The sequence below is a fragment of the Lampetra fluviatilis genome, chromosome 27 (genome assembly GCF_964198595.1).
Source record: "Lampetra fluviatilis chromosome 27, kcLamFluv1.1, whole genome shotgun sequence".
In the NCBI taxonomy this organism is placed as follows: domain Eukaryota; kingdom Metazoa; phylum Chordata; class Hyperoartia; order Petromyzontiformes; family Petromyzontidae; genus Lampetra; species Lampetra fluviatilis.
This window is the reverse complement of record NC_136301.1, coordinates 12,091,372-12,163,460: the sequence shown is the minus strand read 5'-3', so window position 1 is coordinate 12,163,460 and position 72,089 is coordinate 12,091,372. Positions and strand designations below refer to the sequence as shown.

The 72,089-nt window shown below is 49.2% G+C and overlaps 1 long non-coding RNA gene across 1 annotated transcript; it reads right to left on the bottom strand.

Moving 5' to 3' along the window:
- Window positions 1–40,568: 40,568 nt before the first annotated feature.
- LOC144942404 (uncharacterized) lies at window positions 40,569–59,210 on the bottom strand. The gene is made up of 5 exons (XR_013639368.1): window positions 58,813–59,210; window positions 58,185–58,302; window positions 47,168–47,274; window positions 45,313–45,416; window positions 40,569–45,074 (listed from the first exon to the last, which is right to left on the bottom strand). It is a non-coding gene; the product is annotated as an uncharacterized LOC144942404 (long non-coding RNA).
- Window positions 59,211–72,089: the final 12,879 nt, after the last annotated feature.

The following is a 72,089-nucleotide window of genomic DNA, read 5'->3' as shown; positions in this document are numbered from 1 at the left end:
ATCTCAGCTTGTTACCTGTGTAATAAAGGACTCTCTCTCAGATGTCGATCTCCGTTGTCCTTTATTGGGTTCGTAGAATCTCCGTACCACGGCGTCTCGCTCAGGCCCGCGTCCCGCTCGACGACCTCTCCACAGCCCTCGGCTGCTCCGTTGTGCAGTCTCCCTGCTGCTCCAATATGCAGTCTCCCTGCTGCCCCGTCAGGCCATCCTTGCAGCCACACTGCTGCCCCGCTATCTAGCGTCACTGCTGCCCCTTTCACAGCTAGCCTCTCACTGCCCCGTTAGCTCTCTTCGTCTGACACCGATGGCTGTCGGTGTCGACGTCTCCCACCGCGTGGCGACCGCGCCACACTCTCCGTCTTGCCCAGCGTAGCCTCCTCGTATTTCACTCCGTCTCCACTCCCCCTTCCCCTTCCGGTTCTCTCCCTAAATCCTCTCCCCCACGTGACCCTAACTCCACCCACTCCCCACGTGACCCAGACTCCGCCCCCCCCTCAATCCTTGCTCACATTACACCTGTATAAAAGACACCTGTTCACAGAAGCAATCAATCAATCAGATTCCAAACTCTCCACCATGGCCAAGACCAAAGAGCTTTCCAAGGATGTCAGGGACAAAATTTTAGACCTACACAAGGCTGTAATGGGCTACAAGACCATCGCCAAGCAGCAAAAAAGAGAAACACAAAAGAACTGTCAATCTCCGTCGGCCTGGGGCTCCATGCAAGATCTCACCTCGTGGAGTTGCAATGATCATGAGAACAGTGAGGAATCAGCCCAGAACTACACGGGAGGATCTTGTCAATGATCTCAAGGCAGCTGGGACCATAGTCACCAAGAAAACATTTGGTAACACACTACGCCATGAAGGACTGAAATCCTGCAGCACCCGCAAGGTCCCCCTGCTCAAGAAAGCACATATACATGCCCGTCTGAAGTTTGCCAATGAACATCTGAATGATTCAGAGGACAACTGGGTGAAAGTGTTGTGGTCAGATGAGACCAAAATTGAGCTCTTTGGCATCAACTCAACTCGCCGTGTTTGGAGGAGGAATGCTGCCTATGACCCCAAGAACACCATCCCCACCGTCAAACATGGAGGTGGAAACATTATGCTTTGGGGGTGCTTTTCTGCTAAGGGGACAGGACAACTTCACCGCATCAAAGGGACGATGGACGGGGCCATGTACCGTCAAATCTTGGGTGAGAACCTCCTTCCCTCAGCCAGGGCATTGAAAATGGGTCGTGGATGGGTATTCCAGCATGACAATGCCCAAAAACACACGGCCAAGGCAAAAAAGGAGTGGTTCAAGAAGAAGCACATTAAGGTCCTGGAGTGGCCTAGCCAGTCTCCAGACCTTAATCCCATAGAAAATCTGTGGAGGGAGCTGAAGGTTCAAGTTGCCAAACGTCAGCCTCGAAACCTTAATGACTTGGAGAAGATCTGCAAAGAGGAGTGGGAAAAAATCCCTCCTGAGATGTGTGCAAACCTGGTGGCCAACTACAAGAAGCGTCTGATCTCTGTGATTGCCAACAAGGGTTTTGCTACCAAGTACTAAGTCATGTTTTGCAGAGGGGTAAAATACTTATTTCCCTCATTAAAATGCAAATCAATTTATAACATTTTTGACATGCGCTTTTCTGGATTTTGTTGTTGTTATTCTGTCTCTCACTGTTCAAATAAACCTACCATTAAAATTATAGACTGATCATTTCTTTGTCAGTGGGCAAACGTACAAAATCAGCAGGGGATCAAATACTTTTTTCCCTCACTGTACATATAAATGCATGATTAAACCCCCCACCACCCGGTACAGGCAATTAATCAGGTTCTCACGTAAACAAGACATACAAATTAGTTACTAGTTTAGCACACCGGTGTGTTGGAGAGTAAACCCACAATATTTACAATTCGAGTACGACGTATCGCTGATAATTACAACTAGTACCATCAGGTGATAGCCAGATTTGTGGAGAAATACTCCTGTTTCAAAAAGCATCTATTAAATACAGAGACAACCCTGATTTGAAACATTATATATGCGTACAAAGTGTTCTCGAAGATCATAAGGGAATAAGCGACAAATCGGAGGTGACAGTTAGCCCGCGGACCTTGGTTTGGACAGCCTTTCAATACAAATATTTAATAATCTCCAAAGCGTCTTAATACGATAGGCATTGGTAGACGCTGTACATAACCACTATTCTACTGATATTAAATTATGCGTGAAGAAACACCACGTACCTTAGACACTTTCCACCGTGATTTATAATTCGTTTATTTTCGGTTAGATCGTCGTGTAGGTATAATGTCAATTAGTTTCAATCATAACCCTCTGCCACTCGGCAGAGTCAATCAAATCGAGTTTTCACGTTGGGGAAAATTAGCCAAATGATTTGGATTGTCAGCAAAACCCGGAGGAATGTTAACGTTGGTGTTTTTTTAAATCGACGTTTCGCTGGGGATTACATTTAGCGACATCGCGTGTGAATAAAAAGCTCGGCTCCTAATCACGCTGGATGTAATCTCCAGCGAAACGTCGATTAAAAAAATAAATGTCAACTTGGTATTCGCTTTTCAACATTTCTCCTCCTCCTCCAGTTTTGACAGAAAAACTAAATCATTTGGCGTATTTGCCCCGACGTGACATCTTTCATTGACTATGTCGCGTGGTGGAGGGTTATAACACTGGTCAACAAAACAAAAGTTTTTTTCTGACCTGGACTTTTGCAGCTAATTTCAGGGTGCTGATTCCAAATCTGATCTCAGATTTGCTCTATCACATCTCATTTTTATGCTATCGGCATACCCCATTTTCATTGATTTTACCCGAAATTAACTCTGTCACTTATTATTGCAAGTTGTTGCGAGTCAGTGACTGCTGTAGTGTTAAAATATGGTACTGTATTTTTAGGATAGTGTGTTTATAATATCATTTTATGTAGATATCCACATTTATTTAATATTTTTCTTCGGCAGTTTTTATTGAAAATGCAATATTTGATATCTCAAAAACCTGATGTGGTAGACAAAACTGATGCCAGATTTGGAATCAGCACCCCAAACTTACCTTAATACCGTTGGAATACCTTATGCTAGAAAAAGTGTGTTGACCAGTGTAATTGATACATCTAACATTTTTTTACATTTTACATTCCACGACGATCCAACCCAAATGAAACCTAATAATAATAATCATAAATATTGGTTGTGAAAGAACAACCTGTCAACAAATACCCAGTGACCTAGCACATATACCAGTAAAAGGCTACATTTAATAGAATAAAAATGGTAGTAAATGCTAAAATCGAAAAACACACTCTCCGGCTAGATATGTAAAGACATACATTCTTATAAGGGAGAACATATTTAACATGTAAGACACGATCATACACAACCTATATGCGACATACACACACAGAGACGTGTATAGCAGATGCTAACACACATTAACATAGACTAGATGTATAGTATACATACACACAGACATAAAGGTCCCTCGTGTAACCGTTAACAGACTGTTGGGGCGAGTGCTGTGACCGTAAACAACACACACGGGGATGGTGTGGCCAGCACCGCGCCTGGCCACTTTGGTTTTTCCAGTCCTGATATTTACCACACACCGCACCGGGTTTTCACTTAAGGCTGAATCGACCTAGGGGAGGCCCAGGACCGGTTCAGATATCCGTCATCAACAAAACTATGAAAAAAAATATTTTACCAGGTAAGGTGCACTGTGCTATGTAGCTGATTTTTTTTAGAAGCGACCTGGCCACATATGATAGCTCAACGAAGTGCTTTATGATGTGGAAATGTATAGCAGACAAATACTCTAAACGCATGATTCAAAATGTGGAGGGAAACACCGGAGAAAAATCCACGCGACCATGGGGAGAGAGAGAGATAACACACAAATTCCCAAATATACAGGCGTCAGGGTCGGGAACGAACACACAACCTCCTGTATACCAGGTGAGGAAGTTAACATCCCACCACCGTGGCGCCCCCTGATGTTGGCAGTGAACGGGAATCGATCACGGGTGGTGGAATAGTTTGTAGCGCACGAACCATTCCACCACCGTTCTCCATACATCAACGCACACATGTACACAAAGAGCCTATAACTCGCCACTGATAAACGCGATACAAAACGACACTTATGTAAACACGGGGGAGCGGTGGTGCCGTGATTAGCGCCCTGCGTTACGAGCCGGGCGATCGGATATAACGTCAGTTAAATCATCTCCGATCAGCGCGGTTGGCAAGTGGTGTCTTACTGGTCCTGGGCAACCTCCCTTCACCAACCTGTATTGACCAGCGTGGTGAAGCACGGTTAAGCAACCCCCACGACCGTAAATTATGACACAAATACATAACTAGTCGATATTTGTGTACACGCATATTCAATAAGCGCATGGAGACAGTATACACGCATACACATTTAATAACCACAGAGCCTCCGTGTTAAATAGACAGACACGTATTTATAACATTTACATCCATTTATCAATCGACTGCTGGGTTAAGGTTTCCTCTATGCCGTGTTGTTTAATTATACTTCACCACGCTGGTTAATACAGGTCAATGAGATAGACAGAAGTAACGGAGTTACCACACACTACTAAGATACAACCGACACATAGGGGGAGCGGTGGCGCAGTGGTGAGCGTACTGCGCCACGAACCTGGCGACCTGAAGTCCATTCCAGAGCAAGACCAACATCAATGGCGAGGGATGTGAACCGGTCCCGTATATCCTTGAACAGACTGGTGGGGAAAATGCTGTTGGCAAGCACCTATGAAGATTGGCACGGCACACAAGGTGGTGTGGGCGGCACACAAGGTGGTGTGGGCGGCACACAAGGTGGTGTGGGCGGCACACAAGGTGGTGTGGGCGGCACACAAGGTGGTGTGGGCGGCACACAAGGTGGTGTGGGCGGCACACAAGGTGGTGTGGGCGGCACACAAGGTGGTGTGGGCAGCACCACGCCCGGCCGCCTTTATCTCCCTAGTGGCGATGTATACACACCGCACCAGCTACTCATTTGAGGCTGAATCGACCTAGAGGAAGCCCATGACTAATTTAGCTCGTCATTGGTATCGGCCGTGAACGGGTATCGAACTCGGACCGCCGGGTTCGCAGCGCAGTGCGCTAACCACTACACCACCGCTCCCCCCCACACAGAGTGACACACAGGAGCAAACATGCAGTGCATATAGTACTAGCCTAGCGGAACGAGCCCCGATCTAGGACGTTCCGCGGAGATGGAGCGATGAAAGCGGCTCTTGAGATATGACAAAGGGCTTAGGGGGGAGGGCAGGAGACCTTCATCCAGCAGTGGATAGACCACGGCTAATCACAATGCTATACGGGGTTGCGCTTACCTGGCCCACACGGGAAGCACCCCGCGAAACCGTAGAGAACGTGTGGATGTGAACATCGACCTCGCTCCACAACACGCGGTGTCGTATTTACTGCCTTGTCTGCAATATCCTGTGGGTCTGACTGTTGATTCTGAGCGAGCAATTCGCCCCCTTTTTGACATCAGATGCGGATTTCATTTCAGCACATTTATTAAAAATACACACACACAAAGAAAGAGACACCCCGTATAACCTACATAGACACGGCGTGTTGTTTGCGAGCTCCTATTATTGTCGTTGACAAATGAGTTATTAGCCGGTGAGGCAAGGGCATCGACCTCTGTTGGGGGTGCTGCGGTCAGATCCGCGCCTCACTGCCTTCGTCCCTCCGTTCGTGACGATTTAAAACTCGTTAACGTTAACACAATTTAAGGCCGAGTCAACCTAGACGAGTTATCGTCGTCGGCCGTGCGGAAGGTTTGCTCACGGTGTCCCCTCTCTTCTGCCTCCTGCCCCTCGCCCGACCCCATTTGTCTTCCCAATACAATGCCTCGTTACTTTTCAGCCCCCCAGCGTTCTGTCGACCCTCAGCTACGACCATGGCCCCAACACCTCGTCATCAATCCCTCTTGTACTACCGTCATCAACACTACACCACCACTTATACAATAACCCAATTATTCATTTCAAATCATGGTCATCCGATGTATGTTATAATTGCTCTAAAGCGCCTTGGTAAAGGCGCTATATATACCGTATCTTGAGAAGATAAGATCGGTTTAGGTAAATGACTTGCCACGGAGTCTAACCCAGGATGACCGAGATCGCAGTGCAGTTGGCGAAACACGGTGCCACACCGCTCCTGGCTTGAAACTCGGATCCCCGGGTTTGTTGCGCGGTGCTGCACACCCCCACACGGACGTGAAATGAAGACAAAGACCGCTCCCTATAATAGATTGTTGGGGCAAGTGCTGCACCAGAGGGGGTGGGTGGCCAGCATCATGCCCGGCCGCCTTTGTCTCCCCAGTGCTGATGTTATTAACGCTGCCCCATTTGCTCATTTAAGACAGAGTCGACCTAGGGGAGGCCCAATATTGATCAAAATATTTGCCCCTGTTGTTGGTCGTGAGCGGGAAACGAACTGGGGTCGGCGGATTCGTAGCACAGCGCGCTAACGTGCGACGCTACAGCTCCCCACATATACGCACAACATTTCACTACAACAACCGCCGTTCTCCCCTAAGTCGCGGTGACATCCTCACGGGGCTTGTGCCAGGGTAGGTGCACCTTGCTGCCACGTGAAGTGTCGAAGGCTTGCTGGCAGGTCATTGGACAGACCCAGGTGCCATGGGTTGACTGAGATGACTGGCACCTGTGTTCACCACTATGCCAACTTGCAGTGTTTTATCCGCCCGGCGCTCCGCTCGGTGTTGTGAGTTTCGCTCCTATGCCCTCCGTTGAGGGCGATAGCCTCCAACTGCCCAGTAGCGTCCTTTACGAGCCTCCTCCATAGAGGCCATAGAGGCCGATCTTGACGCCGCTTGTACCATCGGTAAGTCCACTCAGCTCCACATCCTCTGGTACCACATCAGCCCCATCTCTTGTCTAGCCCGTCCCGCGCCCGTTTCATCTCCCTTTATTCGGGTAATCAGAAGCTGTTTTGGCATGTGGGCTACACGATCCAACCAACGCAACCATGCCTGCCGGGGGAGCTATTTGATGGGACCATGTCCAAATCGTTAACAGATCGGTGTGCTCCTCATTAGAAGGGTCCACGTTTCACAAGCCTCGAGAAGGGAGGGCGTAACTGTCTGTGGCCGAGAAGACCCAGAGCTTCGTGTGGCGTGATAGACCAGGTAGCTTCCACAGGGCATTACGCAGCCGTGTGTTTACATACATACGTGTGGAGTGACAGACCAGGTAGCTATCCCACAGCGTTATGCAGCTGATTAAAGATAGTGCAGCTCACCTGGTCATAAGAAACACACCATATCGACAAATTACATTTTTATAGCTTAAGGTATACCAAGACAAAGAACCCCCGTATAACCTTAACAAACTGTCGGAGCAAGTGCTGTTAGCGAGCACCTATGAAGGCCGGCACGTCACACGAGGGGGTGGGTGGCCAGCACCACTCCCGGCCGTTAAGGTTAACGTCGCGTACACGGAACTCCCGTATTGACTTTTACAAATTATTGTGGCAATTGATCCTCGCGAGCCCATATTAAGGCCGGCACGGCATACGTGTAGGTGGTGTAACCAACACCGTACGCTATTGTCTCCCATGTTTACACATTGCACTCGTGGTAATTCATACCGATTTCACCTCGGAGAGGTTCTGGACTGGTTCAGATGTCACTCACCGCCGATGTTTGCCGTGAACGTGAATCGACAAAGACCGATCACCGAGTTGGTAGCGAGGCGCGCGTACACACTCACAACCATTGTAACAACAATGGGCACTATTCGCCACTAAGTAAGCGGTGGCGGCACTACAGAGCTTGTGCCAGGCTAGGTGCTTACAATGCCACACACACCCTATACTTCCCTCTCAAACTACTCTGGTTCTCAACCAGCTTCGTACAGGCTCATGTAACACATACAAAGACCTCCCGTATCGCCTTAACAAACTGTACGAGCAGATCGTATGAGAAAATCAGAATCAGCATTTATACAGGAGGAATCCTATGAGCAATAAAGCTCTTTTTCACAGATGTCCATAAGGGGCACGGGGTAAGAACGTTACAACAACAAACAATGCAAAAACAAGATAGCAGTGCAAAGTACAAGAAAGGTAAATACATACAAATCAAACTAAACCATCGCCATCCTAACAGGAAAAGCCCCCTCCTACCTACCACCCCCTCTTACCAGACAAAGGAGGGGTGGGTGGCCAGCACCACGCCCGGTCGCCTTTGTCTTCCCAGTGGCGATGTTACACACCGCACCAGGTACTCATTTGAGGCCGTGTCGATCTCGGGCCGATTCAAATAATCACCACTGGTATTAGCCTTGAGCAGGAATCGAACACGCGTTGCCGGGTTTGTAGCACAGCGCGCTGCTCAGTGCCAGATTTTTATAGTAGCAAAAGTGGCATATGCTACGGGCCCCGCACTTTCAAGGGCCCCGCGTTAAATGCTTTCAAGCTATTAATTCCGGTTCAGTGATTCTATATAGTACTATACTGCCTTGAACTTTTATGAACGACGGGGTGATTAAGGTTAGCGATTTGTCGTGTTATCTGGCTGTATAGCAATAAAAAAAATACTATAACTTTACTAGGCAAGTCATTTTTTTTATATTTACGTGTTTTATTTTATTTAGGGCCCCTTTATAACATATGCTACAGGCCCCGCACTAGCTTAATCGGCACTACCGCTGCTCCCCATTCACCCATAACTGTAACCCCTGATATGCACACGGCAGGGCTCGCGGTACCAACACAAGGCAAGTTACAACTCTGTATGGACAGCATAACGATAGGAAGAGAGTCTCACCCAACTTCCTCTAAGCCTCCTTCACCTCCAACCCGGGACTCCCGGTTCTAAGAACCCCTGACACAATCTCGAGCAAAGCGTCTCCTGCTCGCCGTATTTAAACTTCTCGTCCTCATTTTTCCACTTGAACAATGACGTGGTTGATTCGCCCCCGCCCCTCTTCCTCCCCCTCTCAGAAGGGGGGGGGGAGAGGGGGGGCTGTCCATAAATAATTGAAGCAATTAAACATAACTTAATTGCTCAGTCGTAATCACTGTCGATTTGGGATGGGAGAGAGGTCACAGGTGTGTGGCCCCCCGTGTATTCGGTCTTCATCCCCCAAAGCCATTAGCCGATAGCACCTCCTCTAATTGATCACCGAGGGTGTGACCCCCCTGAGTAATTCCGTGCGGTCAACAACAGTATAACAAGTTAGATCTTTACGGGCTCATCTAATTCCAAATATATAACAGCCCTAAAGACGAGGTCGGTCTGTGTGTTCGGAGTCCTCCGGCTACAGGAGAAGTGGATTTTGGGTTGATCTTTCGGGGGGCCAAAATATGCTAGTTTGTGCGTGATATTTTGGTCTCAGATATTTAATCGGCGTTAACATGCAAATGAATGTCAAAACAATCGTCAATAACACTGAATGTGTGAGGCCTTAAAATGAACATATATAATATGTGACGTTTTGAGCAACGGACCTTTTACATCACGTAATGTGAAGGGTCATTTCCCGAATCGTCGCTCATTGGAAATGTTTCCTTTTGCGGCAAATGTGTTAGAGTTTTTTTGTTTTTTATTTATGCGCCACTGCCAACGCAGCAGCAGCATCACCACCAGATGACGTGCTTTGTATTAAAACTGGTCGAATCGTGACATCGCAGGACCATGAGAGATTACTTAAGTCCTTCAACCAGTGGTGTATCGATCATGGCTGATGACAATGATCCAAACCCGTAGTTTTAACTGCCACGCAGGGAGATCGAACCGCTGACCCCTGGATTGTATAGTCCTGTGTGCTGACCACGACACCGCTGTGACAGTGATAGACCAAACCTGGTCATTTCCGTAAGAGTAAACATTTGTGCAGTTGGAGGCAGCATCACCCGAGGGATGCAAACGTCTTTACAGCGGCCAATAAAAGTTCATTGGTGGAGTGTTATGAAAAAAGAAAACGTGAACAAATATTTCCCTTTGACGTTAAAGATAACTTTACCGTGGGTTTAAGTGAAACACTGGAAAAATCCACAACCACGTGTGGTGAGCACTATCCGTGGAAAAAAAACCGTCTTTTACCTTGCGCAGGCCTGGGACCCTACCCATTGATTTGAAAATGAAATGTTATCATTACACGATTCACCCACCCTTCAGTGGGCTGCTTCACAAATATTAAGAGTAATAATTTAAAATTTGAACTGGCTGCCGGACAGGATTCATTCTCTCGGAGAGAGAGAACGACAGAACATTGGGAAGGCAGCAATCAGGTGATGAGTTGGCACCAACAACCGCCCAAGCCCCGCGGTCCTCTATATATGTATTCAGGTGTTATCGGCCAATTAATGGGTGCTTACATGTGGGAGGAAACCAGAGCACCCGGAAAAAAACCCCACGCTTGCCAGGGGGAAACGCTCTATCCCCGTACAGATGGAACAGGTGGTGTTGACACTCTTGCTCGACCGCCTTCTCATGGCAAAGCCAGCGGTACGGCTCCTCCTCGACGCCCACGGGAAGGGAGTTTTACAGCAGCGTCTGCCGTGTGATCCGCCAGCCCTCTCTGCTGCCTCCACAGCGCTGGGTTACAGGTCACGTGGATAGCCACCACTGCTTAGCGAAGTGCACAAACCACACCTCATGCATGACACCTCGTTGGGACGGTTGGGTTATACATTAACCTACTTGTTGCACTACCTATACACATAATTGTTTCCCATCAGTTAGAGGGTGATATTTAATCACGGAAATTTAACGGCCTTCAATTAATACAGGACAAGACACGCGGGAATAAAAAAACAAATCTTGATTTGAAGCTTTCTTGACTGCAGGAACCCATACTCTTTGGTTATTTCGGTAAAGTCACGTAGTTAGTTTTATTTCTAACTATGTGACTTTACCGAAAGAACCAAAGAGTATATTTAAAATGTAATCAGACACCCCCATTACAGAAGGTATACGTGCATTGCTTTTTTTCCAGGGAGACATTTGTAAAGTTGATCCCACCAGCCGCTTAAAACGAATTATCTCGACACACGCTGCGAGTATGTTGCCGAGTGAAGCAATACGAATTTCATTATTACCAAGAACACCAAAACTTGACTTAAAGCTTTTGTGACTGCAGTAATTCATATATTTTGGGTCTTTCGGTAAAGTCACGTAGATAGAAATAAAATTAACTACGTGACTTTACCGAAAAAACCTAAGAGTATTAATCCTTGCAGTCACGAAAGCTTCAAATCTAGAATCCCTCGGGAGGGACACGTGGTGGTGGTTGGAGTGGGAAGGAGGGAAAACCTCGGATCTGACACCACACCTCTGCTGTAGCAAACGGACAGAAAATATGGCGTCTGTGCAGGACCGTCCCTTCCTGAAACCACATTGGGGCTCTGCAAGCCTCTCCTCAGCGTGTCTGGAAAGGCGGTGTTGAATAATCCTGGCCAGGACCTTTCCCGGCACACTGAGGAATGAGATGCCCCTGTAGTTGTTACAGTCTGTGCGGTCTCCCTTCTTAAAGATGGGGACCACCAGGGCATCCTTCCAGTCCTGCGGAACCCGTCCAGTGGTCCAGACGGTTGTCATGATGTCATGTAGGGCAGTCTGTGCACAAATGCCACCCTCCCTCAGCAGTGCATATTGTGGTGGTACCTGCTATGATTACAGCAGTGCATACTGACTGCGGTGGTACGTGGTATGATTACAGCAGTGCATACTGCCTGTGGTCATGGCTGCTATGACTACAACAGTGCATACCGACTTTCACTACAGCAGTGCATACTGCCATCCAGATATATAAACGCAGACACAACTTCAACCGAGAAGATGGGTACAAACTGAGCAATCATTGGACGGACGTTATTTACCTAGTAAAGTCTTAACTGACTGATGTTTCCATCCTACCTGCCTATATCAGATGTTATTTCCGACTCTCTGTGTGTCTTTCTCTCTCTGTGCATCTCACTTCGATCTCTACTCCAGTACTCCAGTGACCCGGGTGCTGCTGCGGGGTCCACTTTCCGCCCCGCCCCCTCTCACCTCCCACCTCCTCTCTCCTCCTCTGCTGCCGAGGCCTATATAACCTCGTGCCACGGCAGATCTCTCGCCTACTTCAGCAGTTTTTTCTTGCTGTGGTTGTCCCACCTAATGACGATTGCTTGTGTTGCGATCGAAACGTCGTGATCTATTATTTTTCTACCTACGTGACTTCACCGAAAGAACCAAAGAGTATTTTTATTCACTTTACTTATTATCATTTTTTTATTGACGTGACTTTACCGAAAGAACCAAAGAATATGAGGCTGAACCGTTTCGCTCTAACACACCGATTCACGCAGCATTAATCACAAACCAATTTAACTGTTCTGTAATTAACATGTCAACTTTCCAATAATGTAGCTATCCTCATGCTAATTAAACACAACTGTTACGATGAGTGCATCGTACATTAGAATCTGATTATTAAACAGATGGGAGTTGGAATGCGGGAGTGTGAGGTGAAGTCCAATCTCCTCAGAAGAGCACAGGGCCACGATCAAGCACTCAAGACAAAGCTCCCCCGTATAGCCTCAACAGACTGTTGGGGAAAGTTCTGTTAGCGAGCACCTTTCAGGGCCAGCACAGCAAGCGACGGGGTGGGTGGCCAACACCACGCCCTTCATGTCCTCAGTAGTGATGTTTATACACCCACACCATGCGCTCTTTTGAGGCTGAGTCGACGTAGGGAAGTCCCAAGACCGGTTCAAATATATTATGCACCACTGTTATTGGTTCTGAGTGGGAATCGAATTCAGGTGGCCGGGTTCGTAGCGCAGTGCCCTAACCACTGCTCTACCGCTGCCCAATTCATCACGCGCGCACACACACACGTCACGTAAACACACGTTATAGAGATCCCCGGAACGATTTACGCACTTGCGATTATCCTCTTTATGAATGTGTACTGCCTGCTGTGACGTGTGGATCAGAAAAATGGACATTAATGAAGACAATGGGAAGCTTGCAAAGAGGCACTGAGAGAGGTGCACCGACCCCTGCTCGTTCTGTCTCACTGGACGTGAAGCTCGCGGCAAAACCACACTCAACTTCTGCTTTCGGTTTTGTTTTACAGACGGCACGTGCTTCCGTGTACATAGCCTCCTCAGCTGTGATCTCCTTTGGCTTATATAGCTCCAAGAGCCTCAACACTCTTTTGTGTGGCAGTATACTGTACCACCAACCACAGCGGCGTTCAGCGCGACCTCGTGCTGCGTCCTTCGCCTGCGCGCGTTTTTTTTCTGCGTCCGCGTCAACTCAGGACGGTTTTTCACGTGATGGCGTGGAGGAGGCCGTGATGGAGGGGAGGAGGCCGTGAAGGCATGGAGAAGGCCGTGATGGCGTGGAGGAGGCCGTGATGGCATGGAGGAGGCCGTGATGGTGGGGAGGAAGCCGTGATGGCGTGGAGGAGGCCGTGATGGCGGGGAGGAGGCCGTGATGGAAGGGAGGAGGCCGTGAAGGCGTGGAGAAGGCGTGATGGCGTGGAGGAGGCCGTGATGGCGGGGAGGAGGCCGTGGTGGCATGGAGGCCGTGATGGCGTGGAGGAGGCCGTGATGGAGGGGAAGAGGCCGTGATGGCGGGGAGGAGGCCGTGATGGCGGCGACGATGCCGTGATACACTCATTCATCTTACACTGACTCACTCACACATCATACACTGACTCACACATCATACACTGACTCACACATCATACGCTGACTCACTCACACATCATACGCTGACTCACGCATCATACGCTGACTCACTCACACATCATACACTCAATCACACAACCACTGACCCATTCACTCATCATACACTGATTCACTCATCATACACTCACTCATCATACGCTGACTCACATCATACACTCACTCACACTACCACTGACTCACTCACACATCATACACTGGGAGTGTCATGCTGCCAGCTATGGCTGCAAGTTTGGTCGTACATGTTATGTATATCGTTTATTGTTAAATTTGAATCACAGTTCTTTTTCTGCCTCACGGCAGGAGTTTTGCCTCACGGCAGATGGGGGGGGGGCGTATGTACACAGAAATTTCCTGTTTTTGATGCTAATTTTGGTCACGTGACCAGGAAGTTGCGATTTAAGATTCCCGCTCAACCACGCGGGCGTCGGCCATTACACACATAATTCAAGATGGCGGCACACATCGCGTCCCAGTGAAGCCAGCCGCAACTGTCCATTGTGGGACTTTAAGAAGCATTGTTTGCAAGTTCGTTTATGATCTTATAATATTGGCAATGCGGTTATAATGTTAGAATGGCCGTTATAATGTAAATGCCTTTATAATGCTGCTAAATTGTTATGATAAATACGAGGCCTAGTTAACAACGAAGCCTGCAACTTTCCTTATTGTGAATGTTACTTGTAATTTAATAAGTCGAGTCAAACTTGTACCCAAGTAACTATATTGCGATCCTGAGAGCAAGGATGACGAAATATCTCATCCACAATTTAGTGTTATGTGTAATACTGTACATTTGGGGTGCAGTGTGATGAATACACGATGTTCCTTTATGTAACACATCAGCTTATGCTATTGTATAGTTATTCAGTGATAATGTAGGGGCCTGGTCCATCCAGGGTCTATTGTTGAGAAACATGTTTTTTAAGACAATGTTCTGATGCTGTGGTGTGCATTCATTGTGTTAGTGTTTCCGGGTTATAACAGATGCTGTATCTGTGCTGTTTTCTCACCAGTTTTACCTCGTTAAATTCAATAAATGACGTTTGGAGTCGGACGTTCATCCTGGCTCTGAGGGTGTATTGGGCGCGAGGTTAACTACTCAGCTAGCGGTGCAACGCAGCGCACAGCGAGGCCGAGACAGTAAAAAGACATTTTTTTGAAGCTCCCAACCAGTGCTTCAGCCAGCTCTGCAGCAAGTCAAAATACACTATTCTTGAAGCTCCCAGTCAGCCTGCAGCAAGCAATGAGCTCTCAAGCAGTCAGCCTGCAGCAAGCAAGGAGCTCTCAAGCAGTCAGCCTGCAGCAAGCAAGGAGCTCTCGGGCAACCAGCTCTGCAACGAGTCTAAATTAAAATCGTGTTGCAAGCATCGCAGCATGGAAAGCCACAGTTCAGCAGGGAGAGATGCTGAAGAAGGTGATTTAAGCAATCCAGGACCTCCCATCCTGCCTCAAGAGAACCAAGGGAGTTCAAGGCCCCAAAGAGAGGTCAGGCTGACACAACGGGCCTTGGAAAGCTATGATGCTGAGAAGCAGGACCTTGATGCCAGGATACAAAGGGAATGGGACCGGGTTGAAACAGATATATCTGAAGCTTCAAAGGCCTCAGACACAGTGGCTTCAATTCAGCGGGTCATCCAGCGAGTGAAGGTGAGCAGCTCAAGCTACAAGCTGCTGGCAAATAAATATATCTCCCTCCTGATGAACGTGAAAACAGATGAGGGCATTGAGGGAGTGCACACGCAAGAGCACTTCCTTGAACTGCTCGATGATAATGTGCAGGCATTGATACAAGATGCAATGGACCGTGTGGAGGGCTTAAGAGAGACACGATCTCAGCACTCTGTCTCATCCAGGTCCAAAACAAGATCTAAAGCATCAGCACACTCAAAGACATCATCTACTAGTATGGCAGCAGCTCAGGCACGCGCAGCAGCAGAAGCAGCAAACGCCCGTATTGCCTACATGGCTGAAGAGGAAGCCATGCTAATTGAAAAGGCTCACATACAAGAAGAAGCAAGTACATTAGCGGATACTGCCACACGGAAGAAAATTGAGCTGGATGCTAAGTTAAGCACCCTACAACTCAAAAATGAAGCAGCTGCTGCAAGGGCCCAGGCAGAGGTGCTCGAAGCAGCAGCCAACCTGGATAAGGAAGATAATTGGAGTGAGTTTGGCACTCAGATACCTGTCAAGGACCGTGATCAACTCACCAGAAAAAATATTTTGGACTGGTCTGAACAATGCATCAATGCTCCTTCACCAAACGATACTGAACAAAGGGTGGACGTTCAGGCATCGCCATCTCCACACCGAATGAACATGAATGCTGTCTACGGGAATAGTGGAAATGCATATCCTGCCCTGAGAGTTAGTCGCCGACTCAGCGTCGCGCATGTGGGGTCAGACGTGGATGCACCAAGTCAGACCCACATTCCAGATAGTCACGTAAGGGGATCCAACCAACGTGATCGAAACCCTTTGGGCCCACAGTCCAACGCCATCGCGAATGACGGCATGCAAGGCAATACAGCCAATAATGCCACCTCACAAGCGGCAGTATGGACTCACCCTGGATCGGCAGGACTAGGAGACTTTGCTAGGTACCTGGCTCACCCCGAACTAATCAACACAGGACTTGTTAAGTTTGATGACCACTCTGAGAACTATCGAGCCTGGAGATCTACCTTCAGGAATGCAATCCGAAATGCAGACATCTCTGCAAGTGAAGAACTCGATCTGTTGGTGAAATTGTTAGGAAATTAATCTGCAGAGTACGCAAAGAGGATCCGGTTAGCAAACATTGACGACCCCGCCTCAAGCCTGCATGCGGTGTGGGAGAGGCTCGAGGACTGCTACGGTAGCCCAGAAAATATTGAGAAGGCTCTCTTTAAGAAGTTGCAGAACTTTCCAAAAATCTCTGGTAGGGACAATAAAAGATTACGAGAGCTTGGAGATCTTTTGATGGAGCTTGAATCAGCCCAGGCTGATCCCTACTTACCAAGTCTCATTTTCTTGAATACCTACCATGGCGTGAACCCCATCGTAGAGAAATTGCCATTTGACGTGCAGGAACAAGTAAACCCGTCAAAACAAAGTTTTTCACTATAAATCCTTTATATGCGTGGCAGCGAACTTAATATAAAGGATTTAAAAATATATTTGTCTGTGGAGAACGCGGGGATCGATCCCGCAACCTTTGGCATGGGAAGCGAGGGCGCTACCAACTGCGCTACTCCGCCACGGCCTGTGGAGGGGTTACGCTCTGGGCTCTTACACTCTGACGTTCAGCCAAAGCCATGAATGCGTTCTATTTGAATATATGTAAAATAAAATTTTTTGCCTAAAAAGTGTACAATTTTGGGAATTTTTTTTCACGAACAATAATTGTCTGGCACAACGAGTCTGTGTGGAAAATGTCAGCTCGATTGGATCACGGGAAGTGGGTTCAAAAACGACCGAAAGATTTGCACGGTCCTAAGCAAGCAAGCAAGCACGCGAACTTAATATAAAGGATTTAACAAGTAAACCCGTAAAAACAAAGTTTTTCACTATAAATCCTTTATATGCGTGGCGGCTAGAGTCCTCTCGTCCTCTGCCTTGAGATGGCTGCCACCTATGCGTCAGATGATTGTCTGCCACCATTAAGCAATTGGTAATTAAATATTTAATTTGTTTTCCCTAAACAGTGTAAAATTTTGGATTTTTTATCACGAAAATTAATTGTCACACACAACGAGTCTGTGCGGAAAATGTCAGCTCGATTGGATCACGGGAAGTGGGTTTAAAAACGAGCGAAAGATTTGCACGGTCCTAAGCAAGCAAGCGAACTTAATATAAAGGATTTAAAAATATATTCGCCTGTGGAGGACGCGGGGATCGATCCCGCGACCTTTGGCATGGGAAGCGAGGGCGCTACCAACTGCGCTACTCCACCACGGCCTGTGGAGGGGTTACGCTCTGGGCTCTTACACTCTGACGTTCAGCCAAAGCCATGAATGCGTTCTATTTGAATATATGTAAAATATTTTTTTTTTGCCTAAAAAGTGTAAAATTTTGGGAATTTTTTTTCACGAACATGAATTGTCTGTCACAACGAGTCTGTGTGGAAAATGTCAGCTCGATTGGATCACGGGAAGTGGGTTAAAAAACGAGCGAAAGATTTGCACGGTCCTAAGCAAGCAAGCAAGCACGCAAGCAAGCAAGCACGCAAGCACGCAAGCACGCAAGCAAGCAAGCAAGCACGCAAGCAAGCAAGCACGCAAGCAAGCAAGCACGCAAGCAAGCACGCAAGCAAGCAAGCAAGTCAACTTAATATAAAGGATTTAAAAATGGAGAACAGCGGCTTCAAGATACAAGTCAGAGCATCAGGTTGCATCCCCCCCATTATCTTTTTTCTCAAAGTTTATCCGCAACCTGGCTAAGACCAGAAATGACCCGAGTTTCATGGTTGGCACCACGGGGATTTCCAGTCCAGATCTCCCAAAAATGGAAAGCGCAATGGCGAATCGAGGAACAGCGAGAGTGCCAATTTCTGTACACAATACTGAGGTCTCTCCTACGACATTCGCAAACTCCGTCCAGGCAACCACCACAAAGAAAAAGATAGAGGATCCAGAAAAGCAATGCCCATTGCATGATAAACCCCACTCCCTCCAGAAATGCCGTGAGTTCAGGAGGAAGCCATTGGAAGAGCGGAAGAACATGCTGACAGAATTTGGAGAGTGCTTCAAATGCTGTGCTTCTACAAAGCACCTCGCAAGGAATTGCAAGGCAAATATCAAGTGCGAGGAATGTGGCAGCGACAAACACGCAACTGCTCTGCACACATTTTACTCGAAACCCAGTGGCACTAAGGCTTCCAATCCCGAAGCAGAGCACGGCGGGGAGCAAGGTGAGACCGCCGCACTCACTTCCTCAATCACAACCAAATGCACAGAAGTCTGCGGAGAAGGCTTCAAAGTAACATCTTGCTCAAAGATATGCCTCGTCCGAGTGTATCCCAAAGGACATCCTGAAAGGGCAGTAAGAATGTACGCCATAATGGACGACCAGAGCAACAAGTGTTTGGCAAGGTCAGAGTTCTTTGATCAGCTAAGCGTAGGTGGGAATTCCTTTCCATACACGCTCAGAACATGCTCAGGACTGATGGAGACAGCGGGAAGAAGAGCGAGCGGCCTCATGGTGGAAACCATGGATAGCACCATGAAGCTAGACCTTCCTACGGTGAGAGTGCAATGAGATACCGGACGACAGGAGTGAGATTCCCACGCCTGAAGTCGCACGTCAACACCCACACCTGGAACCCATAGCAGAGTTCATCCCGCCATTGGATCACGCGGCACAGATTTTACTTCTGCTTGGCAGGGACATGCTGAGAGTCCACAAGGTTCGTTATCAACGCAACGGACCTCACGACACTCCCTACGCCCAGAGACTCGACCTAGGATGGGTCATCGTAGGTGAAGTTTGTCTCGATGGAACACACAAACCAGACCACATTAGCACATTCAGAATGAGTGTGCTCATGAATGGAAGCATGTCACTCTTCAAACCGTGCCCCAACCACTTCACACTGAAAGAGAAATTCGACGATAGAAGTCAAGGCTGTACCATGCAGGCCAACTAAGAAACCTCTATGCTGAAAGATGATGTTGGACATACGGTGTTCGTGACAACGAAGGACGACGACAAACCTGCTCCATCGCTAGAGGATAAAGAATTCTTGAAAATAATGGACAGAGTTCTTCCAAGATGAGTCAAACAGTTGGGTTGCCCCTCTGCCATTTCGTAATTCCAGATGCCGGCTACCCAACAATAGAGAGCAAGCCCTCTCACGGCTCAACTCATTGCGTCACACCTTGGACAAGAAACCAGAGATGAAGAATCATTTTGTGTCCTTCATGAAAAACATATTTGATAGTGGTCACGCTGAAGCAGCCCCTCCTCTAGAAGAAGGACAGGAATGCTGGTACTTACCAATCTTTGGCATGTATCACCCAAAGAAGCCGGATCAGATCAGAGTGGTGTTCGATTCCAGTGCTCAATTTAAGGGAATTTCCTTGAACAACGTAATGCTCACCGGACCGGACTTGACCAACAGTCTCCTAGGGTTACTCACCCGTTTCAGAAAGGAGTCAATCGCCGTAACAGCTGACATTCAACAAATGTTCCACTGTTTAATTGTCCGAGAAGACGACAGAAATTTCCTCAGGTTTCTGTGGTACCGCAATAACAACGTCAATGATCGAATTGTTGAATACAAAATGAAGGTGCATGTCTTCGGCAACAGCCCATCCCCAGCGGTAGCCACCTTATGGACTGAGGAGGACCGCGCAGGCAGGAGAAGGGGAATTTGGGAAAGACGCCAAGCGATTTGTAGAGCGAGATTTCTACGTTGACGATGCACTTAAATCAATGCCCACGGCCTCAGAAGCCATCGATCTGCTCCAAAGGATGCAAGGAATGTTAGCAACTGCTAACCTGAGACTTCACAAGATAGCGTCCAGCAGTGCAGAAGTAATAAAAGCGTTTCCTTCAGATGATCGCTCATAAGACTTGAAAGACTTGGACCTTAACATCGAAACACCACCAACCCAACGTAGTCTTGGACTGAGTTGGGACCTGAAAGCGGATACGTTCACGTTCCGAGTATCAATTGGAGAGAAACCTTACACGCGACGTGGCATCTTGTCGATGGTAAACAGCCTGTACGATCCACTAGGATACTCAGAGACCTTTGTGCTGATACACAAGACTGGGATAGCCCGTTGCCAGAGGAACGGCGACAAGAATGGGAAACTTGGAGAAATTCCTTACAGGCACTTGAGCAGCTGCAGATTCCACGTTCCTACACGCCCACATCCCTTTTCGTAACCCAACGGAAGGAGTTACATGTGTTTGCAGATGTTTCTATGATGGCCGTAGCAGCCGTAGCTTACCTAAAAACCACAAGCGCAGAAGGGATCCAGCATGTTGGGTTCATATTGGGCAAAACCAAACTGGCCCCACAACCGAAACATACCATCCCAAGGCTCGAGCTGTGTGGAACCGTTCTTGCCACAGAGGTGGCGGAACTGATCTTAGACGAATTGGACGTCAAACTGGACGTGGTCAAGTTCTACACGAACAGTAAGGTCGTACTAGGCTACATAAACAACCAAACCAGAAGGTTCTACACCTACATCAGCAACCGGGTGGAACGTATCAGAAGATCGACGCAGCCGGAGCAATAGAATTACGTTCCAACTGACCAGAATCCAGCAGATCTCGCAACTAGGTCCGTCTCTGCATCTCTGCTGAAGCAAACCATCTGGCTGACGGGTCCAGCGTTCCTCTTACGATGTGACGGTGGCCCATGTACTACCAAAGAGACCTTTGGACTCGTAGAGCCCGAGTCAGACAAGGAGATTCGTCCTCAAGTGACAACTTTTGTAACAAATGTGCGACCAAGAAGTCCACTGAGTCCACACTAATTTGAACATTTCTCGAAATGAACGACGCTCGTGCGAGCGATAGCACATCTAACACATATCGCAGACTGCTTCCATCGCCCGATGAGAGGCACCACTGGTAGCTGCAATGGATGGCATCACTGCACAGTGCCATGCACTGAAGATTAGCTTTCTAGAGCAAGGAAATCAATCTTCCGCTGTGTGCAACAGGCAGCTTATGCAAGCGAGATCAAGGCCATCAACAAGGGAGAAGACCTTCCTAGGGTCAGCACCCTCAGGAAGCTAAACCCCAGAATGGACAAAGACGACTTGCTCAGGATCGGTGGTCGGCTAGGGAATGCAAAATTAGATGAGAATGAATGAAACCCCATCATAATCCCAAGCTAGAGCCACATTGCAATTTTACTTGTGCGCCACTACCACGAGAAGGTCAAACACCAAGGTCGGCACTTCACAGAAGGAGCAATCCGATCTGCAGGGCTGTGGATCGTTGGAGCAAAGAGGTGCATCGCCAGCACAATCCACAAGTGTATCAGGTGTCGCAAGCTACGTGGAAAACAGGAAGAACAGAAAATGGCAGACCTCCCAGACGATCGACTCAGTGTGGAACCTCCCTTCACCTCTGTAGGGATCGATGTGTTCGGACCATGGACAGTCATCTCCCGTCGATTCCAAGCGCCGATGGAAAAGTTCGAAAAGTCGAGGTTATAATTGCGAAGCAAGGTGTTGCAAGAACTTTCGTCAGGCCCATAGTCGAGACAGTACTACTTCTCTCTCGCAAAGATATGGACAAATAAGTTGACCCGTTGAAGTTGTTATACATTTGTTTATGAGATAGGAAATAAATGGTGGTATCTCTTACATACCAGACGGGGAGTGTACTTCCTCACGGCAGGGGTTTTGCCTCACGGCAGATGGGGGGGGGTGGGGCGTATGTACACATGAATTTTTTTATGCTAATTTTGGTCACGTGACCAGGAAGTTGCGATTTAAGATTCCCGCTCATCCACGCGGTCGTCGGCCATTACACACATAATTCAAGATGGCGGCACACATTGCGTCCTAGTGAAGCCAGCCGCAACTGTCCATTGTGGGACTTTAAGAAGCATTGTCTGTAAGTTCGTTTATGTTCTTAAAATATTGGCAATGCGGTTATAATGTTAGAATGGCCGTTATAATGATGTAAATGCCTTTATAATGCTGTTAAATTGTTATGATAAATACGAGGCCTAGTTAACAACGAAGCCTGCAACTTTCCTTATTGTGAATGTTACTTGTAATTTAATAAGTCGAGTCAAACTTGTACCCAAGTAACTATATTGCGATCCTGAGAGCAAGGATGATGAAATATCTCATCCACAATTTAGTGTTATGTGTAATACTGTACATTTGGGGTGCATGTGATGAATACACAATGTGCCTTCATGTAACACAGCAGCTTATGCTCTTGTATAGTTATTCAGTGGTAATGTATGGGCATGGTCCATCCAGGGTCTATTGTTGAGAAACATGTTATCTAAGACAATGTTTTCATGCTGTGGTGTTCATTGTGTTGGTGTTTCCGGGTTATAACAGATGCTGTATCTGTGCTGTTTTCTCACCAGTTTTACCTCGTTAAATTCAATAAATGACGTTTGGAGTCGGACGTTCATCCTGGCTCTGAGGGTTTATTGGGCGCGAGGTTAACTACTCAGCTAGGGGTACAACGCAGCGCACAGCGAGGCCGAGACAGTTCCTATGATTACTGTTGTTACATTGTTTTTATAGCTTTATTTTGGTGATTTCGAAAACATATGGTTAAGCCATGTTTCTTGCGGAAGTGTGGAGTTGCCCTGATAACTTTAATCTAAATTGTCTTATGGTTGTTATTGTTTGACTTGCATCACACTGGGATTTTTGCACACAGCGTTGTAATACGGTGGTTTTTTTTCTGGAAGATTTGCTGGTTTATCCAGGATGTTTTTGTTGCACGTCGTCGCTTTAAGATGTTCTTTGTTCATATTTTGTTTGTTGCGGTTGCACCCGACTCAATAACCGCATGGCTCACAGGGCTATACCTAATAAATTAAACTTGAAACACTCAGGGGCCGTCTATAAATGACGTCACACACCTAGGGGGGGAGGGGGTCAGACATTTGTGACGATGTGTGACGTGGGGGGGAGGGTTTGAGAAATGTGACGTCACATCAAAATGCGCAACTTTAAATAAATATAAAGAACATAATTGTTATAACCACACTAATTTTGATACATTTTCATTATTAACTATTTGTATATTTTAATTTACTAAGGTCACCTTTTATTTATTCCATGAAGGAGCATTTTTCTTCTCCATATGAGAATGGAGAAGCATAACTTTTGTAATTTTTGTAAATTATTGTTATAAACATTTTTATTTTAATGATTCTATCAGGGATTTTCATTCTGTGGAATGAATATGTTATAGTTATAATTGAACTCTCCATTTTGCTTCGTTCTACTACAAAGTTTCAAGTATTTTTTATACTTATAATTACTTTTCATATTTAATAATTATAAGAGAATTTCAATATAATATTCTGAACATCTGCAGTTTTAGTTGTACGTTGAATATTTTCAAGTGAATTTTATGCTAAATTTCAGCTTTCCAACGCCTCCTTTTTAATGCATGTTTTCTCCTACAATATCAGAGTGCAGCGCCATATTAAATACACACTACAATGGCAATAGTTTAAAGTGATTTGAAGCATGTTTTATTTTCAAAATGGAAATGTGGTTGGGGGGGGGCAGAGCTTTGTGACGTCATATTTGAGGGGGGTCTGACTTTTTGTTACGCCGTGTGACGAGGGGGGGTCAAAAATCGGCCAAAATCGCGTGACGTCATTTATGGACGGCCCCTTACTCACCGGCTGCCAGTCATCTCGGTGTCGCTCTTATATCGCTACTACCATGTTTTTTGTTCGCGTTAATTATTGATTCGTTCACCCACGCCGAGCACTCGGTCTCCCAGACTCTTTCATCTCGTCCATGTGTTTAATTCAGGTCATAACAACACACTCATTCACTCACTAACCCACAGCACTGCAGGTCACAACAAGACAAAAAAACACTTATACACATACTCGAGTCAATAATGCACTTACCTACTCACACACAGGTCACAACACACTCACTTTATATTCTTGGTTCTTTCGGTAAAGTCACGTAGATAAAAAATTATAAATGAATAAATAAACGTCGTGGTTTTTTTGCTTTTATTTTTAATTTTAATTTATTTCATTTATTTCTGCAGTCACTAAAGTTTTAAGTAAAAATTTAACACACTCACACACTCTCATCCACTTATTCATCCACTTAATCACTCACTCATTCACCAACTAACTCGTCCACTAAGTCAACCACCCACCCACTCAGAATCTTTATTTAGACTGGAGGAGGAATTCGATGAGCTTTGAAGCTCTTTTTACACTGATGTCCAGTATGGGCGGGTCACCACCCTGCAGGTCACCTAACTTCTCCTGATCCTTTTTTCCCCTCGCGGTGCTTCAATGTGCGGTTCTCTCTCATCGTTTCTTTTCCGACGTTGCTAATGAGCATTATTAATTCTTACCTGTTACTTCAATCGTGCTGTTTGCTACTTGCTGCCTAGCGTTTAGGGCCCTTACTCATCAACCATGATTAAATAAGAACGCATAAGAACGTCTACATTTCGTATTAGTAGCATTAGGGTCAGTTTTGTCAGTCGACTGCTGGGTGAGGGCCTCCCCATGCCGTGCAGGTCGCGGTGGGGTTATTTATCCAAGCTTAGTTAGATATTTAATGTGTGTTTTCGTGATAGAAGGGGCTAAACGGGAGCAGCACGGATGGAATGAGATGGCACGAGAAGATGTGGAGGTGAGTGGACTTGGTATCAGCGGTGTCTGTGGAGGAGGATGCTTGTGAAGGACGCTACTGGGCAGTTGGAGGCAGTCGTGCTCCAGCAACAACGGAGGGCAGAGGAACGGAGCGCCGGGCAGCTTAAACACAGCAAGTTGGCACAGTAGGAGGCACAGATGGTGTATTGGCCAGTCAGCCCGTGACACCTAGGTCTGTCCCGTGACTTCATACCAGTGGGCTTTAGACACTTCACGTGGCCTTAAAGTGCACATAGCCTGGCACAAACGCCGTGGTGACGTCACCGCCACTTGGTGCCGAATGGCGGTTGTTGTTGATTTATCCAAATGCGGGTTGCTGAAATCAGGGAGCACAGGGGTAGAGTACAAAATAGGGTGCTGTTGGATTGTCCTCTGCTGCCCTTTCACGTGTCACGCCTGTATATAAAAAAAAAACCTTTGCTGCTGCTGGCTAGCGAGTGAGTTCAATGCGTATGCTGATCCTTAGGCTTTTTCCCCACTCTTACAAATCCATCTCCCACATCTGCTTCGCTCTCCCCACCCCGATCCAGGTTGATCTGTGGGGGGCTTACACGTTCTGTCTCGCAGCCCATGCATCTGCGGACTGATCCACGCTCAATTTCTGATTTTGTTGTTTGTTTTACAGACTCGCGTCCTGTCTCTTTCGTACAGAGACTCTCACGACTCCGACACACAACTACCACCAAACAAAGATTCCCCGTATAGCAGTGGCGGCTCGTCAATAGAGGGCGCAGGGGCGCCGCCCCCATCAAGATTCAAGAATATACATATACAAAAATTATATAAAAATACATAAATAAAATATTTTTTTCATACGATGTGCCGGCTGGTAGTAAGAAAAGCATCAGCATTTAATAAAAACTGGCTTTAATCGGTCAACTATTTTCTATGTTTTTCAATGTGTTTCATGCGGGGCGCCGGACAAATGGATGTCTATGTGAGACTTTACATTTTCGGACAGCATGTGACCTGAAGCTGGTCTCTAATTGGTTTCTTAAAGATTCTCCTCGGGGCGCAAGTCGTTGCGTCCCTGGCCAATCAGAATTGGATACATGTTATTTTATCCAATCTGATTGGTTCTCGTCACCTGTCATTCAAATTTACGCTCTGGGCCACTACTGCGAGTGCGCAGGCGACACCACTTCGACACTTGCTAGGCTGATCAAATTTTTTGTGTAAACAATGGCAGCAGTTCATCCAAATTCTGTAATTTATTTACAAAAAAACCCTTTCACAAGGCTTTCGCTGGAAGAAATAAAAAAGATAAAGGATCTCGGACCGGACCAACCCGATTTACAAATCCAGCAGCAGGCCAGTGACAGAGGACGAAGCTACACACGAAGCTTCACCCGCGCTTGTTATGAGAAACGGAGGTGGCTGGCTGGATGTGATGTTAGCAATTCTCTTTTTTGTTTTCCCTGTCTTTTATTTCAAAGTGTCGGCACTGAAGTTTTGTGGACAACGACGGGGGTAAGAGACCTCAAACATCTCTCTGACAAATGCAAACGTCATGAAAGTAGCCGCAGCCATATTGATAATAGCATGAAACTAACGTTTTTATGTTCAAGTAGGAAACATGCTTTTTGGTACTTTGGTCTGAAATGTATATAAAAGAGAAACATTTATGTTCAAGTAGGAAACATGCTTTTTGGTACTTTGGTCTGAAATGTATATAAAAGAGAAACATTTATGTTCAAGTAGGAAACATGCTTTTTGGTACTTCTTTTGGTCTGAAATGTAAATAAAGATCATCAAAATTTATATTCAAGTAGTCAAAATGGTTTTTGGTACTGCTTTATATTTATTTGCCCCCCTCAATAAAATAAAAAAAATGCGCCCCCCCAAAAATAAATATCACCAGCCGCCACTGCCGTATAGCCTTAACAGATGGTATCTATGAAGGCCGACACGGCACACGAAAGGGTCAGTGACCAGCACCACGCCCGACCGTCTTTGTCTCCCCAGTGGCGATGATTACACACCACACCAGGTACTAATTTGAGGCTGAGTCGAACTAGGGGAGGTCCAGGACCAGTTCAAATATTCGTCACTGGTGTTGGCCGTGAGTGGGAATCGAACTCACGTCGCCGGGTTTGTAGTGTAGCGCGCTAACCACTACACCCACTGGTGGAGACGGTGGTGGTGGGGTGGCACGTGCCCCCCCAATGATCCGATCGAAATTATGGATTTCGATCGGATCATTGGGGTTTATTAGTAATAAATCGGCATTTTGCGACCCCCACTGCCACTGTGTAGCATATTATTATGTGCCAGTGACTCTATGAGATGACAGGACAACAGTCTCAGTCCATAATTGGCAATAATTAACGGTAAAGCAGTTATAAGTGACTGAATTGTGCGCAGTTGCGCATACAGTACACGACTTCCCTGAAGGCATTCACCTTCAGCGAGCGCGATGCCGATCACACACGGTTATAATTCGACCCTCGATCGTCGATCGATGGCTGCGCCATCGCCGCACACGCGTCGAATAAAAATCAAGGGACAAGTCCTTACTTACTAACAACTATTATTTTTCATTGCTGGAGGGGTTGCCCCCCTACCTGAATATCCTGGCTCCGCCACTGACTACACCACCGCTCCCACCACCACCCGCGTCACATGTACATGCACTCCAGTCCCGTGTTGTCAATCCACTACTGGTTGAGGGCCACTCCAGGCTATGAGGCTCGTGGAGGGTGACTTGATTGGCCACACTTCGCACTCGGGTTGCCACCTTGTTCCAGGTTTTTCCAGCATCGCTCCTCTCTTTCCCATATGAGAAATCTGTAGGCCTTCCTGGTACATTAACCGGCATTGTCAGTTGCCTCGTAAATAACAAGACCACCTTCAGGAGACAAAGCGTGTGCTTTGTCTCCTGTTTTGTCTCCTTCCGGTATTGAAATATTCACCCTGCAGCAGGTTCACAATCAACTTCTGCTTTCAGTTTGTTTTTACGGTTGCCACATACTTCCTGTTGTCGTGCGCAGAACCTCAATTCTGAGCGATCCCGTTTGGCCACAAATTCACAACCTCTTTTCCGGAGTGTGCCGAACTCCAGTTCTTCACGACCCACTCTGCATGCTACATCTTTCCGCGTTTACTAATTAACTCCCATTCAAAAAAACTATTTTCACACCGCACGTGCCCGATGAGTCGTGTCCATCACACACGCGTGCTGATCACACGTGGAAAGAAAAAAAGTTTTATGCCTGTCGCAAAACTTGCTCAAACTCGACGGCGGATCTCAAAAATCTGCCAGTAAACTGGCTCACGTTCTTCAGGCCAGAGACCGCGACATTGCGCTGGCTATCACACGAGGTTTGCGCGCACATGCAGCAGCTTATTGCACACCGTGGACTGTGGATTGCAAACGGTGTCGATTGGGGTCCATTGAGGCTGCTACACGCACTGCTTTGTGAGATAGGACAGTGTGGACTGGTGCAGACCCTTGTAGAGAAATAGGCAGCGTTTGTAAGTAATCTTCTGTTTGATAGGCAGCCAATGTAACTCGTCGTGATCAGATCGATGTCGTGGTCAGATTAAACTTCCACTTGCGAACTATCAGGCGATCCGCAGCAGTCAATACCTACTTCAGCAGACGCATATTCAAATCACTGGCGCAGCCGAAGATGCCGTTGGCGATAGTCTCCGCGCGACTGGTGAAACACGCTTCCTCGAACAGTCTCCACGGTCAATGCACGACGGACAGTGCATAATTATCGAAGCTAATAAAAAAAAACGTCTGGTCAAGCGCCTGATGTGAGCCGGCGAATGTCAGCTTAGCATCAAGGAGGCCAAGACATTACTGTACTTGTCTTGCCTCACGGCAGATGTGGAGCGTGTGTTCACAGGAAGTTCCTGTTTTTTGATGCTAATGTTGGTCACGTGACCAGGAAGTGACGATGTTAGATTTCCACTGTACCACGCGGGCGTCAGCCATTACACAGATAAGTCAAGATGGCGGCACGCATCGCATCTCAGTGAGATCACAGCTGCACTTGTCCATTGTGGGAGCTTAAGAAGCATTATCTGTAAGTTGTTTATATTCCTATAATATTGGAAATGCTGTTGTAATGTTGGAATGACCGTTATAGCAATGTAAATGCCTTTATGGTGCCGTTAAGTTGTTGTAGTAAATACGAGGCCTAGTTAGTAACGAAGCCTGTGACGTTCCTTATTGTGGATGTTACTTGTGATTTAGTAGGTCGAGTCAGACTTGTGCCTATGTTGCGATCCTGAGAGTGATGACGAAGTATCTCATCCACAGTTTAGTGTTAAGTGTAATGCTGTACATTTGGGGTGCAGTGGGATGACTACACTCTGTGCCTGTATGCAACGCACCAGCTTGTGCCTTTGTCTAGTTGTTCAGGGGTAATGTGGGGGCCTGGTCCTTCCAGGATCTATTGTTATCTGAGACAATGTTCTGATGCTGTGGTGTTCATTGTGTGGGTGTTTCCGAATTATAACAGATTCTGTATCTGTGTTTTCTCACCAGTTTTACCTGTTACAATCAATAAATGACGATCGGAGTTGGACGGTCATCCTGGCTCCGAGGGTTTATTGAACACATGGTTATCTACTCGACTAGCGGTGCAACGCAGCGCACAGCGAGGCCGAGATAGTAAAAAGATACTCTTCTTAAAGTTCCCAAGAAGTCCTGCAGCCAGCTCTGCAGTCAGCTCTGCAGCCAGCCCTGCAACCAGCTCTGCAGTCAGCTCTGCAGCCAGCCCTGCAGCCAGCTCTGCAGCCAGCCCTGCAGCCAGCCCTGCAGTCAGCTCTGCAGCCAGCTCTGCAGCCAGCCCTGCAACCAGCTCTGCAGCCAGCTCTGCAGTCAGCCCTGCAGCCAGCCCTGCAGCCAGCGCTGCAGTCAGCTCTGCAGCCAGCTCTGCAGCCAGCCCTGCAGTCAGCCTGCAACAAGCAAGGAACTCTGCAACGAGTCTACATTAAAATCGTACTGCAAGCATCGCAGCATGGAAAGCCACAGTTCAGCAGGGAGAGATGCTGAAGAAGGTGAACCAAGCAATCCAGGATCTCCCATCCTGCCTCAAGAGGACCAAGGGAGTTCAAGGCCCCAGAGGGAGGTCAGGTTGACGCAACGGGCCTTGGATAGCTATGAGGCTGAGAAACAGGACCTTGATGCCAGGATACAACGGGCATGGAACCGGGTTGAAGCAGATTTATCTGAAGCTTCAAATGCCTCAGACACAGTGGCCTCAATTCAGCGGGCCATCCAGCGAGTGAATGTGAGCAGCTCAAGCTACAAGCTCCTGGCAAATAAATACATCTCGCTCCTGATGAAGGTGAAACAGATGAGGGCATTGAGGGAGTGTGCAGACAAGAGCACTTCCTCGAACTGCTCGATGATAATGTGCAGGCAGTGATACAAGATGCAATGGACCGTGTGGAGGGCTTAAGAGAGACACGATCTCAGCACTCTGTCTCATCCAGGTCCACCACAAAATCTAAAGCCTCAGCACACTCAAAGACATCATCTACTAGTATGGCAGCAGCTCAGGCACGCGCGGTAGCAGAAGCAGCAAACGCCCGTATTGCCTACATGGCTGAAGAGGAAGCCATGCTAATTGAAAAGGCCCACATACAAGAAGAAGCAAGCATAGCAACTGCTGCCGCACGGAGGAAAGCAGAGCAAGAAAGTATATTAGCAACTGCTGCCGCACGAGAGCAAGAGAGTATATTAGTGGCTACCGCCACGCGGAAGAACATTGAGCTGGATGCTAAGTTAAGCACCCTACAACTCCAAAGGGAAGCAGCTGCTGCAATGGCCCAGGCAGAGGTGCTCGAGGCAGCAGCTAACCTGGATAAGGAAGAGAATTGGAGTGAGTTTGGCACTCAGATACCTGTCAAGGACCGTGATCAACTCACCAGAAAAAATATTTTGGACTGGTCTGAACAATGCATCAATGCTCCTCCACCAAACGATACTGAACAAAGGGTGGACGTTCAGGCATCATCATCTCCACACCGAATGAACATGAATGCTGTCTACAGGAATGGTGAAAATGCATATCCTGCCCTGGCAGTTAGTCGCCAACTCAGCGTCGTGCACGTGGGGTCAGACGTGGATGCACCAAGTCAGACCCACATTCCAGACAGTCATATAAGGGGATCCAGCCAACGTGATCGAAACCCTTTGGGCCCACAGTCCAACGCCATCGCAAATGACGGCATGCAAGGCAATGCAGCAAATAATAGCACCTCACAAGCGCCAATATGGACACACTCTGGATCAGCAGGACTAGGGGACTTTGCTAGGTACCTGGCTCACCGCGAACTAATCAACACAGGACTCGTTAAGTTTGATGACCACTCTGAGAACTATCGAGCCTGGAGATCTACCTTCAGGAATGCAATCCGAAATGCAGACATCTCTGCAAGTGAAGAACTCGACCTGTTGGTGAAATGGTTAGGAAATGAATCTGCAGAATACGCAAAGAGGATCCGGTCAGCAAACATTGACGACCCCGCCTCAAGCCTGCATGCGGTGTGGGAGAGGCTCGAGTAGTGCTATGGTAGCCCAGAAACCATTGAGAAGGCTCTCTTCAAGAAGTTGCAGAACTTTCCAAAAATCTCTGGTCGAGACAATAAAAGGTTACGGGAGCTTGGAGATCTTTTGATGGAGCTTGAATCAGACCAGGCTGATCCCTACTTACCAGGTCTCATTTTCTTGAATACCTACCATGGCGTGAACCCCATCGTAGAAAAATTGCCATTTGACGTGCAGGAAAAATGGAGAACAGCGGGTTCAAGATACAAGTCAGAGCATCAGGTTGCATTCACCCCATTCTCTTTTTTCTCAAAGTTTATCCGCAACCTGGCTAAGACTAGAAATGACCCGAGTTTCATGTTTGGCACCACGGGGATTTCCAGTCCAGATCTCCCAAAAATGGAAAGAACGATGGCGAAACGAGGAACAGCGAGAGTGCCAATTTCCGTACACAAGACTGAGGTCTCTCCTGCGACATTCGCAAACTCCGTCCAGGCAACCACCACAAAGAAAAAGATAGAGGATCCAGAGAAGCAATGCCCATTGCATGATAAACCTCACTCCCTCCAGAAATGCCGTGAGTTCAGGAGGAAGCCATTGGAAGAGCGGAAGAACATGCTGAAAGAATTTGGAGTGTGCTTCAAATGCTGTGCTTCTACAAACCACCTTGCAAGGAATTGCAAGACAGATATCAAGTGCGAGGAATGTGGCAGCGACAAACACACAACTGCTCTGCACACATTTTACTCGAAACCCAGTAGCACTAAGGCTTCCGATCCCGAAGCAGAGCATGGCGGGGAGCAAGGCGAGACCGCCGCACTTACTTCGTCAATCACAACCAAATGCACAGAAGTCTGTGGAGAAGGCTTCAAAGGAAGGTCTTGCTCAAAGATATGCCTCGTCCGAGTCTATCTCAAAGTACATCCTGAAAGGGCAGTAAGGATGTACGCCATAATGGACGACCAGAGCAACAGGTCTTTGGCAAGGTCAGAGTTCTTTCATCAGCTAAGTGTGGGTGGGAATTCCTTTCCATACACGCTCAGAACATGCTCAGGACTGATGGAGACAGCGGGAAGAAGATCGAGCGGCCTCATGGTGGAAACCATAGATAGCACCATGAAGCTAGCCCTTCCTACGGTGACAGAGTGCAACGAGATACCGGACGACAGGAGTGAGATTCCCACGCCCGAAGTTGCACGTCACCACCCACACCTGAAACCCATAGCAGAGTTCATCCCGCCATTGGAACACGCGGCACAGATTTTACTTCTGCTTGGCAGGGACATGCTGAGAGTCCACAAGGTTCGTAACCAACGCAATGGACCTCACGACGCTCCCTATGCCCAGAGACTCGACCTAGGATGGGTCATCGTAGGTGACGTTTGTCTGAAGGGAATACACAAACCAGACCACATTAGCACATTCAGAACGAGTGTGCTCACGAATGGACGCACGTCGCTCTTCAAACCGTGCCCCAACCACTTCACGCTGAAAGAGGAACTCGGCGAGAGAAGTCAAGGCTGTACCGTGCAGACTTACGAAGAAACCACCATGACTTCGCTTGTGCATCCACCGTCTTCGTTGGAGTTTGTTCCTCCACGTTTCTCCAAGCCAGTCCTGACTGACGGGAAGAAGACTAAGGTGAAGCCGCTGCTCGTCGCTCTGCTGGTGGTCGTGGCGGTGGTCGCTGTGACCGTGGCCTCTCCGTTCCTCAACTCGGAGCTATCGTCCGAGTGGGAATTCTGGAAGGAGTTCCACGGCAAGGCCCCACAACTGGAACATACCATCTCAAGGCTCGAGCTGTGTCGAGCCATTCTTGCTACAGAGGTGGCGGAACTGATCTTAGACGAATTTGACGTCAAACTGGACGCGGTCAAGTTCTACACGGACAGTAAGGTCGTACTAGGCTACATAAACAACCAAACCAGAAGGTTCTACACCTACATCAGCAACCGGGTGGAGCGCATCAGGAGATCGACGCAGCCGGAGCAATGGAATTACGTTCCAACTGACCAGAATCCAGCAGATCTCGCAACTAGGTCCGTCCCTGCATCTCTGCTGAATCAAACCATCTGGCTGACGGGTCCAGCGTTCCTGTTACGACGTGACGTTGGCCCATGTACTACCAAGGAGACCTTTGGACTCTTAGAGCCCGAGTCCGACAAGGAGATTCGTCCTCTAGTGACAACTTTCGTAACAAATGTGCGACCGAGAAGTCCACTGAGTCCACACCATTTTGACCATTTCTCGAAATGGACGACGCTTGTGCGAGCGATAGCACATTTAACGCATATCGCAGACTGCTTCCATCGCCCGATGAGAGGCACCACTGGTAGCTGCAATGGATGGCATTACTGCACAGTGCCACGCACTGAAGACGAGCTTTCCAGAGCAAGGAAATCAATCTTCCGCTGTGTGCAACAGGCAGTTTATGCAAGTGAGATCAAGGCCATTAACAAGGGAGAAGACCTTCCTACTTCTCTCTCACAAAGATATGGACAAATAAGTCGACCCATTGAAGTTGTTATACACTTGTTTATGAGATAGGAAATAAATGGTGGTATCTCCTAGATACCAGACGGGGAGTGTCTTGCCTCACGGTAGATGTGGAGCGTGTGTTCACAGGAAGTTCCTGTTTTTTGATGCTAATGTTGGTCACGTGACCAGGAAGTGACGATGTTAGATTTCCACTGTACCACGCGGGCGTCAGCCATTACACAGATAAGTCAAGATGGCGGCACGCATCGCATCTCAGTGAGATCACAGCTGCACTTGTCCATTGTGGGAGCTTAAGAAGCATTATCTGTAAGTTGTTTATATTCCTATAATATTGGAAATGCTGTTGTAATGTTGGAATGACCGTTATAGCAATGTAAATGCCTTTATGGTGCCGTTAAGTTGTTGTAGTAAATACGAGGCCTAGTTAGTAACGAAGCCTGTGACGTTCCTTATTGTGGATGTTACTTGTGATTTAGTAGGTCGAGTCAGACTTGTGCCTATGTTGCGATCCTGAGAGTGATGACGAAGTATCTCATCCACAGTTTAGTGTTAAGTGTAATGCTGTACATTTGGGGTGCAGTGGGATGACTACACTATGTGCCTGTATGCAACGCACCAGCTTGTGCCTTTGTCTAGTTGTTCAGGGGTAATGTGGGGGCCTGGTCCTTCCAGGATCTATTGTTATCTGAGACAATGTTCTGATGCTGTGGTGTTCATTGTGTGGGTGTTTCCGAATTATAACAGATGCTGTATCTGTGTTTTCTCACCAGTTTTACCTGTTACAATCAATAAATGACGATCGGAGTTGGACGGTCATCCTGGCTCCGAGGGTTTATTGAACACATGGTTATCTACTCGACTAGCGGTGCAACGCAGCGCACAGCGAGGCCGAGATAGTACTGCATTCGACACTGGAATGCTAACAGCCATTTAGGTGAATGGATTACAGATGACCCGAGTCGGGCAACCGGTGGAAGAAGCTGGCTTGGCGGGTTGTAGCGGGAGCTACGGGAACCTAGGTTGTGACGGGTTCAGTGGGAGAAGTGGCCTCGGCCACTATTATTTCACAACTTATATTTGACCTATTATCATCCAGTGGTCGTTTTTTAGCGCCGGTTACAAATATGTATATAGCGACAAACCGCGGTAATATGGGGATCATAGGGAAAATCGCTGCAAAAGTGCAAATTGGGGAACTCGCCTTGGCGGTGCCCATATTGGTTTCGAACATGCTGGCGGTTCCATGCCTGCTAGGAACCGATGTCTTGAGACAATTGCTGCTATGTATACTTACTGACCAACGCTGCATAGAGACGCCATCCGGGACTCCCATTTTTTTTCTAAAACCAACAGAAAAATATACCGAGATGGGCATGATAAATGCAGACATTTGTCAACAAGTCCATGAGTGTACCTCTAAGCGCGCAAATATTAATACCACTGAGGAACCGAAAATAAAGAGTATGAAAACAAATCATCACAACGCGCGCCAACTCATCGATTTTAATTTCTCCATCAAATGCTACGACTCGCACATTGATGTTAATGGCAGCACAAACAGTTGTATGAACGGACCATAAACCGTTTATACAAGTGTTGAATGTCGGGGAGCGGCGAATCACTGTATAAGCAGGAACCTTAATGGCACATGTGAGGCCTCTATCCATGGATATGTAGGACCTCAACAGGCAAAATAATAGCGGAAGTTGCTAATTATGTTGCGTCAATGGAGGAAAATTGGTTAAACCAACTGATGTGACGAGAACGCAGAGTTATCAGAAGTGATGTAGTGGGATGCGATCACTCAACAACAATGTCTGGTGGTGCCCACATCCATGCGAGGCAAGTTGATGCGGGAGGTTTATGCAAATAAGTTGTTGCACTTGGGATGTAGAAACACGCTCTTGACTTTCTAACGCGATTATTATTGGCCGTGCATGTCCATGGATGTAAATGACTTAGTCGCGGGGTGCATGGAGTGTGGGCAACAGAAATAACCTGCAAACAGGTAACATCCTCCCTTACAACCGATCGTTGTATCGAGAGTCAACGAATTGGTCGCGCTCGATATTCTCGTGGAAGGGGAAATACATTTCTCCTGGTAAGGGCAGAATATCTTACAAGGTGGCCGCTGCCTGACCAAACGGCAGCATCAATTACTGATGCGTTCCTTCACGGATACGTTATGGACAAAGGCCCTCCTGAGCAGCTCCTCACTGATCAGGGATGACATTTTCCCCCTAAACTCTTAAAAGAGGTATGCGAGGCATTGGGTACAAAGCAAGTGCATACTTCTCCATACCACCCTCAAACGGATGGTATGGTCGAATGGCTGAACAGAACATTGACAGCGATGCTCTGCCAAGTTGTTAATGAGACAAACTGACTGGGATCTCCACATTCCAGGGGTCTTGGCAGCATATAGACTGTCGTCACATGCCTCCACAGCAGGGAGAATGAACCTATCATAGACACACAGCTAGGTAAGACTCCCAAAGGCGTGTCAGGTCAGCCGGTGCCCTTGCAGGTCACGCTGGACCAACTACATGAGGCACGGGCAGCGGCAATGGCAAACACCTCGAATGCCCAGACCGCAAATGAGCGACAAAAAATGCCACAGAATCATGCACTTTCTTGGTCATTTGGTAACAAGGCATGGCTACATTGTTCACATGTCCCATTGAATACCTCCCCTAAATTGCATCGATCGTGGTAGGGCCCTGTCGTACGTTCACCTGTTGCACCTAAAGCCCTATTCTCATCATCACCCAACCATCTCATCACCATGCCCTGTTTCACCGGAGTATGGGGTGTCCAAGACGAGCTGCTACAGCTGCCAGCTGCACACGTACATGACCCTGTACCGCCCACATAACCGAGTGTGATTCGGAAAGCCTTGGCGCGGGACCCTGCATCGGATACCGGTCCAGCTACAAGAACCCGTGCTAAAAGCACACGATGGTGCTGACGCTCGACTGGTCGACGCAGCAGACCGTTGCACCCCTTGTTCCCACAATCCTACTATATCTTCTTGGTTCTTTCGGTAAAGTCACGTAGAATGGAAACAATAAAAAAAACATAATCAAATAATTCTCACGACGTTTCGGCCACAACGCATCAGCGTCAGACGCTGTCTCCCCGACAGACCTGGTCTTCACCTGATGACGGCTGCTTGCGTTGTGGCCGAAACGTCGTGAGAATTATTTTATTATGTTTTATTTAATTATTTTTATTGTTTCCATTCTATGTGACTTTACCGAAAGAACCAAGAAGATGAATCTCTGCAGTCACAAAAGCTTTAAATCGAAAAGAAATCCTACTATAATTTTTATAATTCCTAATTGTGGGAGGTGCAAAGTCTGCGCTGCAAAAATGTATTCACACTACACATTATTGTTCACACATTGTTTATTGCCACATTGTTGACATAGAAATGGTTTAATGATATCACCCTGGTATAGCTTTGAAATTCCCCTTGACTCCCCATGCTCTATAGGTCGGTCATTCCTCCTTGCAGTTAGCCAGGAGGGCTCGTTTTTTTCAAAGGGGGGGTGGGGTGAACTAATGATCGAAATTGACCCCAAGCCAATGTGCAGCCTAATGGTTATTCAAAGGAGGCCAAGGTCCCCGATTGTCAGAAAGTGTCCTCCACTTCATATTGAGTGATTGGGAGGCAGCTTTTGAAGGGCATTTGAATAAAAGGTTTAAAAGAGAATAGGCGGCAAACAGAGTGGAACCTAGAGGCGATGGTCGGAATTCGTTAGAGGGTGGTGCCACGATCTCGAAGCCACTCTGCAAGCGCTGCGACCACCCCCCCCCCCCCCCCTGGACCCACACTGAGTACACACACGCAGCGCACACACGTAATGTCCTGGCATGGGATTACTTGGCACAACGGGTTTTAATCCGAAGGGTCCCTATGAGGAAAGTCCCACAGTTTTCTCGTGCCAGGGGATTGGCCGACCCCCTCAGGACAATTTTACATCACGGCGCCCTTAAGTTCACTTAATAGTGTATAGGCGCAAAAAGGTTACTGGGCCAGCCACGACGAGTCATTCACGACATCGGGAGAAGCCGGGGTGGAAAAAGCGAGAAAGGCAGACGAAGAGGTCAGGGGAGCACAGCGCCACGACCCCCCTCCCCTGACCTCCAAACCGAATACACATCCGTAGGGTGTGTAATTTGTCAGCCGGGTGTTAGTCCGGATTAACTAGGGTGAGTAATGCATTCTTCAGTATGGAAGGGCTGACAATGGATCGCAGAAGCACCAGCCGTGGCGATCCATGTGTAGAGTCACTCAAAGACACCAATAGTAGGAGGCACTCTATTTATTATAGCCTTCACAGGCACAGGAAATAACTACACAATGGTCAGGACAGTTAACAGGCTGACCAACAATGCCGAGGAGGTCAAGACGGTGATGAAGACTCCTGTAGCACGATGGGTTCCACTCCAAACAACAGCCTGGAAACTTGATGGGGTTCTCCCTTTTTTCCACCCAGCGTGGCCTCGCTCCGCCCTCGGCCACGCCCCCTTCTAGAACCTACCAGAAGGTTCTCAGCTTGAACCCACGTGCCCCCTCCGTCACCTTTGCCCCAGTTTCCTCTCTCCGGCTTATCACATGACCCACTGGCAGACAGGGCTGCTACAACAGCAGATCCCCTTCCCTGCCAGCAAGGAACGCTACGTGCCGTAGTGACCCATTCCATGTCACTACACATGTGTTGCACCATAACAAGGCGCTATAGGTCGCTTTACCTGCCACCACGGTCACGGGGTAAAACCCCTCTCAGGTGGCCCGTGACCAGAGGTTGACACCTCAGACCCCCAAGGGCTGGGGGCTGGGGGAGATAGAGACCGCCTAACGATTTTAAGACCCTTTAAGATGTTAGACCCTTTAAGACCTTCCCGAAGGTTCTGGAGGGGGGGGGGGTCATTAGGGGAAGGGTACGCCCCGACCTGGGGATGAAAAGCCAGCCCTCTGAAGGGGTCCGGCAGTGTTCGCCTGAAGACGTTCGAAGACCTGAAGACTGGACCAGCACCCTGGGACCCTCAACCGAGGCTCTTGTCAGAGCCGGGTTGTAGCGGACCGGTGGTGGGTGAAGACTGGACCAGCACCCTGGGACCCTGAACCGAGGCTCTTGTCAGAGCCAGGTTGTAGCGGACCGGTGGTGGCTGAAGACTGGACCAGCACCCTGGGACCCTCAACCGAGGCTCTCGCCAGAGCCGGGTTGTAGCGGACCGGTGGTGGGACCCGTACCCTGGCTGGGTCGGGTCAGTCTCGCCTCCCTTAGCGGCCGTGGCAAGGGACCTGTGTGTAGCATAGTCGGGGTGTGTAGGACACGCTAGAAGGGAGGCTGTACCTCCCTTAGGCTATCGGGTTGAAGGGGCCGTACCCCTTCGTGTTACAGTCTTGTCAGTTGAGTCTGTTGGTCAATAAACGCGTTGCCTCCAGAAGCCGTCTCCATGTAGTTAGTTAGACACACAACACATGTAAGGGCAAAAAAAAAGGGACAAACCCGAGTAGTAACCATAGGTAGGCGCACATTTGGCCGCGTGGTACAATGCGACCTCGGGCGTTTGAAGTCACCGGGATATAAGTATAACCCGTAAAAACAAAGTTTTTCACTATAAATCCTTTATATGCGTGGCAGCGAACTTAATATAAAGGATTTTAAAATATATTCGCCTGTGGAGGACGCAGGGATCGATCCCGCGACCTTTGGCATGGGAAGCGAGGGCGCTACCAACTGCGCTACTCCGCCACGGCCTGTGGAGGGGTTACGCTCTGGGCTCTTATACTGTGAATGAGTTATATTTGAATATATGTGAAATAAATGTTTTTTGCCTAAAAAGTGTAAAAATTTGGGAATTTTTTTTCACGAACATTGTCTCGCACAACGAGTCTGTGTGGAAAATGTCAGCTCGATTGGATCACGGGAAGTGGGTTAAAAAACGATCGAAAGATTTGCATGGTCGTAAGCAAGCACGCAAGCAAGCAAGCACGCACGCAAGCAAGCAAGCGAACTTAATATAAAGGATTTAAAAAAGGGAAGCCAGGGGGCAATTCGAACAGTTGTTCTTCAACATCTTGGCCATCAAGACCTCCCCTGCTCGTCCTGCCATCTCCAGCCGCTCGCAGCGTCCGTGTGACTTAGGCCATACAAACCTCATGTAACAGCACATTGATACGGGTGACGCACGGCTAATTCGCTTGAATTATTATAGGATGGGGCCAGCGTAAAGAGCACACGTTCAGCAGGCAGTGGAAGAGCTAAAATAAATTAGGGTATAATTGAAATATAAGAAATCGTATTTAATTTATTTCTACGTGACTTTACCGAAAGAACCATAGAGTAATTCCTGCAGTCACGAAAGCTTCAAATCTAGTGGATAAAATGTTGCAGGCAGACATCATCTCTCCATCGACAAGCTCCTGGGGAGCACGTGTTGTGTTGAAGAAACCAGATGGCTCATTATGTTTTTGTGTTGACTTCCACCGCCTGAATAAGGTGACACTGGCCGATGTGTAATAAAAGACTCGGACGCTTCTCTCTCTGTCCTGTGTCCTTTATTTGGGTTCGATCTCTTTTCCCTCACGGCACTCCCCTATATACTCTTCGCTCTGCAGCCCCAGGCTGCTGTCGCTCACGTAGCCCAACTCCCTCCTAGCAGACCCGCTGCTGTCTCGTCGTGCAGACCCCCGCTGCCCAACTCCTCCCTTGCAGACCCGCTGCTCTCTGCAGCCTCCTCGCTGCTCCTGCTGCCCCGGGGTCGGTCACCGTTGGCCGACGGTGCCGATCCTCGTGGCTCGTGTGTGTGGCGATCTCGCCACCCTCTCTCTCACCCTTCGCCCTGCGTGGCCTCACACTTTCCCAGTCTCCGATCACTCCCCTACCGCTTCCGGTTTCCCCCCTTATAGACCTGAACCCTCTCCCCCACGTGACGTAACTCCTCCCCCCATGACGTCACTTCCGGGAGGTCGTTTACGCCCGCATTACAGATGCATATCCCTTACTCGCATTTACGACTCTTTGGATGCGTTAGGAGGGGCAAAATTCTCCTCAATTTTGGATTTGTCATCAGGGTTTTGGCAAATATCCTTTGATGATAGTTCTAAATTAAATATAGCATTTAGGACACCTCAGGGACTTTGCCATTTTAATGTATTACTCATGGGTTTACTTACAGCGCTGGCGACATTTCAGAGACTCGTGGAATTGGTTGATAGCAGTACTACAATGGGAAATGTCTTATTATTTGGATGACGTCAGTTTTGGTTCCTCCTTCAAGGAGCACTTAGACTGAAACAGGTTTTCCTTAGAGTGCGTGCTGCCTGGCTTAAGCTCAAAGCATCCAAATGTCACTTAGTTCAGTCGTTCGTTCGTTATTTGGGACATTTCGTTAGTGCTGCAGGATTTGCCACAGACCTGAAGAAAACACTTTCCGTCAGGGAATGGCCGACACCAACTTCAGTTTCCGAGGTCAGGAGGTTTGTTGGCTTTGTGTCGTATTACCGCCGCTTCGTCCTGCAGTTTGCGTGCATTGCCAAGCCACTACATGCACAGACTGCCAAAAACCAAAGGTTTAACTGGAGGGAGGCCAAGGAGAAGGCTTTCACTACCTTGCATGATCAGCTGACCAAGGCTCAGCCTCTAGCATACCGTCATTTTTATTTCTCGTTCATTCTTGACACTGATGTGAGTGATGTAGGCATCGGGGCGGTTTTGTCACAATTGCAATGGAGTAGAAGTGGTCATTGCCTATCGCAGTCATGCGCTGTCTCTGACCCAGCAACGCTAATGCGTAACCCACAGGGAACTACTGATGGTTGTCCACTTTGTACAGCAGTTCAGGCCGTATCTCTATGGACTATTCACAGTACACACAGACCATGCTGCACTTTAACATTCATTATGCATGGACCATCCATCGGGTCAGGTCGGTTGCTGGATGAAACAACTCCAGTTCAAGTACGATATTGTACACCTGAAATGATTGCGACACAATAATGCAGACGCACTATCACGGCTGCCACCTTTGGAATCCTGCTCATGTGAGTCGGGGGCAGCTCGTTATAGACAGTAGTCCTCTGGGAGTTCTGCTGTGCTTGCGCCGGTGGTCTGTAGGGGACGGTCACACTATGATTGTCACGTAGCACTTACATGGGGAGAGTGGATCATGCTAGAATTAACTGACAGTTCCTTGGGGCGAACACACCGCAAGGGGAGGTGTTATCAGAGCCGTACTTCATTGTGTGGCACGGATTGTTGATATATTGGGATAGCAAGGCTCAGAGGCTTTGTCTTGTAGTACCAGAAGCTCTGTGTCAATAACTATTCTATGAAATCCATTTTAACCGCATGGCACATCTGGGTCACCGAAAGACACTCTTAACCTTCAGACAGGACTATTGGTGGCGCATGTCGGCAGATTTGCAGAAATGGGTAGTGGGATGCTGGGAGTTCATTTGCCAAAAGCCACCTGCTCAACCCATAGACCACTCTTGCAGTCCATTGCAGTAAAATGGGTAAACGAGCTCGTTGCATTGGACATATTGGGCCCGTTTCAATGCACCATAAGGGGAACAAATATTTGTTGGTGTGGAATATGCTACCCGCTGGCCCATGGCGTGGCGCTTACCTAATCAGACTGCTGCTTCGATTGTGGAAGCCTTTATCCAGGGGTATGTGTTGGACAAGAGATCACCGGCTCCTTACAGACCAAGGAAAACATTTTCCTCTAAACTACTAGAGGACATTTGTAACATACAGGGTACCAAGAAGGTCCGAACATCCCCTTACCATCCTCAAACGGATAGCATGGTGGAAATACTGAATCGCACCTTGTCCAGTATGTTATGTTGTTTCAGATGACCAAAAAATTGGGACATGCACATACCAGGGGTACTGGCGGTTTACCGCCTGTCTCCACATGCACACACATGATTCTCGCCGTTCTACTTAATGTACTGCAGAGAGCCAGAGCCATCAATTGACAGTAAATTAGTCCAACTTCCAAGCAAGTCTGTTTTTTGGCCGGTTGCTCATCGCCTGCCCTTGCAGAGACTGCAGGAGGCTCATACGGCTGCTCTCACGTCATGAGTGTCGGAGGTTGGCCTGTGCTACTCCGGTTCCCTTCAAGGTGGGGGGCCTCGCATGGCTCCATTGTCCTCAGATTCCGATAGGCACGTCGCCAAAGTTGCATCGCCCTTGGAAAGGGCATGTGAACATTGCGGATCTAATAAGGCCTCAATGTGTGCACATTCAACTGGGATGTTAAAAAGCTGAGATTAGGAGCACTCCGTTTAAGAGTGTGCTCCTAATCTCAGCTCGTTACCTGTATAAAAGACACCTGGGAGCCAGAAATCTTTCTGATTGAGAGGGGGTCAAATACTTATTTCCCTCATTAAAATGCAAATCAATTTACAACATTTTTGACATGCGTTTTTCTGGATTTTGTTGTTGTTATTCGGTCTCTCACTGTTCAAATAAACCTACCATTAAAATTATAGACTGATCATTTCTTTTTCAGTGGGCAAACGTACAAAATCAGCAGGGGATCAAATACTTTTCCCCTCACTGTATGTATTGCTCAGACACTTCTGCCGTGCCAAGTCATTTCTGTCGAACGTTTTTCCATAGCTGTTCAGCGTAAATGCACACTGATGGCGATGATTACCTTCAAATTGCCCCGGTCAATTGGGACACAAATCCTGGACATGCGGTGGTCAACATCGAAAGCTGTGCTATCTACGAGCCATTTCTTATAATCAAATGAAACGCAAGCAGTCTCAGCCAAGAAGCAATGATCACCGATTCCTTAACGATCCAATCGCTGGGTCACATGGCTCTTCTTCTGTGCCAAGGGGGGGGGGCAGATAGCATGCACCTCGAGCCTCGTGAGCATTTGCGAACCCACATGGATGAGGGAAACACATCTCGGACGGGAGAAAGAAAACCAAAAAAATTTCAAAAACCAGACGCTTAGGCACCTCAAATGTCGCCGTGGTACAAACCCCGAACCAATAATAACTGAAAAACCTCACCGTTTTGCGGAAAATTTCGTGTCTCACAAAGAAGTTAAAAACTTTCAATCCAATGCATTCTTTAAGACTGCCAATGCAATACATGAGGGCGCCTTCCTTTGCGCTTTGGGCAAGGCCCTTGTTGAATTGTAGATAGTTTTGAGGTTAAATACTGCCCGCATTGAAATACAATGCTGGAGGTAATTTCGAGGCATGATCCAAACCCTACCTTCCCCATTTTGACCATACATGACTATTGCGCATATCACTAACATGCCCTGTGAGTAGCACAACTTGTGCCGATTGGTGGAAGTGGTACTTCTGCATAGGTTTTTGCGGTTGTACAGCGCAGCTCTCCGCCTTGTTTGCGGGTTGTGTGGCTCTCTGTCGGTTAAAACTTCAGTTTATTCAGTAAAAGAACTTCAATTCTTGAAGAAACTCCTCCAGCACGGTATGACCCCGGAAATGCATGGGGGAGGTGAGAGTGGTGTTCGTCATGGCACACAGAGAGAGTGTTTCTAACTCCAGTGACACCACTAACTCAGGACTATGACTACCGCAGCAATGATGATGGAATGTGTGTATGGATGACGCTGTTTCCCGTCACAGTGTTCTCAACAGCGAGAGACGCAGTTGAAAAAGCCGCTCACGTTGACACGAGGTAGGTGATGTTTGCAATGTTCTTTATATTATGATGACATCATCATCGCGATTGATGATGTGATTGTGAAGTGATGACGATAGAATTATGTGGCAGGGATGTTGAAAAAATGTGTGAAGTGATGACGATGCGGCACTATGGACACCAGCAGGAGGCAGCACAGTAACCTGCATTGCTGTGCTGTAATATGCTCCCAACGTATACGCTTACCCGTCTTCCCAAACCGCAGCGTTGACCAGCGTGCCACGGCATGTACCTGATGATAAATGATAAAAGTGATAATGCAACATTGATAATGCCAATGAGGCAATGGTGCCACGATAATGATGGCGATGGTGCTGATAATTTGAAGTCGTTTAGGTGTGAAGATCCATGATGAGCGAAAAATTTCCAACTTGGTGTAAACTCAGAATGGAACTCAGCTCCCCACTGCCCGGTGAATGCACCTTATCTCCCTTCTCTTTTTTCCCTCCCCCCCAAACCTTCCCCCCTACCTCCAGCCGTAGTGACTGGCCCTTCGCACTGTGCTACTGGAGGAAGAGGATGCTGAATGCCATGGCAATGCATGCCACTCCCACATAAGCGCTCTTCCGCTCACCTGCACACACGCACACATACACGTACGTACATACATACACACATGTGCGTGCCAGCACACATGCACAGACACGTGCTTGAATGCACAAATGCAAGTACACACACCAAAAAGATCCCCCGTATAGTTTTAACAGACTGTTGGAGCAAGTGGTGTTAGCAAGCCCCTATGACGATACAGGAGAGAGTGGGTGGCCAGCACCACGCCCGGCTGCCTTTTTCTCCCTAGTGGTGATCTTTACTCCCTGCACCAGGTACTCATTTGAGGTTGAGTCGACCTAGGAGAGGCCCAGGACCAGTTCATATAATCGTCAATGATGTTGGCCATGGGCAGGAATTTAAATCAAGTCGCCGCGTTCATAGCACAGCACGCTAACCACTACACAACCACTCCTCACAAGTACTAAAGAAAAATATCCCCCTATAGCTTTAACAGACTGTTGGGTCAAGTGTTAATAGCGAGCACCTATTAAGGCTGGCACGGCACATGAGGGGGTGGGTGATCAACACCACACCCAGCCGCCTTTGTCTCCCTAGTGGTGATGCTTACACATCACAGCAAGTACTTATTTGAGGCTGAGTCGACCCAGGGGAGGCCCAGGATCGGTTCAGATAATCGCCAATGGTGTTGGCGGTGAGCGGGAAATGAACTCGGGTCGCTGGGTTTGTAGCACAGTACTAATCACTACACTACCGCTACCCATAAGTACAACAAAGAAAAAAACTAATATCCCTGTATAGCCTATAACAGATTGTAGGGGCAAGTGCTGTTAGCGAGCACCTATAAAGGCCGGCACGGCACACGAGGGGGTGGGTGGCCAACACCATGCCCGGCCGCCTTTTTCTCCCTCGTGGCAATGTTGACACATCGCACCGGGTCCTCATTTGAGGCTGAGTCGACCTGGGTTCGATTCCCGCTCATGGGACTCGAACCCGGGTTTGCCAGGTTCGTAGTGCAGCGTGGTAACCACTACACCACCGATACCCACAAGTACAAACACACACATGTGCAAGCACACACAGGCACGCAAATGCACGCGTAGTCACAGACTTGCATGCAGAACACTACAGATGCAAGCACTTACATGCACGCACATACTCGCACACATGCACGCACGCAGGCACATGCACGCACACAGGCACACACACACGAGCATGAATAACTGGGCCAAGGGTCATGGAAGCGATCCATCTTTATGCTCCCAGAACCAGCTAGATGGTTCCAGAAGGGGGGCATGGCCAGGGTGGGGCCAGGCCCCGCTGGAAGGATAAAAGGGGGTGAAAGAGGGAGCTCGAGCTATCCGTGGTAATTGGGGTCGTCTCGTTATTGCTGTTTTTATTTAGACCTTCTCACTTATTGATGGTCTCAGCCCGATCACCAACGGCCACAGACACACAAAAACAAACCCATAACGCAAAATTTGCCGCATTTAGTTTGGTTAAACTCCAGCTCTGATAATCTAAATATTGGTATGACTGTCACATTAAGACACGTTACTCTCTATAAGCAGGGCGGGTAGAAAGGGGGTAAAGCCCCTTTATAGCCCCGCTCCTTTCCTTTTTAGGACATGCCCCCTTCTTCGTTAGGCCCCGCCTATTTTTGTTTTGGCCCAATTCCCTCCTCCGGACACACAGTTGGGCTTGTTTGGGAAGTTTTGGGCAGGGACAGTGGGGAGGGGGTGGGAATGGCTTCGCGACGACCAAAATCCCCCTTGCAGAAATGTAATAATAGATTTATATCCCCCTGCTGCTCACCCGGTCTTGTTGTGGTCGAGCATGGAGGGGAAGAGCGCCTGCACGTATGCGCATGTGCACACTAGCAGCAGCATCGTCAGCAGCACCTAGAAGTTAAACATGGCTAACTGGAGGGAAGGAGGGGCAGATGGGAGAGACACGAGGAATTTAACTTGTTAAATCGGGTGGTGGCAAAACGGTCAGGCAGAAGTATGTCAGTCACTTGTTGAAAAATATTTAATGGTTCAAATCTGGCAGGCCACCCTGTTTAACGCCGTTTGCTTTACAGTGGAGGTTTCAGATTCAACTGACATCATTTGAAATTAGTAGGCCAATGAGTGCCAGCATCATAGTGAAAATTTACCATTTTAGTAAACTTACCTCGAACACAAAGCAACATTGCCCCCTACTGTGAAACTACTGGAGACTGTGTGGAAAACAGCAGCACCTAACTTTGTGTTGCTTGCCTTGCGCTATGAAAGCACCAATACAAAATGTACTGAATTATTATTCATTGCAACACTCAAACAGTGACCAACAGTATGTATATGACCATTTGAGGACTGTTTTGAAAAAAGACGTGATACACCACAACATCCAGAAAGTAGAGGCTTGTGTTAATAGTAGATGGATTCAGTGAATCTAAGCGGTGGATTTGCAAGTCCACCGTTTATAGTAAATTAAGTGGATAATAAAAAGTGAATAAGGTTTGTTATTATTTTTACATGTCTTTCACGACCAATTTTATAGAATTCCCTCTGATTGGTTGCTTGGTCGCTGTGACATCACGCACTGCAACCAATCGGCGTGTTCGATGGGACTCGTTAACAACAGGACCCTGCGGGGTGGGCTGGTAGGACCGAATAACCAAAGAATATAAACATAATGTATTATTACACTTGTTTAGCCAGGAAAGCCCCACTGAGTATAAAGGTTTTTGTAGGGTCCTGCCAAGTGTTTGCAGTAGGGGGCGATGTTGCTACACCGAATCAGACGATACGAAGGGAGAGTGTGAGGCCTAGTTCTAGGCTTTAGGCCTAGCTGTAGGCGTTAGGCCGCTGTGAGTTTATTTTTAATCTAAATGTTTTAATTATTTATGTAAAAGCTTTAAATGTAAATGTTTCTATTTAAAAACATCAGGGAATGTAACATTGTTAAACATTAACTCCCTTTCACACACGCGGGGGTACGATACGAAGGGAGAGTTTGAGGCCTAGGTCTAGGCTTTAGGCCTAGCTGTAGGCTTTAGGCCGCCGTGAGTTAATTTAAAATTTAAATGTTTTATTATTTATGTAAAAGCTTTAAATTTAAATGTTTCTATTTAAAAGCATCAGGGAATGTAACATTGTTAAACATTAATTCCCTTGCACACACGCGGGGGTACGATACGAAGGGAGAGTTTGAGGCGTAGTTCGAGGCTTTAGGCCTAGCTGTAGGCTTTAGGGCGCTGTGAGTTAAATTTTAATTTAAAAGTTTAAATTAAAAGCTATCTCAGGGAATTATAAGGGAATGTTACACTTGTTTGGCCAGGAAAGCCTCATTAATTTAAATGTTTTAGTTAAAAGCTATCTGAGGGAATTATAAGGGAATGTTACACTTGTTTAGCCAGGAAAGCGTCACTGAGTCTAAAGGTTTTTGTAGGGTCATGCCAAGTGTTTGCAGTAGGGGGCGATGTTGCTACACGGACGGACGGACGGACGGACGGACGATATAATCTATTGTAGGCTGGTCTACTTCGTTCCTACCAGTATAATTATTTAACCTAATTTTATACTTAGCATCATCACACAGGCTGGGTCGCTGCTTGCTGAGCAGTACGGCACGTTTCCATGCCCTATAAACGTGATGATACAAACTTCTCATAATAAAATAAAGATTAGACACCTTATCCGTGCAATAATTAATAATCCTGTGCTGCATAATGCTACATTATTTGCAACTCACCGTCAGCCAGTCCCCGCCTTACGAACGGGTTCTGTTCCAGAGGCCCGTCCATTGGTCCAACTGATCGTACGTTGACACACTCATTGCACTAAATCCCCACTTACAAATACACGTAGATTACACATTTCGTGAAAAAATGTTCAATACAACTTGCAAACGCCTACGCACACTGGCGAAATGAACCGCCGAACTACTTGGTTTGGCGGAGCGATCCTCCGCCAGCTGTAATGAGTCCTAAGATCACCGCTGGGGGTGTGTGTTAAGACTGTGTGTATGCACATGCGTGTGTGTATGTGTTTTGTGTACGTCCGGCAAAACAACGCCCTACCTCCTCGTTGGTACCGAATGGGAATGCTGTGGTGAGCAGTGCTATGGGGGAGGGCCAATTTCAATTGACCATTACCCTCATGGCATTTGTAGCAACCACAGCGGCCAAAGGGGGCTCTGGACAGTGCTGGTAACCCCTCCACATTCAATTAATTTCCACAAAAACAATCTCCAACTAAGCTTGTGCTGGAGGCCCTGGGGGGACAGGCATCTATGACCTCTCCTGGCCAAACCCCATTTGGCGGAGCCAAGAGATTGAATACCCTTGGGGTTCCTCCAAAAACAACAAAAAGTCACTACGGGTAACCCAGTTGAATGTTTGAATGCTCACTGCGGAGGAGAGGCTGCCACTCCTCTGTCGGGAGCTGGACTGGTACCGCCTGGACCTCTGTGATCTTCTAGAGGTCCGGTGGACTGGCTCTGGCTCCTGCCACTATGAGGGGTGGACAGTCCTCTACTCGGGGCTGGAGACTGCCAAATAACAGGGAGTGGCTCTTTTTCTGAACAATAGAATAAAGGCGGTGTGGGAGCATGAGGGTGAGGTGTGGGTAGCTGTAATCCTCAGGATATTTTTGGTTTGCCTTCCGATTAACCAGAGGCGAGGAGTGGTGGTCGTGGTTACTTATGCCACCACTGAAGATAAACATCAGTAGAGGGATTCTATGACATCCTGTTTCAGATGCTAGCTAAAGTGGCCCCTCGGGATAGAGTAATCCTGTTGGGTGAATGCATGGGCCAGATCAGCTCAATGACAATGGTAGGAAGCTGCTAGATTTTTGGGCAGCCCATGGGCTTGAAATTACCAACACGCTGTTCCGGCATCGGCACATCCATACAACATCATGGATGCATGCCGAGTCCAAGCAAGAACATCTGCAGGACTATATAGTGATGGAACAGTGGATGCGGGCCCATGTCCTTGACACCAGGACCTACCGTGGAGCTGATCTGCCCACTGACCAACGACTTGTCATCTGTAAGATGCGCCTGCCATTCTTCCACTCCGGTGGTGGGTGTACAACCAGGACCCCATTCAAACCCATATTGGCCTGGTCTCAGCTAGCTGATGAAAGTTGCAAGCGAGAATATCGTCATTGCTTGCAGCTGGGGTTAGCATCGTCCCCCACTCCTCCTGATGTCGAGGGGATATGGGCGAGGTTTCGGACTGTGGCTCATGCAGCTGCAATGGCTGCATTGGGTACATGGTCCAGACCTCCCCAGAGACCCTGGCTGACAGAGGAGGTGTTAAGGCTGGCTGAGAAAAAGCAACAGGCCCACTCATTGTCTACAGCAGGGGTCCTCAAACTACGGCCCGCGGGCCACATGCGGCCCGCTGAGGACATTTATCCGGCCCATGATCACTAATTGGGCTGCGCTTGTGAGCACTAATTGGGCTGCGCTGGTGAGCACTAATTGGGCTGCGCTGGTGAGCACTCATTGAGCTGCGGTGGTGGGCACTGATTGAGCTGCGCTGGTGAGCACTCATTGTGCCCACCGCACTGCGATCTGTGAACAAAACTGCAGGTGTAATTAACTTTTTAATGGCACCCGCACCAGTGTGAGCCTGGGGTAAAAGCGGAGTTCCCCCAATCAGACTGCATTGATGGGTAGTGCAGTCTGTATGTCTCTGTGTGGGCAAAGTTATTGCTGGTATATTGTTTTTGTAGCGCTGTATATATATTGGTATTTTACTAATAGCAATTTTGACTCCCGAGGAAACAATGATGTCAAGAAAGAGAAAAATTGACTCGGAGTGTAGGATATTCAAATAACAGTGGACTTATGATTACTTTTACATGCAGTACAAGGAAAGAGCTGTGTGTCTGATATGCCAGAATATAGTGTCTGTGTTCAAAGAATACAATTTACGTCGACACTATGAAACTCAACATAAAGATAAATATGATTGTTTGGTCGGAGAAGTGAGAAAAGATAAAATATTAAAACTGAAAAATACATTAACAACTCAGCAAAATACTTTTGTGAAGCAGAAGCAGCTAAATATTTCATCACTGCGAGCAAGTTTTCAAGTTGCCAAGCTAATAGCGTGCACTGGCAGACCATTCGTGGAGGGAGAATTTGTTAAAGAATGCCTTCTTTCTGTTGCTAAAGAGATGTGTCCAGAGAAGGCCGATTTATTTAGTACAGTGAGTCTTTCAGGACCTACAATTACACGGAGGATTGAAGAAATGGGAGACAATTTGCATCAGCATTTGCAAAACTCCACAAAAAAACTTTCCTATTTTTCCTTGGCACTCGACGAAAGCAATGATGTTCGTGATTCTGCACAACTTCTAATTTGTATTCGTGGGACGAATGACTATTTCAAAGTCACAGAAGAGCTTGCTGCACTGCAAAGCATCAAAGGAACAACTACAGGAGAGGATATCTATGAAAAGGTTTGCCAAACTGTGAATGGTTTGGAGCTGAACTGGGCTAAACTAGCCAGCGTGACAACTGATGGTGCTCCTAGCATGGTGGGGTCTAAGAAAGGAGTAATTGCTCGCATTAACCAAGAGATGGACAAACATAACCATTCTCATCCAATAGCCATACACTGCCTCATCCACCAACAAGCACTGTGTAGTAAATCACTGAAGTGGGACTCTGTTATGAAAATTGTGGTATCTTGTGTTAACTTCATTAGAGCTCATGCACTAAACCACAGACAATTTCAGGAATTTCTGTCTGAGCTAAATGTTGACTATGAAGATGTTCTGTACCACACAGAAGTCCGTTGGCTGAGTCGAGGGAGAGTTTTGAAACGTTTCTATGACTTACTTCCACAGATTACAGCTTTTCTGCTTTCAAAAAACAAAGAAGTACCAGAGCTCAATGATGCAGAATGGAAATGGCACCTTGCCTTTCTGACAGATGTAACAGAGCTACTCAACAGTTTCAATGTGCAACTTCAAGGAAAGGGGAAGCTCCTCTGTGATATGCAATCACATGTCAAAGCATTTGAAGTAAAATTAGCCTCCTCATCAAACAAGTTAAGGAGGAAAACTTCTGCCATCTCCCCACAACTCAAAATCTGTTAGCGGAAAAACCATTGGTTGCAATTCCCAAAGAAAACATGTGTGGATTCACTGGAAAAATTGCAAAAGGAGTTCCAATTTAGATTTAAAGAGCTTCATCTCCATGAACAGGACATACAGCTTTTCCGTAACCCATTTTCTATTGACATTGAAAATATGGATACAATTTACCAAATGGAACTGGCTGAACTGCAGAATTGTGACTCTCTGAAAGACGCATTCAAGTCAAGCAGCCTTCATAATTTATATGCATCTCTCCCCTCTGAGACATATCCTCATCTCAGGAACCATGCACTCAAAATGACAACCATCTTTGGCAGCACTTATGTCTGTGAACAGACTTTTTCCAGAATGAAACATTTGAAATCTCCAACCAGATCTAGACTAACGGATGCACACTTGCATCACTTGTTACGACTAGCAGTGACAAATATGGAACCGGACATTGACCATCTCATTAGCCAAAAGCAGACCCATAGTTCCCATTGAAATACTGGCAAGTTTGTTGATTTAACTTTACTTGTTCTTCATTTTAAATATTGTATTTGTTCTCATTTTGTTTCTTCACTTCAAAATAAGATATATGCAGTGTGCATAGGAATTTGTTCATAGTTTTTTTTAACTATAGTCCGGCCCTCCAACGGTCTGAGGGACAGTGAACTGGCCCCCTGTTTAAAAAGTTTGAGGACTCCTGGTCTACAGCATCCCACGTCAGAGAATGAGGAGCCTGACCGCAGCCTTCGCTAGGAGGTTTGGAGAGCCATGAGGTGCTACAAGGATGGGTGGTGGTCGTGGATTGCTGAGGAGATGGAATCTGCCCCAGTGGCCCGCGATCAAAAATCGCTCTTTAATTCCATCAAAAAGTAACTTGCAGCACCACAGCTATTACCATCATCAGGGGAAAGAACAGTGATCCAATCTCTGACCCCCAGACACAGGTTTGCAGATTTGCTGAGCATTTCTGTGAGGTCTTGGGGGAGGGGAAATCCCTCAGCCTGGAAAACATCATGGGGCAACGTGGGGAAGACCCTGCTGAAGCTGCAGTGCCTCAAATATTGGAAGAAGTAGTCACCCCCTGTCAGTGGCTGGCTGAGGTGCCATCTTTTGAGGAAGTGCTGAAGGCGATCCAGAGTCTGAGACCAGGAAAGGCACCAGGCAGAGATGATCTCCCAAGCGAAATGCTGAGGGAGGGTGGTGTTTGTGCACAGACTGCCCTACATTACATCATAATAAGTCTGGACCACTGGATGGGTTCCGCAGGATTGGAAGGATACCCTGTTGGTCCCCCTCTTTAAGAAGGGGGACCGTACAGACTGCAATAACTACAGGAGCATCTCACTCCTCAGTGTGCCGGGAAAGATTCCTGGCAGAGATTATTCAACATCGCCTTGCCAGGCACACTGAGGAGAGGCTTGCAGAGCCCCAATGTGGTTTCAGCAAAGGGCGGTCCTGCACTGATGCAATATTTCTGTACGTCTGCTGCAGCAGAGGTGTAGGAAATTCCAACAAGACCTACATCTCTGCTTTATTGACCTGCTCAAGACCTATGATACCATCAGTCGGCCTGGGCTCTGGGTTGTTCTTTGTGCTTTCGGAGTCCCTGACTCTCTGCTCCCGATCATTAAGGACCTTCATGATGGTTAGTGGGCCCAGGTAAACTACATGGCCGCGAGTTGGAACCATTCCCTGTTCACCTTGGGGTGCGACAGGGATGTCCTCTGGCTCCCACATTTTAAAAAATCTATTTCGACCACGTAGTTCATGAAGCCTTTGATGGTTGTACCAGAGAAATTTACATCTGGTACAGATACAATGGAAGGCTGATCAATGCCCAGATGCGGTCTAGGGATGGCTTCCTATTGGTCAAACATGTTACATATGCCGGTGATCTGGCAATTGCTGCTCACTCAGAGGAGGATTTGGAGGTGCTGCTGCTGAACCTGGAGCGTGCCACTAAGAGGTGGGGCCTTACCATCAGCCCAACCAAAACTAGCACCTGCCTGGGTTTTTTGTATCATCGGACACTCCACCCCCACAACTCCCAATTGGTGATGGGGCAGTTGTGGAGAGAGTGGAGAGTTTCCCATACTTGGGTAGTGTGCTCATGACCGGCCCCGGTTTGATAGCAGAGGTCTCACTCCGAATCAGTTGAGCAGCATTCTTTTCTTCGGTTGCGCAAAACTGTGTGGAAGCTACATGGTCTGTTGCTCCACACAAAACTTCAGATCTTCTCGGCCATAGTCATGCCCTCCCTTCTCTACGCTTGCGAAGTGAGAACCCCCTAATGGAACATCTTCGCCGGTTTGAAACATTTAGGCTGGCCTGCCGACGGTTGATCCTGGGTTTAACCAGGCTGGATTGTGTGAGGAGCTAAAAAATTATTGAAAGATCTGGACCAAGTCCTATCAGTAAGCTTCTCCGGAAGGCAAGTCTGCGTTAGCTGGGTCATGTCGCCCACATGCCCAGCCATCGCATGCATAAGCAGCTTTTTTTCGGCTAGATAAAGGTGGACTTGCCGATGACTGGTACCAGCAGTGTCAAGATCGGCCTCTGTTGAGGAAACTCGTAAAGGATGCTACTGGGCAGTTGGAGGCAGTCGCCCTCCAACAACGACGGAGGGCAGAGGAACGACGCTCACAACAACGAGCAGAGCGACGGGGTGGCTAAAACACAGCAAGTTGGCACAGTAGGGGGCACAAGTGGTGCATCGGCCAGTCATCTTAGTCAGTCGACCCATGGCACCTGGGGGGTCTGCTCCGTCACCTCCTTTTAACGGGCGTTCGACACTTCACGTGGCCTCAACATGCACATAGCCTGGCACAAGCGCCGTAGTGATGTCACGGGCAATTAGTGGCGAACGGCGGTTGTTGTTGTTGCTGTTTATGTATGTGTGCTAAGAACGATAGTGTAGCAGTTAGTGCGCTGCGCTACGAACCCAGCCACCCGAGTTCGATTCCCCCCCACGCCCAACCCCAGTGACGACTATCTAAACCGGTCCTGGGCCTCCCCGAGGTCCACTCAGCCTAAAATGAATACCTGGTGCAGTGTTTAAACATTGTCCCTAGAGAGACAAAGGCGGCTGGGCGTGGTGCTGGCCACTCACCCTCCCTTGTGTGCCATTCCTGCCTTCAGATGTGCTGCTCACTAACAGCACTTGCGTCAGGAGCGGTAGTGTAGCGGTTAGCGCTACACTGAGTTAAAAACCTGCCAAGCCGAGTTACATTCCCGCACACGACCACCACCAGAGATGATTATCTGAATAGGTCCTGGGCCTCCCCTAAGTCGACTCAGCCTCAAGTAAGTACCTGGTGCGGTGTATAAACATCACCACTGGGGAGACAAAGATGGTCAGGCTTGGTGCTGGCCACCCACTTTTGTGTGCAGTGTTGGCCTTCATTAGATGCTACTTGCTAATAGCACTTGCTCCAACAGTCTGTTAAGGCTATATGGGGGATGTTTGTATTTGTGTGCATGTTAAAGTGTGTGTGCCTTAACAGCTATGATAATTATCCCCTAGGACCTAGGTCGACTTAGGCTCAATTGCATACCTGCTGTGGTGTGTAAACAACGCCACTGGCAATACAAAGGCGCCATTCTGGCCTTCAGATGTCCTGCTTGCTAACAGCACTTTCCACAACAGTCTGTTAAGATTAAACGGGCGATCTTTGTCTTTTTGTGCGCGTGTGAAAGTAAGTGTGTGTGTATATCTTCGGAACAGACCCCTTTCATAAATTGGGAACTGCCCAAATCCTCAGGGAAATTCCACGGGTTCCTGCTAGTATGATTCATAATGGATGTTTGGATAAGATCGTGAAAGTAAAATGTGTGTCGTACACCCTCTTCCACCCGATACAGCTAATTAATATGTGAACAAACTTGCCACTTTATTACTGCTTCAGCACACGATGATGCTGGAGAGCAGCTCACAACATTTAACAATTGGTTACGACGTTTCGTTGGTAGTTACAACCAGCATTATCAGACAGCGACGTGAATTACTGAGTTTATCCTTGACACCCCCTCATTTGTTAATTTAACTTCACACTGCATTCACTTGAGGTGGTCCAAACAGATCGGCCACGTTCCAAGTCCGGATAATTTGTTCATAGGCCTTAGGGGTTATAGTCTTGCTGTTCTTAACAGTAAACATATTTCTGTTTGCATGTTCTTCCCCTGCAAATCTGATATTTATTTTGTTTATACATAAACAAAGAGACGAATGCTACTTTAATTAATTTGCTTGACTGTAACAGTACATAAGCTTATTGAATGCAAATGACGAGATATTACGTTCAAGTATTAGTTAATTTAATGACAATGGGACTAAAATGTAAAAATAGGTAAAAATAAGTATTTCAATACACACACTTTTATTTTCACTCCAAGGTTGAAAATTAATCATTTTGACTACAGAATTAATCAAATTGTATCTTCTAAAAGTAGGTGGCTTGCATAAAGAAAAGTAAACATATCCAAAGGAAGCCACCCACTTTTACTCTTTGGTTCTTTCGGTAAAGTTACGTAGAAAGAAAATAAATTAAATAATAGAAAACGACGTTTCGATTGCAACACAAGCAACCGTCATCAGGTAGAACTAAATTTGAGAGAGACAAAACACAGACACGGAGACACACAGACAGACACACAAGCAGAGAGAGACAACACAAGAGACACACAGAGAGAGGCACTCAACATCGACACACAGAGACCCAATGCCTCTGTCGAGGCCTTAAATAGAGAGAGGGGGGGGGCAGAGAGAGAGGTGGGTCTGCTGGAGCAGCTGCTGGAGCAGAGAAATTAGCATGTTAATGAAAAACCCAACAAGACTGGTACATTTTAGATAGAGTTGTGTGGAAATCCACCCCGAAGCGACCGAGCGAGAGAAAGCAAATGGACCTATGAGAGCCTGGTAAATTTATGATAAATAGGCCGTTTGAGAAAACAAACTTAGCTCATAATTGGTTTTTTACCCTTCTATCTGGCAACAAAACTGACACCTTTTTACAAGGAGTCATGTTAGCATAGACCGCAATACCTGCAGTCATAATACAAACAAAAGAACATAACTCTGATAATGTGCACTGTCCTTGAAGTTGATTGGTCCACACCCGAGACAGCTTTCCTCAGAGCCTAGTCTCACATGGGTTGGACCAGATGACGCCAAAAGGCGCCTTTTGGCGTCATCTGGTCCAACCCATGTGAGACTAGGTCTATGCAAACATGACTCCTTGTAAAAAGGTGTCAGTTTTGTTGCCAGATAGAAGGGTAAAAAACCAATTATCATATTTTTACTGGCAAATGAGGTTCCCATAGTGTAAACTTAGCTCACTTTTAATTAGTCTGGGGTCAAAATTATGTACGGTATTTTCTACTTTGGAGTGCAAATAAAAGCGTGTGGATTAAAAAACGAGCTTTTTTTAAAATATATATATAACGTCCGAAACAGGATGATTCCTCCACAACTTTGGCTGTCACTTGACGAGGCTGGTTGTAATTACCGGCAAAACGTCGTACTCGAATTGTAAATGTTGTGGGTTTACTCTCCATCACACAGGTGTGCTGAACTAGTAACGAATTGGCATGTTTTGTTTACATGACAAACTTTACTAATTGGCTGTGTCAATTATTAATCCAAAACAAAACCTCTAATATGGATCAAGGATGTATATAAGACACGAATATTCATTTTAATAGCGTAAGCACGTGATGTGAGCTTCAAAATTACTCACGAGCTCATGAACACGACATCGCCTACATGTACAGCACTTGCCAATCCACTGCTGGATGAGGGCCTCCCCACGCTGCTGCGGGCGGGCCGCAGGTGATGTTTGGCCATACTTCACCACGCTGGTCAATGGGGTTTGGCGAATGCGAATACAATCACAATCAAGCAATTGACAGTTAACGCGACTTCATAACAGCGACCGTAGCTCTTGACTGCCAAAACTCTCACGCACTGACCATCTGTGTGCAGTCTAATAACCAACATTTAAACATCACCACTTGCACGCGAGCTGATTTTACTGAACTAATTTTCAATAAATAAAGCATTCAACTATAACGACAACAAAAAAAAATACGAAGTAAAAGCTGCCACGTATGCAGGCCCGAGACGGCGAGGGCGACCTCGACTAGCGGCTTCGGCCGCGCGAGCTGCGAGGCAATGCGGCCATCGCGACAGTACAAATAGTAGGCCTCGATATCTGCCAGGCCGCAGACATCGGTCTGTGTTTTAAGCTAAATTAAATTAACTTAAAACTAAGTTTACGCGCTAATAGAGGCGGCGATGGCTGCACTCGGGTGATTAAACTGTTAAAGGTTTTAAATAAACGTGGGTATGCGGGTATGGCCGTGTACCATAGAGCTGGTGGTGATGAGGCAGGAGACGGCAGTCGCAGCCACTCGGGGACGAAACGGTGAGAGTTGAGGACTTTAATAAGTTTAACTCTACAGAAGCAGCACAGTCCTTACATCTCACTCTGCCTACTTTCAGCTCACTCTACCTCTCCCCTGTCATATCACTCTCCCCTCTCATCTCACTCTCCTACCTCTCATATCACTCTACCGCTCCCCTCTCATCTCATTCTCATATCACTCTACCTCTCCCCTCTCATCGCACTCTACCTCTGTCATCTCACTCTACCTCTCCCCTCTCATTGTACTCTCCTGCACTCTCCTACCTCTCTCCCTTATCCCTTATCATCTCACTGCCTCCTTTCAGTTCACTCTACCTCTCCCCTCTCACCTCACTTTCCCAGCTTTAACCCAAAAACCTCTATTACGGTTATATTGTATTATTAATATAACATGTGTGCAAACACGCTTTGTGTTTTTATTATTTACTGCTGGATGATGGCCTCCCCGTTACGTGTGAGTCATGGAGGTTGTTTGGCCATACTTCACCACTCAATTAAATTATTACGATATAATTGAGATATTTCATCTGCAAAATTATTTGATAATTTTGTGCTCTTGAGATCGGGTTTGCCACCTGTGAAATTGAATCTGTGTTCGGGTGGGAGGAATCGATTTGTAATAAATTGTGGTTGTGGTGGTAGTAGGCTGTACAAAGATGTAGGAGTTCGTCCAACATTACTACTCTACTTAGTGCCCAGAGCGCTCCCTCCTCTCCATCTCAGCAGCGCGGCCTTGCTGGCTTCCAGGGTCAACTGTAAGTTCCCCCCGGTAAGGTGATGCTCAGGTACGAAGCTCGATGAACACGAGGAGGGAGACGCAAAGCTCTGACCATCCTGACTGTGAATGCAAGTGCGTGATGTCGAACCGCACCCTCTTTTACAGGTACAACACCTGGGGTATGGGTTGACCTTTCATGAGAAATGTCTCTCTGCGCGCCAAACCCGTTTGGCGAGATATACTGTAGATTAATTAATGATGCTGCCAAGGTGTAAAACAAAAAGTAGTTATGAAGGCAAAATGAATGGGTACAATACAACGCGTGTGTAAACATGCCGGTTGTTTTTACAGCCCATTGTCAATCCACTGCTGGATGAAGGCCTCCCCATTACGTGTAAGTTATGGGGGTTGTTTTACAACACTTCACTACTTTAGTCAGTTTAATTAGATGTTTGTAATTCAAATGTTTCACCTGGGAAATTGTGGATTATTTCATCTTCGGGTTTTATCTGGGAAATGAAAACTGTGCTAAATAATAGGTATTCATGTGTACTGAGATCTGGTTTTATTCTGTTGTACTTTGTCACAGTACACTGCATAGTGTTGATTGACCTAGACTGACTGAGAAGCATGTCCCAGCTTGGGCTACAGTGGAAAAAATGTGTAATGGTTCATATCAGGGAGACAGAGACTTCTTAGAGGCAACACGTTTATTTAACAATAAAGCCCTAACCACGAAGGGGTATATCTGCCCCTTCACCAGCTACCCTCGGGAGGTATCTCCTCCGGGCTAGCTAACCCTCGCTCACACGGGGTCTCTATCTCGGACCGGACCCCAGGTGGCATCCGGGTCTTGTAGTCGGGAAAGTCTTCTCCAGGTGATGGCTTCGGTCTTGATTCTTGCAACAGCCAGCCGGACCTCTTCAGGGCTCCGGCTTATATTTCCCGTGGCGGGGCTTACTCCGCCCCTAGCCACGCCCCCCTTCTCGAGCCTTCGAGAGGGTCCTGGTCCCGTGGTCCCCCAGCCCCCTCTTTGGGGCCCCCGGACCGGTACCTCCGGTCACCAGGCGTCCGGGTTCACATGGACTGCCATGGCCCCATGCACCCCTGCAACGTCCCTGGCACTCTCGCCCCCTAACCTCCAGAGGCTGGCACTGCACATGGAGTGCAGTGCCATCCATCCTTGATCTTCGATCTCAGCCGGCCCCCGCTAGGGCCGGTACTGCATTCCCACTGCAGTGCTGTAGATGGTGTGAGCGGCGTGTGTCGTGCCACTACAGATGGTAACCACATGTTATCTATATATATAAAAGGGAAATTTGTGAATATGTGTATCTGTTCGACATTCAACAAACTTGAAATTTGGCATGTGGGTAACTTCCAGACTCTACACAATGAAAAAAGTATAAAAGTAGACTTTTATTTTTGGGGCGGGGGGGGGGGGCACAATAATGCATGTAATATTTTGCACGGCAAGTGAGCGGTGAGGTCACACCTGTGATGTCACCCGCATGCAGAAGCGTTACGCAGTGTGCCTGCTGACGTCATGCATCCCCCCCAAACCCTCTGCGTAGGCCATGTATTAATCCAAGACGGGTAGTAAAGCTAGTCCCAGATAATTAATCGGATTCCAGTGTTGTCCCCGTTCTGCTGTAATATGCACTAATGCCTGCTTTTTTGACACATAAAATACAGACTGATTGAATTGAGTTAGCCATGTCTGAATGCCTTGGGGACTACAGTACTGTAGGTTAGTCGCTCGCACACACGACGTAGTTCTGTTCACTCAATCGCGTTATATCCAATGCGCATCCGCGTTATAAAAAACAATTGTTCCCTAATATATTCAATGTGTTATTTCCCATTCACGTTATGGAAACACGCCTTATAGGAGAACAGGCTGTATGTTAAATGTCTTTTGCAAGAGCTTTCTCCAGTATGCATGGAATTCTGAGGACACTTCTTTTTCCAACCCAATCCAAAAAACAGACTTAAAGTACTTAAAGGAATTGGATAAACATATTAACCTCGCCTTTTGCCCATATTGCATCCATTGGTGTGAAATTTTTAATGGCGCGGTGACACAAACCTATTACATTTCAAGGATATAATCCCTTGTTTATCATGACGCCCTTTCTACATCTATGTCTCAATAGCATTACGGAGATCGCGTGACGTGAGGGTTCTGCCTTTGTAGTGAGGGTTGTAAGTTGACGCCGAGGAGGGAGGAGGAGGCACCTCGGCCCCCCATGTGGAGTGACGTCAACCGCTAATTATTAGGAGGTTGTCACCTGATCATGATTATTGAGGGGGGCTGTTCGATGTGGAGTTACGTCACCTGCTCATGATTATTAATGAGGGGGGAGGGTGATCAATGTGGAGTGACGTCACTGCTTATGATTATTAATGAGGCGGGGTCCATGTGGAGGATGTAACCTGTGCATGATTATTAATGAGGGGAGCTGGTCGACATGGAGGGACGTCACGAGCAATGCACACAGGCACAACCATACAATGCAATATAACACAACAAAATCAATTGCGCGGCCTGCCCGGGTCTCCAGCCAGCGTCCCGTAACAGCCCGGACATCCACAGGCAGCAGATGACCGTGGCGGCTCCCTCCTTCGAAGGCCCTCTCGTCGCGGTCCCTGGTTTGGTGGCGCCGGTGTCGCCTTGCCTGGTGTCGCTGTCTCTCCGGCCCCCGCGGCCCCCGGTCGTGCCGCCGCTCCGGCAGGCCTCACATGGGGCGCTGTAGGTGACAAGGGAACACAGGGCACCGAACCCCCTGCCGGTCGGCGCGTGGTGGTCGGCGACCTTGGCCTGGGAAGGGATGATGATGATGATGATGTTGGCGGTGATGTTGGTGGAGATGATGGTGGAGAGATGTATAGTTTGAGGCGGGTGGGGTGTACAAACCATCGTCGCTTACCCAGTTGGACCTGGACGCACTGCGGTTGGAGTGCTTTAATGACCTCGACCGGCCCTTTCCAGGGTCGGTGCAGCTTTGGTGAGAGGCCAACCGGCACCTGAGGACGGTGTAGCCATGTCTGGTCCCCGACTTTAAAGGGCTTGGCTGTCGCTGTCCTCTCCCGTATCCGTACATTACTCTCTTGGCTCGTGGCCGATGCGGCCTCGGCTGCTTGGCGGGCCTCTCTCAAGTAATTGAGGGAGGTCTTTAGTGCCTTCGGCCATGCGGGAATGTCCATCAGCTGCACCTCAATAGGCGGAACGGGATCCCGTCCATGTACATCAGGAAAAACGGCGAGAACCCCGTTGCCGTGTGCGGGGCCACCCTGTACACCGCTAAGACAGATAGAATGTGGAGGTCCCAGTCGGAGTGGTTTTCGTCCACCACTTGGGACAGCATGCCCGCGATGGTGCGGTTAAGCCGCTCTACCATCCCATCGGTCTGGGATGATACGGAGATGTTCGGACCTTTTTAGTGCCCAGGATAGAGCAGACGTCCTTCAATAGCCGTGAGAAGAAATTCCTGCCCTGATCCGTGAGCAACCGCTCCGGTGCCCCCTTATCAAGGACATAGCCTCCCACGAAGGCATCGGCGATGGTCTGTGCCGTTTGGTCCGGGAGCGCCCACGCCATCGGCCACCTCGTGCAGTACTCGACCCCGACCAACAGGTATTTATTTCCCTGTGGCGTGACCGGCAGTGGTCCCAGGATGTCCAACGCAACCAATTCGTTGACCCTGGTCACCGTGATGGGCTGTAGGGGCGCCCGGCTTACCCGGGGTGGCGGCTTTCGCCGCGCACATTCGACGCAGGTAGCGACCCATCGGTGCACGTCAGCGGTCATGCCTGGCCAAAAGTACCGACCCTGTAATGTGTACAGCGTCTTCCGCCCGCCAGGTGCAGCAGCTGGCGGCCGTGTACGTCCATAACCAATTGTTGACGCAGCGACTCCGGAACTAACAGGCATCGCCGGCGCCCTGTCGGGTCCCATCGCATGAGGAGGTCTTCCCATACGGTGTACTCCTCCCCTCCTGCCTCTGCTGAGGCGCGTAGCATTCGCAGTGGGGCTTCCTCCAGCTGTAGACGTCTCCAATCGTCCAAGGTCAGCCCCAGGTCGTGGTCGGTCAGCTGGACCTCACCCTGTGCGCCCTCCGCCGTGCGTACGGGAGCGATGACTATCCCCTCCGGCCTCGCCTCCTTGCAGCTTTCCCCGCCTGTGGTGCATGAACAAGGGCCCTGGGGTGCCAGTCGGGACAATGCGTCTGCGTTGGCGTGTCTGGTGCGGACCGTAAATTTGCGACCATACAGGTAGGGTCGGAATTGCTGCACGAAGTGAACGACTGCCAGGAGTTCCCTACGTGTGACGCAGTAGCGCTGCTCCGCTGATGAAAGCAAGCGACTACTGTAGGCGATAACCACCTCCCGACCCTGCTGGACTTGTAACAAGACACTGCCGATGCCCACATCACTGGCGTCCGTGTCCAGGATAAAGGGGAGGCCAAAATCCGGAAAGGCCAATGGTGGTGCATCTGTGTAGAGGAGTAAAATGGGGACGTGACATCAGGTGTGCCGTTCAGTGCGATGACGTCACGTCTCCTAGGGTACTTAAGGGATACCCCGTGATGTAAGCGGGGTCACTGTGGGAACGGGGAAAGTAAACAGGGTGAAGAGGGAAGCAGGGGTAGAGAGATGGATCGAATAGTGAGTCTGGGGAGAAGCCGGTGGTAGCCGTAGAGGTGCTTCTCTTTCCGGTCGGTGGAGTCGGCAGAGTCCACGATCCGACACGAGAGAGAGAGACCGGAGCTAGCCGGCAGGGACCCGGACTCAGAGTAGGACCCCTAGCCCCTGGAAGTTGTGTACCGTGTAGTATTGATAAGCTTTAATAAACCCTGGCGAAAGCCCCTAACTTACCTCCGTCTCCGAGTACGTACGTCAGGAACTACTCAACATCTGTAATGGGTTCCAGAGACACTTGTAGAGGTAACTTCTTTATTACAATCCAACACTCCAACACTCCAACAGTCCTGGTACTCTGTTACAGCCTAGGTACACAGCCTAGGTACACAGCCTAGATACACTACTCTGGCTATGCTCTGGAACTCGCCCTCACAAGGACGTAGAGCCGGGAGTTCCAGAGTCCCACCACTGGCCCTCACAGCGTCCCAGGGTCCTGAGATGGCTGGTCTTGGGTCTTGGGGCTTGAGCTACAACTGGCCCTGATTGGCCAGGGAGCTGCCCTTTTATGCCTCGTCCCCAACGAGGGGTGGGGTTGTGTGCGCCCCCAGATATCCCACAGAGCACACACAGACCCCCCCCCCCCCCCGTTGGTGGCGCCAAGGGGCTTAACTGGCTGGGTTGTCTGGGATCCCAGCGCCTGGCGCCAAGGGGCTTAAGCGTCTGGGTTGCCTAGGGTCCCAGAGCCCCTAGCAGCCCCTCCCCTCTTATGTCACTACAATACCCTCCTCTATGTAGCCTCCAGCCGTCCCGGCTGTCAATAATTAGAATGTTTAAATTAACGAAAGGGAAGAAAAAAATACGCGAGCCTCAACAGGAAAAGAAAAGAGAACAAGAAAGCACCCATAAATAGCCTAACCAACCTGGACAACTTTACACTATATACAAGCGTCAATCAACAAAAAGGTGAAGCAATGACACGTGAACAAACGACCCGCGGCACACCTAGCCCTCCTCGGGATCCGCAGCAATGCCCGACTCGCCAATGATATGGCTGAGACATCGCACAGATCCCTGCAGGAGATGGCACCTCCACGGTCTGACCTGCGCAAACTGCATCCCCGTGGGCTCCCGCGCTCGCACAACCCAGCAGCCCTCCCTTGAAGGCCAACCCGGACATCTCATGCCACTCGGCATCACACCCCGCCTTTCCGACCCTCACGCGTCGGCCATATCGGGGGAACTTCAACCCAGTCCCTCTCCAAGACTCGCGTCGCAGCATATAGCTGTACCGACCGAGCTGAGATGACCCATCGTTCACTCACTGCACAACATGCACCCTAACAACTGAGGGATACAGTCCCAACGTAGTGGGACAACTACACCTGAACACTACGAATCTCCAGCCCACTGTTTCAACGCACCTCGGAGTGTCTCAATCTCCGGGCCGTCAGGGCGAGCCTACAGCTGCGGACGCACCACGGAGGGTCTCAACCTCCGGGCCGTCAGGTCAAGCCGTCAGCCATTGCATAACGGGACCACACTCTCTGAGCCATGTGAGCGCACGGCCCACTAGGCTAGACATGCCACGGAGTGTCTCTATCTCCGGGCTGTCAGGTCAAGCCGTCAGCCATAGCATGACGGGACCACAACTCTCGTGTTAGACATGCAACACCCACTGGGCCATCCTGGTCAGGATCTGCACCCCAAGATATTTGAGAGCCAGCACGACAATTCCAAATCCCTGGCAGCATGTCACCATCTCAAGATAAATGCCCCATACAGTCTATACATCGTTAACAATGACAGCACAAGCTATACATTAACAATCACGAACAAAGCTCCATACAAACCATACATTGTTAACGATCACAAGCAAAGTTTCACACACACATTGACAACACTAACGAGCGAAGCTCCACACAGTTTACCCAACAACAATCACGACTCCCCAATGACAACGAAGAAAATGTCAACAAAATCATTAACCCGGAGCGCGTAAATGGACGAAGTGTCAGGGGCCTGGTCTCCCGACCTCCAACCTTTGGCCAGAGCAAAGGCGGCGACAAGCGTGTCGATCGATGTGCCGGCCCCGGCGCCGGTTACAGTAAGAATGGTGCCCTCACTGTCCGGTCGCAGCGCTGATGACGCAGCGTTGTTTGGTTGGACCGCGCTGGGCCCGGAAGTGACGTTGCTCCCAGTGGTCATTGCTCCCCCGCTGGAAGTGATGTCACTCCCAGCGGCCACTGTGCCCCGGGCGGAAGCATCCCCCACATCCGTGGCGGGAACGGCGGTGGCGTCCACCACGTCCGTGGCGGCGGCAGCGGGCCCGGCGAGCGCCGCACCTCCTCTCTCCCTCCCACCATCGCATGCGAGCGCCGCATCTCGCCCAGGAGGGAGGCGGTGACGCAGAGTAGCTCTGTGAGGCGAAGCAGCGCCTCCTCCATCCCTGCTCCCGACGCTGGAGAGGGGACGGTCGGCGGAGCAGACAGCTGCTCAGCCGGCGGTGCGGCGTCGCCGTCGGCCGGCGGTGCGGCGTCGTTGTCGGCCGGCGGTGCGGCGTTGCTGTCGGCCGGCGGTGCGGCGTCGCTGTCGGCCGGCGGTGCGGCGTCGCTGTCGGCTGGCGGTGGTGCAGCGTCGTTGTCGGCTGGTGGTGCGGCTTCGTTGTCGGCCGGCGGTGCGGCGTCATCGGCCGGCGTTGGCCGCCCCATTGCTGCTTGCTCCTCGACATCGCCGTCAGGACTGAAGGTACGTGGCTTACTTCTTGTCTCCATGGCCACTTCTGACACCAAATGTAATGGGTTCCAGAGACACTTGTAGAGGTAACTTCTTTATTACAATCCAACACTCCAACACTCCAACAGTCCTGGTACTCTGTTACAGCCTAGGTACACAGCCTAGGTACACAGCCTAGATACACTACTCTGGCTATGCTCTGGAACTCGCCCTCACAAGGACGTAGAGCCGGGAGTTCCAGAGTCCCACCACTGGCCCTCACAGCGTCCCAGGGTCCTGAGATGGCTGGTCTTGGGTCTTGGGGCTTGAGCTACAACTGGCCCTGATTGGCCAGGGAGCTGCCCTTTTATGCCTCGTTCCCAACGAGGGGTGGGGTTGTGTGCGCCCCCAGATATCCCACAGAGCACACACAGACCCCCCCCCCCCTCGTTGGTGGCGCCAAGGGGCTTAACTGGCTGGGTTGTCTGGAATCCCAGCGCCTGGCGCCAAGGGGCTTAAGCGTCTGGGTTGCCTAGGGTCCCAGAGCCCCCAGCAGCCCCTCACCTCTTATGTCACTACACATCTGTCAGACGCGAGTGCAGCTGCTAGGATGCCTCTTCCTCCAGAGGGCCCCAATAAAACCTCTGGTTCTTCGCCGTCAACACGTGCAAGGGCTTGACAATGGTTGCGAAGTTGGGTACAAACCGGCGGTAGTAAGAAACAAAACCCATAAACCGGCATACCTCTGGTACCGTTGTGGGAACAGCCCAGGCCCTCACGCAGGCCGTCTTTTCCGGGTCTGTAGCCACTTCAGACTCACTGATGACGTGGCCCAAGCAGCGTACCGACGACTGCATAAGGTGGCACTTCGATGGCTTGAGCTTCAAGTTCGCGTTCCGGAACCGCAGGAATACCTGACGTAATCGGTCAATGTGTTTCTCGAATGATCGGCTGAAGACAATGACGTCATGCAGGTAGATGAGGCACGTTTCCCATTGGAGGCCTGCTAAGGCCAACTCCATTATGTGTTGGAACGTCGCCGGCACAGTCTGGAGGCCCATAGGCAGGCAGTTGAACTCGAACAGGCCCTGTGGTTTCCAGAACGCTGTCTTAGTCCGGAAGTCCGCGTCTAGTGGGACCTGCCAGAACCCGGACAATAAATCCAGCGTACTGAAAAATGTTGCTCCCGCCAGTGCATCCAATGGGTCGTCGATACGTGGTAGGGGATATGCGTCAGCCAGCGTCACGGCATTGAGGTGTCAGAAGTCCACACAGAATCTCAGTGACCAGTCTGACTTCTTGACTAAGACCACCGGTGCCCCCCAGGGACTCGAGGATGGAGAAATTATGTCGGCCCGCAGCATCTCCTGCACCGCTTGTTGAAGGTGCCCTTTTTCCATTGGGCTCATCCTATATGTGTTTCGGCGCAGGGGTGCGGCATCTCCCGTGTTGATGTGGTGTTGTGACAGATTTGTGCGCCCTAGGTCGAACGGTCCTCGGCTGAACACGTCCGAGAACTCATGCAATAACGAGTGCAGCTGGTGTTTCTGGTCGGGCGGCAATCAGGCCCCGCAAGCTGGTCCATCCACGATTCGGCCCCTCTGTCCTCGGACTGGCTGATGCTGCCTACAAGCTCGGGCTCCGTCCCGGGGGCTCCTAGTGACAAGGGACTAACGTGGGCCAGAACTGTTCCCTCCTGCACCGTCGCTGTTCTATCGGAGGTGTTCAGCACCTGAATGAACAGATGCTGGTTCCTCTGGACAATAGTTTCGGCTCCCACCAGTGCATGGCGATCCTTGGCAGCTGACACCGGAGACACCAGGATGGGTGAGTCCGGTCGGGCTGTCACGAGGAGGGACCGATATCGCAGCGGAATCAGCATCTGGGCTGCCGGGGGAATGGAGACAGACTTACTGACCAGAGCCTGCACGTAGGGTACACCCCGGCCGGCCCCCTCCGCCTTTAGGAAATGAAGATGCGTTCCCTGGACTTCCACCTGCCCATTGGCCAGATCGATTTTCATTGGCATCCGCCTCAGAAAGTCCGTCCCCAACAGGCAGGGTACGGACAACGTTGCGGAGACAAAGATGGGTCCTGCTACCGAAAGCTGCCCAATCTGTATCGGGGCTTCAACCTGGCCCAGGAAGCCCATGCTGCCTCCATTTACTGCAATGAACGTCGTCTTGATGGGGACTAAAGGTCGGTTTTTATCCGGCAGCATCTCGTGCATGGTGCTCGAGATGATCGTGGCTGATGCCCCTGTGTCAACCAAGATACGTGCCGACACTCCCGCGATTTCACCGACCAGGACCGAGGTTCCTGACGTGGACGCTACCACCCGCCTTGCCAGCTTCCTCCATTGTCCGGCCACTGACCAGGTGGCGTTTCGTTATCCTGCGGTGCATGGTGAGATGATGGGGGATGGATGTGAATGGACCGAAGATGGCGTTCCCCCCTTTGGAGTGCGTCGCAGCAGGGTGAATGCGCCCTTGTTACATAGTGTGGGCTTCCCCCTAGGGTGCTGGCTGGGCTCTCTATGTGGTGAAAATTGTGCCCCCTTGGTAACTTGTGGTGTGGGGGGGCCCCCCATCGTAGTGGGCGGTGGGGATTAGGGGGTGGCCCTTCCCGTGAGCCCATCCCTTCTCCCCTTCCTTTGTCACGGGGGCGTGGTCCCCCTGGTCCCGTCTCGCTCCGCCGCAAAGCGGTGGTGAGGCGGGGCGTGGAACTGCTCCAGGGCGCAACGGCAGTTGTGTGTGCCGCCTCAGCCCAGGGGCCGTTGCCCCTGGCAACTCGCCCGCGTCGCAGGTAACTAGTGACGTCACTTCCGGTCGCGACGTCACGTCCGCCCGCGAAACCACGCCCGCCCGCGACGGCATGTTCGGCCGCGACGTCACTTCCGGTTGTGACATCACGTCCGCCCACGACGCCACGTCAGGTCGCGACGTCCGGCCCCGGCGCGGTCCCTGGCCTCGGCGCGATCCTCGGCCTGGTCCCCGGCCCCAGCGCGATCCCCGGCTCGGTCCCCGGCCCCGGCGCGATTTCCGGCGCGGTCCGCGACACCACTTCCGGCCGCGACATCACTTCCGGACGCGACGTCACGTCCGTTCGCGACGTTACTTTCGGTCGCGACGCGATCCCTGGCGTGGTTCCCGGCCCCGGCGCGATCCCCTTCCCCCGACCAGGACAGTGGGGACCGGGGAACAACACCGACGGCGCCCACCCCGAGGAGACTCCCGGTGAGTTTGCGGCGTCGGGGGTGTAATTTCTCGGCCCGACCGAGAGGCCGGGCGGGACGGTGTCACTCACCTGGATCCTGTTGGCGTTCGGCCCCGGCGGGTTCCAGGTGGCGTTGGCGACCTCCGGCTCCGTGCGGCACCCCCTCGCCACATGCCCCTCTCGACCACAACGGTAGCAGACCCACGGGGCGTTCCGTCGGGGTGGCTCGGTGCGGTGTTGTAGAGGTGGCTGCCAGCAACGCAGCGGCTGGTCGCGCCCCTGGTCCCTCTGCTCCACCAGTCCCCGGATCGCCGCGTAGACCTCCCGCAGCGGCGGCTCCGGCTCAGACGTCGGGGGTCCGTTCCCAGTTGCCCCACAGGCAGCCTGCGGCGACGGTGCAGGTTCGGCGGTTGGTGTCGCTGGACCCAGTAGCGCCGCGGCAACGTCTCGGCTGTTCCCCTCCGCCACGCCAGCCACCTGGCCCACGGGTGGCGCCCGGCCCATGACCTGTTCGTGGGCTTGGATGGTCCAGGCAGCCCACACCACGGGCATTACAACGCCAGCGCGGCAAGCTTAGGCGATGAGGTGCTCGACCACGAGGTCCTCGAGCGCTTCTTCAGCCAGGCGAGGGAAAGCCCTCCTCGCCAACATGAGCAGCGCACCCCTGTAGGCTAAAGGGGATTCTCTAGCCCCTCGCTGGCGGTCCTGGAACCGTTTAAAGGCTCCTTCCGCCGGGCAGTAGATCTCCCCCAAAGCCTCGTAGGCTGCCTGTAGCGTGGTCTTGCTGTGCGAGGGAAGGGAGTTGTAAGCGGAGAGTGCCTCTTCATCTGTCCACTCGAGAGCGTGGAAGGCAGCCTCGAATCGGCGGACAAACGCCTCCCAATCTTCTTCCTCGGCCACGAACTTGTCGACGAGCCCCAGCCGACGTGCCCGTCCTGCCACCTGCTCTCCGTGTTGGGTGTTTAGCCCTGGAGGTTTTGGCAGGAGCAGCGGCAGCTGGCGTGACGAGGTTGGTTGCGGCTCCTGCCCGGCCATCTGGTCGACCTCCGTGTCCCGTGGCCTCTCCTCCCATTGTACGCGTGGGGGTCCCGGTGCTGGCGGGCCGTCCATAGGGAGCCTCTGCAGTAGCTCCTGGAGTGCCCTCTCCACACTGCTGCTGCTTCTGGTAGCAGGCCCTCTTGTTGCCTGGGATGGGAAGGATCCCCGGCCCCTGCTTCCTCTTCTCTTGGCTCTTTTCCGTGGGGGTTCTTCTTCGTAGCCATTGTAAATCCCACCGCTGCCACCAGATGTAAAGGAGAGCCGACACAAGATTGCAGAGGTTTCGTCTTTTAATCCTTTTCTCCCATCCACACCTGTCCCCAGCTGTCCCAATCTTGTTCCCGCCAAAGGCCCCCTCTTCCCGCCCGTTCTCCCCTTATATCTCCTAGATTACCCCTCCCACTAACCCTCCTATTGGTGGCAATCCTTCCCCTGACACCCCTACACAAGCGTAGGGTAGCAGTGGAGAAGCGTAGGGTAGCAGTGGAGAAGCGTAGGGTAGCAGTGGAGAAGCGTAGGGTAGCAGTGGAGAAGCGTAGGGTAGCAGTGGAGAAGTGTAGAGTAACAGTGAGACAACGAAGAGTAGGAAGCGGCTGGAGCGTGGGAAGAGAAGCTGATGTTGTTACGACGGAGTGGGACGGCGGAGCTGATAAAGAGCAGCCGAACTGTGGCAGAGAGAGCGGAGAGGAGAGTCGACAGAGGAGTAAAGGGGAGCAAGTGAGGCCGACGGAACGCAGCGAGCGAGCGTGGAGAAGAGTTGTGGATCGGTGTGAGCGGAGGAACATTGAGCGATGTTGAAGGAAGGAATGTTGAGCGACATACGCGAAATAAAGTAACGAGGAAAGACAAGAAGCTGTCGTGTCAGTTCGAGCACTACATATGTAACACCA